We start from the raw sequence: 72089 nt of genomic DNA on the forward strand, positions 1-72089 counted from the left end.
CATTTCTTCAAACAAAGGGTTAGAGATAGTGGAGAGGGGACAGAATAACTAATAGGTAAACAGATGGTCCCTAAAGGGCACCGGCTTGAATTTGAGAAATGTTTGGCAGCTTCTCAATCTAAAATATGTTAACCGAGAGAATGATGGAGACAGCTCAAATGAACTCTTGCATCCTAGGATCAAGGGGGCGGGGGTTGGTGGAGAAGAAGGACAGAGCTATTTTGAAAAACCCTGGGAGTTCAGACAAGATTCTTGAGCTTGTAAAACAAGTGAGTTTCGGTCTTACTCATGAAATGTGAATAGATGTTGTCTTATTTGTACGCTATTTTATTTAATATTTAGAGCAGGGACAGTGAAATGTTTAAAGCACACTTACCAACTGCATGTGACTGGAAGGAATTATATTTGCAGCAACAAGATAGAGGGGTAGTATTTGTTTGACATTCTAAGGTCAGGTGAGATAGAAGCTGTTCACAACTTGTTGGCTGAAGAATTCTAACATTGTGTGTAACCATGTCACTTTATACATAACTGATTTTTATACCAGAACTGACATTATCACTTAATAGCAATTAGTAGGAATTGGATACCACTGGATGTGATTGAACTGCAGAACTTGAACCTGATTGTTTAATCATTGGGCTTGTGACACTAGTTTTTATTAAGTTACAGCAAACAGAAAAGGCAATATACACAATGAATATGACTCTTGTAAATCAGTTAACTAATTTCTTTTATTTCATTTGTGAAAAGATATGGAAAATTACAATTAAACTGGTTTCAATAAAATATCAATATTATACATCATTGGATTATATTTCATTTGTTATTCAGCAACATCTACTAAACAACATAAGAAAAGAATTCTCACAAAGTACACAAGTCCCTTATTTCTCCACAGGTCAAGCAAAATCATAGACATTTGTTTAAATTCACTGAGAAGCCAGTTTAAAGCATTGTGATAAAGCCAAAAGTATGATTACCATTCCTTGCACGCAACATTTGCTACAACTTGTTTGGAGAAAAACAATTATTCTGTGTCATGGCTTTGAGATATTCTTTCATTTGTGGAACCAGTGGCAGATACCTTTGCTTCAGCATTATTTACATCTTGTCCAAACTTAGGCAGATTTACATTAAAGTTCCTTTGTTGTTTGGATGGGTCAGATGAAGGTCTACTTTCTTGAAAAGACCTAACAGAGTTATTGCTAGATGAAGTACTAGTATTGCACAGTTTAATAGGATGATCACTGCCATGCAACCCACACGCATGAAAACAGTTCTGTCTGGGATCATTATGGTAGGATTTCAAAACTGAATTGTTGTCAATTTGCAAATAAGGTGCTGCAGCTTTCTTCTTGCGGGGTGGAGCAATTGGGGCTGTGGCTGCACTTTGAGACTCTCTCTGGGTTGTTACAAAGTTGCCGAGAAGTTCTATTGCTGGCACACTGCTCCTCTTGTTGGTATCTTTTTCAGTAGTGACTGTGAGATTACTTGCTTGAATGTATCAGAATTTCTTTGAGAAGTCACTAATGGTGAATTCACATATGCGGCTGCAGCTGTTTTGAGACACTTTGGTCCCTTTTTATTTGCAGCCTCTGAACTGAGGTACTGTTGATACAAAAGATATGTCTGTTATAAATTGAGTACAAGTATATCAGTTAAAATTATAATGGATGAAAATGTTACAACTATCACACATTTTTGTATATTCCATAGAACACGAAGTCTGAGCTTCACTTACCACTTCACTAAATGGCTCTGCTCTGTGCAGATTGTATGTCTATTCTCATTTTATTCTATGTCATTAGAAATGGTGTAATGCCATTAACAGTGTAAGTAATTATACTGCTGATAACTTACAATTAGGTTAACCAACCATTCTTTGGTTAATGCTCTTTTTCTCCTGATTTTGTTACATGTCTACTTCATCTGGAGGCAGGGGTTATAAGGTAAATGGAAACCATGATCTAAATAAAAATTTTGTGGCAGGCTTTATGAAAGAGTCATAGAGCCATACGGCATGAAACGGGCTCTTCAGCCCAATTCATCCATGCCAACCAGGTTTTCCATTGTAAGCTAGTTTCATTTGCCTGTGTTTGGCCCATAAAACTCTAATCCTTTCCCCATCTACGAAAACCCATCCAGAAGTCTTTTAAATGTTGTGATTGTACCCACCTCTATAACCTTATTACACATACGCACCACCCTCGGTGAAAATATTGTGTCTCCAGTCCCTTTTACATATTTTCCCCCTCATCTTAAAACCTACACTGTCTTGTTTTGGACTCCCTTACCCTAGGAAAAGACTTCGGCTATTCACCTTATCTATGCCCCTCGTGATTTTATAAACCTCTATAAAAGGTCACCCCTAAAACTCTTAGGCCTCAGGGGGAAAAAGCCCCATCCTATCCAGCCCATCATTATAACACAAATCATCCAGTCTCAGTAACATCGTTGAAAATCTTTTTTTGTACCCTGTCCAGTTCAATAACATACCTCTTAAAGCAGGGCAACCAGAATTGCACGCAGTACTCCAAATGCTGCCTTACTAATGTCTTGAACAGCTATAACATGATGTCCCAACTCCTATACTGAATGTTCTGACCAAAGCCAAGCATGCCAAATGCCTTCTTCACCACCCTGTATACCTGTGACACCACTTTCAAGGAACACTATACCTGCACCCCTCTGTTCAAGAACACTCCCCAGGACCCTTCCATCACTGTGTAAGTCCTTCCTTGTTTAGTCTTACCAAAATGCAGCACTTCATATTTATCTGAATTAAACTCCACCTGCCATTTCTTGATCTATGGCGCTATGATCAAGATCCTGCTGTACTCAGATAACCTTCTACGCTGTCTACCAAACCACCAATTTTGGTGCCATCCTCAAACTTACCAACCATGCCTTTTATATAACATAACAACTAGGAGCAGGAGTAGGCCATCTGGCCCCTCGAGCCTGCCTCACTATTCAATAAGATCATGGCTGATCTTCTTAAGACTCAGCTCTGCTTACCTGTCCACTCACCATAACTGTTAATTCCTTTACTCTTCAAAATTTTTCTAGCCTTGCCTTAAAAACATTCATTCTGCGAGGTAGCTTCAACCACTTCACTGGACAGGGAATGGTTCAGTTTGGGAACATAGTTAACATGGACTAGTTGGACAGAAGTGTCTGTTCCACGCTGTATGACTCTATGTCAGCAGAAATTTTACAAAAACAGAGGGATTTTAGGGCGCTTATCCACAGATATCTGAAGGTGGACCACAGGTTAAGAGGGTAATTAAGGTGGTATATGGAATACTTAGGGTACTTATTCGAGGCATGGTTTATAAGAGCAGTGAGATTATGTCGGAGCTACACAGGACTTTGGATATCCACAGCTAGAGTATTATGTGCTGTTCTGGTCAACACACAATAGTGTGGGAACAATGCAATTGGACTGGAAGGGGTGCTGAGGTGTTACCCAGGATGGAGCAACTCAACTACGAAGGAAGGCTGGATAAGGTAGGCTTGTTTTCTCTGGAACAGAGGAATCTTGATAGGAGACTTTAAGATCACAAGGGACACAGACAGGATGGATAGAAAGTGGCTGTTCCACTTAGTCAAAGACTCAATTACAAGGGGGTATAATTTTAAGGTGACAGGCCTTATGGTTGGCGACAGGTTTGTATGGGATTTGAGGAAATGCTTTTTGCACCTAGAGGGTGGTAGAGATCTGGAACGCATTGCCAGGAATATTAGTTGAGGCAAATAATCTCACATCATTTAAGGAATACTTGGATGAGCACTTACATGTGTCATAACATTCAAGGTTCCAGGCCTAATGCTGGAAAACTGGACCAGCATGGAATTCAGAGATAGTAAGAGCTGCCAATGCTTGTGCCAGAGATAATACAGTGTGGGGCTGGAGGAACTCAGCAGGCCTGCAGCATTGGAGGAGCAGGAAAGCTGATGTTGCAGTTTGGGACCCTTCTTCAGAAATGGGGGAGGGGGCAGGGAGCTCTGAAATAAAGAGGGGGTGGTTGGGGCTGGGGAAGGTAGGTGAGATGGTGATAGGCGAGTGCAGGTAGGATGCGGTTGGGATTGGTCGGTGAGGTGGGAGTAGCAGACAGGTGAGAGAGAAGACGGACAGGTTATGCCAGGTCAAGGAGGCAGGGATGAGAGGGAGGGTTGGTCATGGGATGTGGCCGTGATGGTGGCGGGGGGTGATATTTTGAAACTAGTAAAGTCCACATTGAGATCATTGGGTTGAAGGCTCCCGAAGCAGAATGAGGTGCTGTACCTCCAGTTTCCAGTTAGTGTCATTGTGATACTGGAGGAGGCCCAGGATGGACATGTCATCCAGGGAATGGGAGGGGGAGTTGAAGTGGTTCACGACTGGAAGGTGTTGTCGTTTGTTGCGAACGAATGGAGTGCAGGTGTTCTACAAAGTGGTCTTCAAGCCTCTGCTTGGTCTCACCGATGTAGGAGCTACATTGGGAGCAGGAGATGCAGTCGACCACATTAGCGTAAATGCAACAACTCTTACAATTTATCTGAATGTTTCTGAAGAGGGGTCCCGACCCGAAGCGTCAAACTTTCCTGCTCATCTAATGCTGCTTGGCCTGTTGTGTTCATTCAGCTTCACACCGTGTTAGCTCTTACAATTTGCTTTTTCTAAACTATTTCTGGCTAGTTTACTCCTTCCAAAAACACATCAGATAATTTTCTAAGTAACCCAACTGAACTATTTCTAGCTGGATAAGCTGTATAAAACTCACCACAGGACCAGGAGGTAACTATTCAGCAACTCCATACATTCTGCATTCAATTAGATCATATCTGGTGTGCATTTGAGCTGCACCAACGAATGCTGCTCTGTACCCCTCAATATTCTTACCCAAATTTCTGGACACAGACCAGCATGCGAGAGGGCTAGGAGATTCAAGCAGTGGCAGAATTAACAGCCCAGGAACCCACTGGAGCAGGTTGAGAAAATTTAAACATAGCAGCAGTAGAAGTGACAGATCTAAGCCCAAATTAGAGGGCTATATTTAAACATAATGACATCAACTAACAGGGCATAATGCCATAAACAAAGAAGATACATTAAAGAGGGGGATAATTTCATACTGAATCCCAGAATAAAACAGAATAAGATACGTGAACCACTTAGATTCAAATAATATCCATTTAATTGTTAAATAAGTACACGCCAATTAATAACCAGAGCAATTAAATGGGTCAGAGGAGAGAAAATAAACTATAAGATACTTACATTAAAGGAATCTATGATCAAAATAAATCAGAATCTGGCAAGCAATGATTAAATATAACTAAATGGAATTTAAGAGGTACAAAACTATCTCTTAGGCATTCCCTTGAAATTCAAGATAATTTCCTTGAAGTGAGCAGGTGAGATACTTGGGTATCCAAATGCTCTATTGTTTGTGCTTGGCCTCCACCAGGGCCTGTCAGCGAACCTTGAGGTGGCTGGCTCTTTCACAGATGCTTCTTTTCCAACTTGGATAGGACTTTATTAATTCTATGAAAAGACTTAGTGTGGAAGTAGGTCATGCAGCGTATCAAGTCCAGACTGACACTCTGGAGAGCATCCCAAACAGACCCAACACTCCCTACCACATTTCTCTAAATCCTGCATTTCCCACAGCCAATCCACCTAATCTGCACATCTTTGTCCACTCAAATCTGACACCTGCACCTCCACATCAAGCTTTCAGAGCAGTGGCATTTGTCAGCCACTTCCAAAAGCCTGTGATTTCAAATGAATCTGCTGGACTAAAACCTGATGTCATTTGACTTCTGACCTTATACATCTTTGGACTGTGGGAGGAAACCGGAACATCTGGAGGAAACCCACGCAGATATGGAATGCAGCTGCCCAAGGGTGGAATCGAACCTCAGGGGCAGGGGGGCTGGTGGTGTCGTCCCTGGCACTGTGAGGTAGCAATGCTAACCACTGAGTCATATGCTGTCCCCTTGAATGGGATATTCCCACAATTTAGTGTGGGCATTGCAATTTTCAGAGAGACTTTGAGGACATACTTGAGGTGTTTCTTCTGCCTTTCTAGTAACATGACAGAGCTCAGGGTACAGAGCTTATTTTGGAAGCTACACCAGGCAAGCAGACTATGTAGTATGCTCAATGTAGTTATTTGACACTAACTAGTTCCTCATGGCTGCACAAGTTAGCCAGAAGAGGATACTGACATTGGAGTGCTGAGCCTACCAGTAGATTTGCAGAATTTTGCAGTATTGGTTATATCTTTGCTGAAGCATACAGAGGGCACGTAATATTGCTGCCTTGTAGACCAGGAGCTCAGTAATAAGTTTGAAGTCTTTGAACGGAAGAACTAGGAGCAAGAGTAGGAAATTCAGCCCTTTGAGCCTGCTCAGCCATTTGATATGATCATGGCTGATGTCATCTTCACCTCAACTCCATTTTCCTGCTCATTCTCCATGACCCTTCAACCCATTACTAATTAAAAATCTATCACCTCCTTAAATTTATTCAATATCCCAACATCCACCACACTCTGGGGTAGTGAATTCCAAAGATGCATGACCCTTTGAGAGAAGTTATTTCTCCAATCTGTTTTAAATCTGCTACCCCTTACCATTAGCATTTTATATACCTCAATTAGATCTCCTCTCCTGTTCTAAATTCCTGACCATATAAGCCTAAACTACTGAATATCTCTTCATAAGACAAATCCCTCATCTCTGGAAACAATCAAGTGAACCTTGTTGGAACTGCCTCCAGTACAACCACATCCATCCTCTAGCAAGGGGCCCAAAATTGGATGCAAATATTCCAGCTGCAGTCTCACAAATGCTGTGTACAGTTGCAGCAATACTTCCTCACTTTTATACTTTGTTTCCTTAGCAATAAATTCCAAAAAATCCATTGGCCGGCCTTATAACCTGCTGTAACAGTATTCCAGTTTTGTGACATAAAATCATCTCTATGTGGCATGCCAGCGGCAATGATGAATTTCATTACTGATATCTACTCTCAGCAATAGGAGGCTCCTAGGGTATGAGAACTGACCACATTCTCTCGTGGCTTGCTGTGGATCTTGGCAATTGAGGGGCAGAGTTGTATGGTAGGAGGAGGCAGGTGGAAGACCTCTCTCTTCTGGATTTTTATAGACAATAGGTGCTGGAGTAGGCCATTCGACCCTTCAAGCCAGCACCACCATTCATTATGATCATGGCTGATCATCCACAATCAGTATCCTGTTCCTGCCTTATCCCCATAACGCTTGATTTCACTATCTTTAAGAGCTCTGTCTATGTCTTTCCTGAAAGCATCCAGAGAGTTGGCCTCCACTGCCTTCTGGGGCAGAGCGTTCCATATATCCACCACTCTCTGGGTGAAGAAGCTTTTCCTCAACTCTGTTCTAAATGGCCTACCCCTTATTTTTAAACTGTGTCCTCTGGTCCTGGACTCACCCATCAGCAGAAACATGCTTCCTGCCTCCACAGTGTCCAATCCCTTAATAATCTTATACGTCTCAATCAGATCCCCTCTCATCCTTCTAAACTCAAGAGTATACAAACCCAGTCGCTCCAATCTTTCAACATATGACAGTCCTGCCATTCCGGGAATTGACCTTGTGAACCTACGCTGCACTCCCTCAATAGCAAGAATGTCCTTCCTCAAATTGGGAGACCAAAACTGCATACAATACTCCAGGTGTGGTCTCACCAGGGCCCTGTACAGCTGAAGGACCTCTTTGCTCCTATACTCAATTCCTCTTGTTATGAAGGCCAGCATGCTATTAGCTTTCTTCACTACCTGCTGTACCTGCATGCTTGCTTTCATTGACTGATGTACAAGAACACCTAGATCTCATTGTGCTTCCCCTTTACCTAACTTGACTCCATTGAGACAGTAACCTGCCTTCCTGTTCTTGCCACCAAAGTGTATAACCACACATTTATCCACATTAAACTGCATCTGCCATGCATCCGTTCACTCACCTAGCCTGTCCAAGTCACCCTGTATTCTAATAACATCCTCCTTGCATTTCACACTGCCACCCAACTTTGTGTCATCAGCAAATTTGCTAATATTACTTCTAACGCCTTCGTCTATATCATTAATATATATCGTAAACAGCTGCGGTCCCAGCACCGAACCTTGTGGTACCCCGCTGGTCACTGCCTGCCATTCCGAAAGACACTAGTTTATCACTACTCTTTGCTTCCTGTCAGCCAGCCAACTTTCAATCCAACTCAGTATTTTGCCCCCAATACCATGTGCCCTAATTTTGTTCACCAACCTCCTATGCGGGACTTTATCAAAGGCTTTCTGAAAGTCTAGGTACACTACATCCACTGGCTCTCCCTTATCCATCTTCATAGATACATCCTCAAAAAATTCCAGAAGATTAGTCAAGTACGATTTCCCCTTCGTAAATCCATGCCGACTCTGACCTAATCTGTTACTGCTATCCAAATAAGTCGTAATTTCATCTTTTATAATTGACACCAGCATCTTTCCCACCACTGACATCAGGCTAACCAGTCTATAATTTCCTGTTTTCTCTCTCCCTCCTTTCTTGAAAAGTGGGACAACATTTGCCACCCTCCAATCCGTAGGAACTGATCCGGATTCTATAGAACCTTGGAAAATAATTACCAACGCCTCCACAATTTCTAAAGCTACCTCCTTAAGTACCCTGGGATGCAGACCATCAGGTCCCGGGGACTTATCAGCCTTCAGACCTAACAGTCTATCCAACACCATTTCCTGCCTAATATAAATACCCTTCAGTTCGTCCATTACCCTCGGTCCTTCAGCCACTACTGCATCTGGGAGATTGGATCTGTCTTCACTAGGGAAGACACAAGTACCTATTCAACTCAGCTGCCATTTCCTTGTTCCCCATAATAAATTCACCCGTTTCTGACTTCATGGGCCCAATTTTAGTCGTAACCATTTTTTTTCTTTTCACATACCTAAAAAAGCTTTTACTATCCTCCTTTATATTTTTGGCCAGTTTTCCTTCATAGCTGATTTTTTCTCTGCATATTGCCTTTTTAGTTATCCGCTGTTGCTCTTTAAACGCTTCCCAGTCCTCCGGCATCCCACTCAACTTTACTACGTTATACTTCTCTTTTATTTTTATACAGTCCTTAACTTCCCTCGTCAGCCACGGCTGCCCAAGCCTCCCCTTAGGATCTTTCTTCCTCTTTGGTATTAACTGATCCTGCACCTTCTGCATTATATCCAGAAATACCTGCCATTGTTGTTCCACTGCTATCCCTGCTAGGGTATTGTACCACTGAACTTTGGCCAGCTCCTCCCTCATAGCTCCATAGTTCCCTTTATTCAACTGCAATACTGACACTTCCGATTCTCCATTCTCTCTCTCAAGCTGCAGATTAAAACTTATCATGTTGTGGTCACTACCTCCTCATGGCTCCTTTACTTTGAGGTCCCTGATCAAATCCGGTTCATTGCACAACACCAGATCCAGAATTGCCTCCTCCCTGGTAGGCTCCAGGACAAGCTGTTCTAAGAATCCATCTCGGAGGCACTCTACAAACTCCCTTTCTTGGGGTCCAGTACCATCCTGATTCTCCCAGTCTACCCGTATGTTGAAATCTCGCATAACAACTGTAGTGATACCTTTGTGACAGGCCAATTTCAACTCTTGATTCAACCTGTACCCTACCTCCTGACTACTGTTTGGGGGCCTGTAGATAATTCCTATTATGGTCTTTCTACCCTTAGAATTTCTCAGCTCTATCCATACTGACTCTACATCTCCTGACTCTATGTCCCCCCCCCACAAGGGACCGAATATCATTCTTCACCAACAGGGCTACCCCACCCCCTCTGTCCACCAGTCTGTCCTTTCGATAGCACGTATAGCCTTGAATATTCATTTCCCAGGCCCTGTCCACTTGAAGTCACGTCTCAGTTATCCCCACAACATCACACTTGCCAACTTCCAACTGAGCCTCAAGCTCATCCACCTTATTTCTTAGGCTTCGTACATTCATATATAATATTTTTAATTTGTTTCTCCCCTCACCCTTCCTATCAATCCCTATTTCACTTGGCCATACTGTACGATCCCTTCTTGAGTTTTCTGCTCTGTTGATTCTGTTGTCCTTCTTAACCTGTTATTCTCACTTTCCTTTTAACTTCATTCTTAAATTTTCAGTCTGGCCCCTCCCTCCCATTACTTAGTTTAAACACACCTGTGTTGCAGTGGCAAACCAGCCTGCCAGAATGCTGGTCCACCGATTATTAAGTTGCAAACCGTCCCTCCTGTACAATTTATTCTTACCCAAAACATACCCCAGTGATCCAAGAATTTAAATCCTTGCTTCCGACACCAGTCCCTCATCCACACGTTCAGGTCCATTATCTGTCTGTTCCCGCCCTCTCCAGCCCGAGGAACTGGAAGCAAACCGGAGATAACTACCCTGGAAGATAACAAAATGTGAGGCTGGATGAACACAGCAGGCCAAGCAGCATCTCAGGAGCACAAAAGCTGACGTTTCGGGCCTAGACCCTTCATCAGAGAGGAAGTCCTGCTTTTCAGCCTTCTTCAGAGTTCTCTGAAGTCCCGCTGTAGAATGCTCCTCCTTTTCTTCCCGACGTCATTAGTGCCGACATGCACCACCACGTCTGGGTCTTCACCTTCACCCTCGAGGATTCTCTGCACTCTCAGTGACGTCCTGGATCCTGGCACTAGGAAGGCAACACACCATCCTCAAATCTCGCCTGTTGCCGCAGAAACCCGAGTCCCTCTCACTATGGAGTCCCCTATTACCACAGCTCTCCGTGATGTCTGACTTCTCGGTTCTGCCTCTACAGCAATTTTTGACTCGCAGACCTGTCCACCTCTCGGACTGGCAGTGTCGTCTGTCTCGGCAGTTTCCAAGACACTCAGCCTGTTTACAATAGGTGCTTCCTCTGGGGTCTCTCATACTTCATTCATGTCTTCCTTTGTCATCAACATGCCCCTTCTCTCTTCAGGTATCCTCGGTGTAGTGACCTTGCTGAAGGTCCTGTCCAGAAAATTCTCATTCTCTCGGATGAGCCTGAGGTCTTCTAGTTCTTTCTTCAGTGCTGCAACAATCTCCTTCAGAAGCTGAATGTGTACACACTTACCACAGCTATAGGAGCCAGAAACATCATCAGTGTCCCTGACCTCCCGCATCATGCGTGCAGCACACTGAATCAGCTTGGCAGTCATGTCTTTACGCCACTGTTGAAGAGGGTGATCTCCTGACTGAGTCTCTTCACCGAAAATTCGCACTTTACTCACTAGGCACTTCCCTCAGCCCTTGTGTGTTTGCTGTGAGTCTGTGGACTCTTAATTAGGGTAGAGGAGGGGGGTGGGAGGGAGGCCCTACTGTGTAGGACCTGGGGCTGAGAACACACCTACTAAATAGCACTCCGCTGCAAAAAGGACCCGCTGGCTTCGAGGCAAGTACTTAAATAGCCTCACTTACCTTCCCAACTGCCTCTCTGCCCTGACCTCACGTCTGCCCGGCTCGCGCCGCTCTTCGCTGCAAAAAGGACTTATATGATCATTGGTGTTTTTGTGCCAGGCAGATGAAGTTAGTAAACTGAATTGTCGGTCTAGTAGTCATCAGCTCCTGTCAAAATGTAGGTGATGCAGACATCCTCGTGCTCTGTCATTTAGGTGCCAATGTTTGGCACAAGCGGGTTGCTGTGTAGTCTCGTAACTGTCTCTCTGATGAAGTAGTGTGCTTGTAACAATCAGCCATGTTCTAGGCATTTTGTCAGTAGGATGCTTAATGATTACCTTTTCAATGCCTTCCTTGCAATTCATGCCTTTCCAAAGGTTTATGTCTCTCTCAAGTCTAGCATTGAAATCACCCAGGATGATCAGTTCTTTAACTTTGGGGATCTGGGACGATGATTGACTAAGACTGGTGCAGAATTTATCTTTGGCCTCATCTAATGCTTTTAGGGTTGAGGCAACACATTAGTGACTACAGTACTGCTTCAGGGTTAGGATGTGCCAAGGAGTCAGGAGGTATTCATTTATTTTCCAAGGGGACAGACTGAGGTAGTGAACTAGTCATTTTTAATTGGTGAAGCCAAACACAGGAATTGGCATTCCTCCTCAGATTTTCCTTGCAGAAAGCTCATCCACAACATTTATTTTTGGAGCTGACCTTCTTCGGCCTGCCTTATCTCACTCATGCCAGCAGTGCAAATGTTATAGATCTGGTTACTTTCTAGATGGGATTGAGTTAAATACAGTGGCTGTCCTAAAGAGACTTAGGAGTTCAGGTACATAGATTTTTAAAATGCCACACACAGGTGCAGAAAATGATTAAAGGTGGCTAATGGAATGCCAGAATCTGTTTGAAGTCGTTGAGACATCAACATCTCTTGAGAAAATGAAGCAAGCGAAGGATAATGTTCAGGCTTGGGATGATAAGTGGAAAATAATACTGACATCACATTTTTTTCCTATTCATTTGAGGGATGTGGACATCGCTGGTTGGTCAGCTTTTCTTGCCCATCCCTAGTTGCCCTTCAGAATGTGATGGTGAAGTGTTTTCCTGAACCACTGCAGTCAACCAGCTGTAGGTTGATGCACAATGACATTAGGGAGGGAATTCCAGGATTTTGATCCTGCAACAGTGAAGGAACGGCAATATATTTCCAAGTTAGGATGGTGAGTGGCTTGGAGGGGAACTTGAAAGTGGTGGTGATCCCAGACATCTGCTGTCCTTGTCCTTCTAGACAGAAGTGGTCGTGGGTTTGGAAGGTGCTGTCTAAGGATCTTTGGTGAATTTTTGCAGTGCATTTTATACATGGTAGCAGCAGTGTGTACTGAGTGTTGATGGTGGAGGGAGTGGATGCTTATGGTTGCAGTGCGAATCTGCCTTGCCCTGGATGGTGTCAAGCTTCTTGAATATTGTTGGGGTTGCACTCATCCAGGCAAGTGGGGAGTATTCCATCACGCTCCTGACTTGTGCCTTGTAGATGGTTGACAGGCTTTGAGGAGTCAGGAGGTGAGTTCCTTGCTGCAGTATTCCTAACTTCTGGCCTGCTCGTGTAGCCACTGTGGTTATCTGGTGAGTCTAGTTGAATTTCTGGTCAATAATAACCCCTAGGATATTGATTGTGAGGGATTCAATGATGGTAATACCATTGAATGTCAAGGGGTGGTGGTCATAGCCTGGCATTTGTGTGGCGTGAATGTCACTTAACACTTGTGAACCCAAAGCCTGGATATTGTGCAGATCTTGTTGCATTTGAACACGACTGCTTTAGGATCAGAGGAATCACAAATGCTGATGAACATTGCACAATCATTGGTGAACATCCCCACTTCTGACCTTATGATGGAGGGAAAGTCATTGATGAAACATGTGAAGATGGTTAGGCCCAGGACACGACCCTGGAGGAACTCCTGAAGAGATGTCCTGGAGCTGAGATGATTGGCCTCTAACAAATACGACCATCTTCCTATGTATCAGGTATGACTGCAACCACTGGAGAGAGTTTGTCCCCTGATACCAATTGATTTCAGTTTTACTAGGATTCCTTGATTGGCCCAATGCAACCTTGATATCAAGGGCTGTCACTCTCAACTAACCTCTGGAATCCAGCTCTCTTGTCCATGTTTGAACTAAGGCTGAAATGAGGTCAGGAGCTGAGTAGCCCTAGTGAAACCCAAACTGGGTGTCACTGAGTAGGTTATTGCTGAATATTTGCTACTTGATACCACTGTTAATGACACCTTCCATCACCTTGCTGATGAGAGTACTCTGATGGGGCGGTAACTGGCAAGGTTGCATTTATCCTGCTTTTTGTGTACAGGACATACTTCGGCAATGTTCCACATTGCCGGATAGATACTGGTGTTGTAACTATACTGGAACAGCTTGGCTAGGGGAGGGGCAAGTTGTGGAGCACAAGTCTTCAGTACTATTGCCAGAATGTCGTCAGGGCCCGCAGCATGGAAATGACCATCTCAATGAGAGGACAAGTGCCAGGAAATGACAATCTCAACGAGAAGTAGGAATCTAACCCCTGCCTGCTTGACAATTAATGACATCGGCCCTGTTGAATTGCCAATAATCCATATCCTGGCTGGTGGGCCTCTATCAATCAAAAGTCCGATTGGACCAGTTACGTAATTCTGCGGCCACACGACCAGATTGTCTGGCCTCCATATGGTTATGTACAAGCAACTAAATTACTGCTTGATTGCAATGGCTATTTCCAAGGCACAAGTTAAGCACATAATGGAATACTCTCAAAGTGCCAAGATAGGTGTAGCAAAAACAATAGAAGTTCAACATTATTCTGGACAAAACAGCCTGCTTGACTGGCTGTCTATGCCATTTATACACAGAGCCAACAGTACGACCGCAACTTGCCAAGACTGCTTCAAAAGCATTCTCCAAACCCCTATTCATTCCTTAGTAAAACAACGGCAGCAGATGCTTAGGAATGCTACCATATGCAAACGCCCTCTTAAGTCAAACATCATCCTGATGGGAAAATATGTTGCAGTATCTTCACTACTGAAGCATCAAAATGTTGGAACACCCTTCCTAACGTACTGCAGACATACCTACCCTACATCAACTACAACAGTTCAAGATGGCAGATTACCAACAACTTTCTGAAGCTAACTAAAAGGTGGGCAATTGATATTTTAAATAAATTGCCAGAGCTACTCACAACTGTGAACAAATTTAAAAGAAATAGGTGTGTTGAGTTAAAATGTAAATGAGCCATTACCGATTTAAATGCTGGAATAGTTTCAAATGGCTGAAAGGCCTCTTCCTGTTTGTTTGTCCTTATTTGGAATTCTCTCTTCTAAAACTACGCAGCTTAACCAAGTTAGTGCTCAGTTTTGTTACCTTCCAACTAAGAGCAGAAGGATAAATCAGCAAGTTTGCATATGTTACCTCCGAGACTTCAACTGAAGTTGTCTATGTTTGTGCAGTACAAAAAAAATTATGTTATTGGCTATAAAAGTTTGAGAAGCTAAGAGAAGTCTTAAATCAATTCACAGCATAAGTTCCTCAGAATTCATTACTGAACTGGCTGCACTAACTGCAAGAGGTTGTAAAGATCAATCTTAGTTTTTGATTTATGGAGGAGAAATCTAACCGCACCTGACCAAAATGGATCTGACCTAGGGGATGTTAACTGCTGACACTAGGCACCAAGAGTGATCTATTTACAATACAGACATTCTTAGTGTTTTTAAAAAAAAACCTCAGTTTATGAAAATGAAAATAACGCACCAAGTCACCTGTTCCTTCTGGATCATATAGTGTAGCAGCAGGATTTCTTTCAGCATGTAACAGAGGTATTAACGAAGCAGAATATGTTTCAACGTGCTCATCAAGAAGAGTCATATCTGTCTGGCACTTGAGGATTGACTGCACTAGAGATGGTTTTATGTTAGCCTCTGATTTCAAACTTTCTGAAACAAAGATATTGTAAAGAGCCCACTTTGGCATCCAGTGCTATTAACAGCTGTAAATACTTCATTCAGTAGGAAAGACAAGTACATAAGTAAAATATCTGTGCTGTTTACATCAACAGTGGGACAGGCCTTGGTTTGTTCTTGAAGCAAAGCTATCATTGCACAAAAAATACTCAAAAATAGTCTTCTGTGCTCACTGGCTGTCACTGCTGTAGCGAGATTTGACATGGGTAAAGGTTGTGTGTAGGGACAGGGCTACACAATTACGCAAGGATACCCAGGGAGATGATAACATGTGTCTGGCCCTACCTATTTTTGCCACCTTTCTCAGGGCTAGTTGCATTTCTGCAAACCTGTCAATTTTCATGAATTGATCAAGAAGATACAATTTTTTTAGTAAAGTTGCATTTATTTCAAAATTATGAGAGAACTCCACAATTCAAGGAGGAGGATGTACCTCTTTGCTTAAAAAAGTCCAAGGTAGGGCAGGTGAGGGTTCGTAGGTTGGAGGCCTATTAAAGAGTAAGAGGGTGTGGACTTGGTGGCTCTGCCATTGACTTCTGCAAAAGCTGCAGCAGTTGAAATGAGAAACAGGATCAGGGATCAGGCAAGAAACCGTGACAAATCTCTTGGTTAGAACTGGTGAGATACTAACGAATTGTCCATTTGCTCAGATCAGGAGTGCCACATTGTGTCCGTGTCTGTTTGCTGGATCTAGATGGGTGATGCAAGGAGCCCCAGTTGGCTTTATGTCCAATAACTATGGAGAAGCAAAGTTAAGATGGGTTCTGAATTGCTGCCCAGGAATTTTAGCCAGTAAGTTCATACAGACATATAGGAACAGACTTGTGTGTGGATATTGGCTGAAAGCCAAATTGTACTCATCTCCAATGCCTTTTGTGTCAGCAGTGGCTCAGTAATAGGAGTTTCACCTCAGAATCTCAAGATTCCAGCTCCAAGACCCACTCCAGGACTTAAGCACGACAAAAAGTTTGACATTCCAGTGCAGTACCAATAGGATGGGAGATTAAACTGAGGTTTCAACATCCTGCTTTGATTAATATAAAACATCAAATGACATTATTTCAAAGAAGAACCGAGGCATTATCCCTGGTGTCTTGGACAATGTTTAGTGACATGCCAACAGCATGGGTCCAATTCCTGCACCGGCTGAGGTTACCACGGTGGAGTCTCCTTCTCAACTTCTTGCCTGAGGCATGACGACCCTCAGGTTAAACCACCACCAATCATCTCTCTCTAATAAGACGGCTGCCCTATAGTCTGATAAGGCAATGGTGACTTCATCTTTTATGGCTTTTTGGTACTCACTTCACCTCCAGAATTAGTGGGTGCACGGTGTTTGTGGAGTGAGAGTTTCTGCATGTGCTAGAAGTGTGTTCAAATAAACAGCCTGATGGTCTTCACCTGAACCAGAGGGGTACCGATATCCTGGGGGGGGGAATTTGCTAAGGCTATTCAGGTGGGTTTAAACTAATTCAGCAGGGGGATGGGCACCAAAATTGTAGTTCGACTATAGAAAAGGTTGAGAGTAGGGTGGTCCGAAATAAAGTTTCAGGGAAGCAAGATGGCACCTGCAAGCAAGAAGTTGGTTTGAAGTGTGTCTACTTCAATGCCAGGAGCGTCGGGAATAAGGTGGGTGAACTTGCAGCATGGGTTGGTACCTGGGACTTCGATGTTGTGGCCATTTCGGAGATATGGATAGAGCAGGGACAGGAATGGTTGTTGCAGGTTCCGGGATTTAGATGTTTCAGTAAGAACAGAGAAGATGGTAAAAGGGGTGGAGGTGTGGCATTGTTAGTCAAAGACAGTATTACAGTTGCAGAAAGGATGTTTGGGGACTCTTCAACTGAGATAGTATGGGCTGAGGTTAGAAACAGGAAAGGAGGTCACCCTGTTGGGAGTTTTCTATAGGCCTCCAAATAGTTCCAGAGATTTAGAGGAAAGGATAGCAAAGATGATTCTCGATAGGAGTGAGACAGACAGGGTAGTTGTCATGGGGGACTTCAACTTTCCAAATATTGACTGGGAACACTATAGTTTGAGTACTATAGATGGGTCAGTTTTTGTCCAGTGTGTACAGGAGGCCTTCCTGACACAGTATGTCGATAGGCCAACAAGGGGCAAAGCCACATTAGATTTGGCACTGGGTAATGAGACTGGCCAGGTGTTAGATTTGGAAGTAGGTGAGCACTTTGGTGATAGCAATCACAATTCTGTTATGTTTACTTCAGTGATGGAAAGGGATAGGTGTATACCACTGGGTAAGAGTTGTAGCTGGGGGAAAGGCAATTACGATGAGATTAGGCAAGATTTAGGGAGCATAGGATGGGGAAGGAAACTGCAGGGGATGGGCACATTAGAAATGTGGAGCTTATTCAAGGAAAAGCTCCTGTGTATCCTAGATAAGTATGTACCTGTCAGGCAGGGAGGAAGCTGTAGAGTGCGGGAGCCGTGGTTTACGAAGGAGGTGGAATCTCTGGCCAAGAGGAAGAAGGCGGTTTATGTTAGGATGAGATGTGAAGGCTCAGTTAGGGCACTTGAGGGCTACGAGGTAGCCAGAAAAGACCTAAAGACAGAGTTCAGAAGAGCCAGGAGGAGACATGAGAAGTTGTTGGCGGATAGGATCAGGGTAAACCCTAAGGCTTTCTATAGGTATTTAAGGAATAAAAGAATGACGAAAGTAAGATTAGGCCCAATCAAGGACAGTAGCGGTAAGTTGTGTGTGGAGTCAGATGAGATAGGGGAAGTGCTAAATGAATATTTTTCAACAGTATTCACTCTAGAAAATGACAATGTTGTCGAGGAGAATACTGAGATACAAGCTACTAGACTAGTTGGGATTGAGGTTCACAAGGAAGAGGTATTAGAAATCCTTCAGAGGGTGAAGATAGATAAGTCCCCTGGGCCGAAGGGATTTATCCTAGGATCCTCTGGGAAGCCAGGGAGGAGATTGCCGAGCCTTTGGCATTGATCTTTAACTCGTCATTGTCTACAGGAATAGTGCCTGATGACTGGAGGATAGCAAATGTGGTTCATCTGTTCAAGAAGGGGAGTAGAGACAACCCTGGTAATTATAGACCAGTGAGCCTTACCTCTTGTTGGTTGTTGGTAAAGTGTTGGAAAAGGTTATAAGGGATAGGATTTATAATCATCTAGAAAAGAATAAGTTGATTAGGGATAGTCAGCATGGTTTTGTGAAGGGAAGGTAGTGCCTCACAAACCTTATTGAGTTCTTTGAGAAGGTGACCAAACAGGTTAGATGAGAGTAAACTGGTTGATGTGGTGTATATGGATTTCAGCAAGGCGTTCGATAAGGTTCCCCACAATAGGCTATTGAACAAAATGCGGAGGAATGGAATTGTGGGAGATATAGCAGTTTGGATCGGAAATTGGCTTGCTGAAAGAAGACAGAGGGTGGTAGTTGATGGGAACTGTTCATCCTGGAGAGCAGTTACTAGTGGTGTACCGCAAGCGTCGGTGTTGGTTCCACTGCTGTTTGTCATTTTTATAAATGACTGGATTAGGGCGTAGGATGGGTTAGTAAATTTGCAGACGACACTAAGGTCAGTGGAGCTGTGGATAGTGACAAAGGATGCTGTAGGTTACAGAGAGACATAGATAAGCTGCAGAGCTGGGCTGAGAGGTGGCAAATGGATTTTAATGCAGACAAGTGTGAGGTGATGCACTTTGGTAGGAGTAACCGGAAGGCAAAGTACAGGGCTAATGGTAAGATTCTTAGTAGTGTAGATGAGCAGAGAGATCTCAGTGTCCATGTACATAGATCCTTGAAAGTTGCCACCCGGGTTGACAGGGCTGTTAAGAAGGCATACAGTGTTTCAGCTTTTATTAATAGAGGGATCAAGTTCCGGAACCAAGAGGTTATGGTGAAGCTGTACAAAACTCTGGTGTGGCCGCACTTGGAGTATTGTGTACAGTTCTGGTCACCGCATTATAAGAAGGATGTGGAAGCTTTGGAAAGGGTGCAGAGGAGATTTACTAGGATGTTGCCTGGTATGGAGGGAAGGTCTTACGAGGATAGGCTGAGGGACTTGAGGCTGTTTTCATTAGAGAGAAGAAGGTTGAGAGGTGGCTTAATTGAAACATATAAAATAATCAGAGGGTTAGATAGGGTGGATTGGGAGAGCCTTTTTCCTAGGATGGTGACGGCGAGCACGAGGGGGCATAGCTTTAAATTGAGGGGTGAAAGATATAGGACAGATGTCAGAGGTAGTTTCTTTACTCAGAGTAGTAAGGGTATGGAATGCTTTGCCTGCAACAGTAGTAGATTCGCCAACTTTGGGTACATTTAAGGCGTCATTGGATAAGCATATGGACGTACATGGAATACTGTAGGTTAGATGGGCTTGAGATCGGTATGACAGGTTGGCACAACATTGAGGGCCGAAGGGCCTGTACTGTAATGTTCTATGTAATGCAACACTCAACAGATTTGTCTTAAGATGCCACAGGAACAACATCTTGAAATATTCCGAGTTCACTTTAATATCTTACGTAATAGTTATTTTAATCAACTCTCTAGACAGGCGCCACACTTTGTTATCTGGGACTTGAACCTTATGGCTCAGAGTAGGGACACTACCATTGCACAACATCCCTCCTCTTATATTCATGCTTTGCTGAGGAAGATGACACGAGAATCATACTTAGCTTAACAAGCTCTACCTGTTTTCAATCCCATTAGATGTTTTATTGCCGCTTTTGCTTCTTTTGCAGTTGTTGTTTTAATTTGTCTCACATGATATGGCTTGCTAATTCCAGTTCTAGATGAAGACTGAGGAATAAGATTGTGTTGAAATCACCTAGAATATGAAACAATAATAACACATCAAACAAAACTCAATATAGAAGCTCAGCAGGTCTGGCAGCTTGTGGACAGAAATCAGTTACCCCTTGCAGAGCTCAGAACCATACTGAGGAAGGGTCTCTCAACAAGAAACTTTAGCTCTGATTTCTCCCTATGGATGCTACCAGGCCTGCTGAACTTTTCCAGCAATTTGTTTTTGTTTCTGATTTACAGCATCCACAGTTCTTTCAATTTTTACCATTGAACTGTTTGGCTGAGAAAAAGACACGTTGTTGAGTTTTGTATTGAATTCACAGGACAGAATTGCAACAATACCAAATTGGAAAGATGATAACTTATACTGTACAAGGAAACAATGATGGTTTTCTAACATGTGAACTCTGGTCAAGATGTAACTATGGGGAAGACATCAGGAAGTAGCTGCACCGCCATCCCACCTCAAGCTTTAACTTATTTCAAAAAGCTACAGTGCCTGGTTGTCTTCTGATTGCAAACAACAGAGCCTTGTGTATAAACATATGTAGCTCTATCAAGCAGTTAAAGCATGTTTGAAATTGCAATCTTATTGTGTAATGTGCCACCAGATACAAACCAAAAGATGTCTGTATCACATCATTCTATCTTGATAATCTAGGCACGCTGCCATTGTCTGAACCTGTATTAATTAAATCTATGAACTTAGCAACTCATGTTGCATTCAGCTTTAATGACATTCTGTATATCTAAATAGATGGTGCTGCCATGACGTCCCCTCTAGGTCCAACGTGCTTGCATTTTTTCAGTTTCCACAAAAGATGCATCTTCCACGATATGACCTCTATTTATCCTTTTGCATATTTCCAAAACATAATTGACACATTAGCTAGATTTGAATCTACAGCTGCACGTAAAAATTTTCTTACACACTGTAAACAAGCTCAATCCTAATTAACATATTAGTTGAGGAATCTGCTAACAGGTTCTCCATCTCTGTCCTGCATCCCATCTTCAGCGGTCGATGTACGTGGTAGAATTTTTAACAGTTACATGTACTATAAGATTGGCTTCATTGACAATATCATAAACAGGTCCCAAATCATTTGCGTGCTATGCAAGCTGGATGTTGAAAAAGAAAATGCCAAAGCCATCTTGCAGGATAATAATTCCCCAGATTGGATCACTTCTCGCTGCACATCATGGAAACTCAAAAATGTGCCCAAGGATTGCATTTTCAAACCTGCAAAAAAGCTAGGTTTCTCCCAGATTATGCCATGATTACGAAAGGTAAGATGTTTCAAAGGTTTGAGCAACACATGATGTTAGTTGTTTTGCACTGCTATTAATCATTAGCAGCATGAGTGATGTTCCCCATTGACATAATGCTGCCATCAAGCCAAGAAGACATTCTGCCTAACACACAAACAAGCTCATAAGTCATATGAGCTACAATGCTGGTGTGATGCCTGGTATGTAGTTCACTTATCTAAACGACTGGCAGATCATGTCCGACAGCAAAGCAGTACACACCTTTAGCTGTTTGTGACAGAGTACAGGTTACATCAAATAAACCTAATCACAGAAGATAACATTAGATGTAACTTTGTGACTGGACAATATTTACCAAATAATTCTGATTGTGCTAACAATGACACTAACAACTAATTTAAGGTCATTTAGCCCCACTTGCTAGGAGCAATATATACATATTTTCATATAAAGGACCCTGTCCTTTACAAACAAAGGATATATGCAGGCATTGCAACTCAACAAAACAAAAGCTTGGGGGAACAACTATTCCCTAGATCATTCCCCAGGAATGACAAAATCTTAAGCAGTAACAGAGATAATGGGAACTGCAGCTGCTGGAGAATCAGAGATAACAAAGTGTGGAGCTGGATGAACACAGCAGGCCAAGCAGCATCTTAGGACCACAAAAGCTGACGTTTCAGGCCTAGACCCTTCATCAGAAAAGTTTTCCTGAAGAAGGGTCTAGGCCTGAAACGTCAGCTTTTGTGGTCCTAAGATGCTGCTTAGCCTGCTGTGTTCAACCAGCTCCACACTTTGTTATCTCTTAAGCAATGTTAGTTGACTTCCCTGGTTTGAATTTAAACAAAAGTTTATGGGATAATAGTTTGCTGGTGCATTCTACATTCTCCTTCTATCTGAGACCACTCGCAATCCAATTAGCACTCTTTTATTCAGTTGTAAAAGCTGGTATTTCGTTTGGAATTTTCATGGAAAATTAACTCCTCTTGTATTGTATCTCTATGAATTTCAATTAGGTAACTTACAGCTGTCCCTGGAAGAATCTGGGATGGATTCAGAGTCAAGGCCTGAAAAGGACTTTCTTCAGATGAAAGCACAGTATCAGAGGTTGATTTTTTCAAGCTTTGTATAGCTAGAAAAACTTTTCAATTTAAAATTTAAACAATCAAATAAATGGCTGTACTATTAAGTTTATGAAGGTCTATTTATTTGATAGCTAACACTACAGTCTTTTTATTCTTACTTGGAGGAAGGGGTCTTTGTGGAGGTAGAGGTCGGTCGGGTTCTGACACAGATCTGTTTGCTCTACGTGGTTGAGGAGCCAGCTCTTCATTAACAGAGGAACATTTTGGATCATTTAAAACTGGAAGAAAAACATATTTAAATGGACACAGAAAACCTAATTGCAAAAATTCCCAGATCAAAGTAAATGTAAACAATAACGAGAGAAGGGTCTAGGCCCAAAACGTCAGCTTTTGTGCTCCTAAGATGCTGCTTGGCCTGCTGTGTTCATCCAGCTCCACACTTTGTTATCTTAAATAATAACGACATTTGGCTATTGTCAAAAGTGATTACATACCAGTTATTTCACTTTTCTGAAGATCCGGCATTCTGTTTAGTAATTGAACCTCAGCAACCTGCTGAGCAGAAGATTCTGGAAACTCTTCAGGTGAAGTTTTGAGATTCACTGTTTTTTCCATCAGCAAATGCTGTGGAATAATTTCATCTAAGTCTTCATCTAAATCTCCTACAAAGAAATAAGATACATTTGATTAATTTCAACAACATACTGAAATGTTTCACTGTTTCACAATTTCACAAATAACATTCTTACAGCAAGTTTCAACAGCGCCACCCTGATACATTCTCACCCCTGGATTAATTCAACATTTAACTGCTAATCACAAATCAGTATCATACCATCATTCAACATCTCACTTCTCTCACAAACCAGCAATTTACTTTTAAAAATTCATTATAAACAAACTGCACAGAACATTTTGAAAACATTTCCATTTCCGATTCTATAATCAAATGTTACTTTATAACTGAGATGATTAATCAATTTGATTCTTTCCAACAGCAACTAATCCTGCTTCTGGGTTGCACAAAACAATTATTTGAATTATCAGCACGACTAGGATTAGCAATTTTGTTAGAGAGTTCTCTGAAAATTACAATTGTGAGGGAAGCAACCAAACCATTTGAAATTTTTGGATGGGACCCATTTACCATTCAGTCAGAAGCAATAGGAATCACTGGAGAGAGCAAAGAGAGGTTGTGAACAGCTGACAGAAGCAACTTCTCTTCAAAGAAAAATGTGGCAAAAGCAGTATGCTAAAAGGACAGAAAAGCAAAAGATGGCTGGAATCTATAAGAGGGGCAATCTAGACCTGTGTGCAGAATGTGCTTTTTAAATTGCTTTAAATGAAGAAAAAAAATGTAAGAGTGCATGCCAGGAATAAGCCATAGACGCAAAGAAAAACAATGATTATTTACTTAAATACAGAGGGAGGAGAAGCCAAAGCAAGAGATGAAATTAGGAGTAATTATTCCAAACATGCTGGTTTGCGGACAGATGTCCTGGGGCATTAACCTTTTTCAGCAGAGCTGACATAAGCATTATTATAGGGCTCTTCAAGTAATGCTTTTCTAGGTGACACAAAGCACCCTTCAATGCTTGACAGGATGGTAGAAACAAATTCAATAGTAGCCATCATAAAGAAACTGGATATACATTTGAAAAATAAAAATTGTCAGAGTGTGGGAAAAATAACAAGGAAATATGACTAACTGGATTGTTCTTTGGAAGAGCTAATGTGGATTTGGTGGGGCAAATAGTATTGAGAACATCGTGTATGGAAGACTGTGAGGTTCCAAGTATTGTAGGCAATAAACCCTCAAGTATTAAATACGCTGACTGATTCAGCTCCATTCCTTCTGTGGAGCAGAAAATGTTGGCCCTATAAATTTAGGAAAAAAAATTATACAATGGCATCAATGAACACAAACTAGTGAGCTAAGATGAACATTTATCATGACATAACGTGTGCTTGTTGAAGATATCTCCTTGTGTCACCAAAATGTTGTTCAGCATCCGTAATCTATTTCACATTAAAAAAACAAAGATAATATGAATAATAATATTAAATCTGATACAGAAAGAAATTTGTGAAATAAATACCACATGCTGTGGAGGCTTCAAGATTTGCACAGATCACAGAATTACAAGAATATCAAATCTCAAACAGAATAACAACTTTTACACTGCACAAGAAAGGGCATTGACTGGTTAGCAGGTGGACTCTAATTTGTAAAGGTGTTACTTTGGAGAATGTTGCTTGGAACTGTTGACACCCAAACGACTGATTTAATTAAAAGAAAAGGCACCATCAGGACATATTCTCTCTGCAAATAAAAAATTCTGAAAACCAGCCCAGCCTGTCTCTGCTTCCCTAACCTGTTCTTCCTCTCACCCATCCCTTCCTCCCACCTCAAGCCGCACCTCCATTTCCTAACTACGACTTCATCCCGCCTCCTTGACCTGTCCATCTTCCCTGGACTGACATATCCCCTCCCTACCTCCTCACCTACACTCTCCTCTCTACCTATCTTGTTTTCTCTCCATCAGTCCACCTTTCCCTCTCTCCCTATTTATTCCAGTTCCCTCTCCCCATCCCCCTCTCTGATGAAGGGTCTAGGCCCGAAACGTCAGCTTTTGTGCTCCTGAGATGCTGCTTGGCCTGCTGTGTTCATCCAGCTCCACACTTTGTTATCTACCATCTGCTATGGTGGGTTTCAAACTCAGCTCCCCAGAACACTGCCTGGGTCTCTGTTTTAACAGTCCAGTGTTAATACCACTAGGCCATTGCCACCCTTGCTATATGGTGAGTCTTAATTTTTATTGTACAATTAGTTCTTACCACAATCAGGATCTCTTCCAATGCCATGGACGTGTATTATTATTTACACTTGTACTTGGTCTTCAGTTTTAGATTTTCTTTCACTTAGCTCTTGTTTCTTATATTTCTCAGTCATTTGATATGAGAATTTTCAGCACTTCTATTTCTTATCTGTAGAATTATTGCTTTAACAGTTTTGACCAGCTTGCAGTTGCAAGTCTATTGCATCCTGTTAAAATTGGCCTTAAATTCAATCTAAGTAACTGAATTTCATTTCTGCTTTCCGGAAGTAATATTTGAATTAATTCTATTATTATGATGATTGATAGAAAAATATTATTAAAGCCTTGTCTCTTGTCAGCTCCAGAAAATTACATGAATTCACCCAAGATATTCACTATTTTCCTAATGCAAGCTTCTTTACTCTTCCCAACGATCATGGAAGTTAAAGGCTCTTTTTAAAACAACTTTGCTTTTTCTATAAACCTTTCTAATCTCCAAATCAATATATTCTGCCACCTCACTGCTGTCATCAGGTAATCTGGAATCAGAGTCAAACAGCAAGGAAACTTGTTCTTCAGTCTAACTTGTCCATGTTGACCAAGTATCCCAAACTGAACTAGTCCCATTTGTCTGCACATAGCCCATATTCCTCTAAACCTTCCTATTTATGTTCCTGTCCAGACATCTTTTAAATGTTGTAACTGTACTTGCATCTATCACTTCCTCTGGCAGTTCATTCCACATACAACCCACTCCTTGTGTGAAAAAGACGCCCCTCAGGTCTCTTAAATCTTTCCACTCACCTTAAAAATATGCCCTTTAGTTTTGAACTCCCCTACCTTTGCTACTCATCTTATCTATGCACCTCATGATTTTAACAAACCTCTAACAGTTACCTCTCAACCTCTTACACTCCAGTGAAAAATTCCCCAGCCTACCCAGCCTCTCCTTATAACTCAAACCCTCCAGTCCCAGCAATATCCTTGAAAATCTTTTCTGAACCCTCTTCAATTTATCATTTCTCTCATTTTCTAAGGCAAAGCCACTTCCAAACAAGAGTCCACTAAGCAACCAACCAATCAATCAGCACCATCTTCTCATACAATACATAATTATTACTTTTGTGATTTATTGATATAGAAAAAATACTTGCGTTCAGGGAATTATGAATTTCGTGTGATATCAGAGGGAGTTCTCAGAAGCAAAAGATTTGAGAATAACTATAACGGATTCATTTGATATTGCAAATTGGCTGTGACATTTGCTTACATAATATCAGTGAATACAGTTCAAAATTACAGAGTGCATTAATAATTGATAAAGCATCATATAAAACCAATCAAATAAAACCAAAAGAACTGCAGATGCTGTAAATCAGAGACAAAAATAGAAATTGCTGGAAGAGCTCAGCAGATCTGACTGCATCTGTGGAGAGAAATCAGGGATAACCTTTCGAGTTGAATCACCCTTCCTCAGGACCTTTGTCTCTGATATAAAACCAAGCATTTAAGTCCAGCAAATGAAATAATTGCAATTATTGATATGAATGTGGAGGGGAAACTGCAATGTTGGTATACTAACAATACCTGCGGCAGGTCAGGCTGGAGGTTCAATCTGTATAAGTTGAATACTTTTCTATTTACTGCTGTAGAATGATAGCACTTGGGTAAGGCTGTGTTGAGCATTTTGGCGTCTTTAAAGTTTTCCCATCCACCATGGAGTTAATACTGAGGTCAGTCGTTCTAACAGTAAGGATACTGTGTTACTGTTGCTTCCTTATCAACAAAGTAATCAAATGTTTTAATCTCAAAACGGAACTCAGTGTGTTTTGGTAACATTCTGATACTATATTCGTGTCTGGTTTCAATATCAGCAATGCCTGTAGGCAGTAAATGGTCGATTGAATTTTGGGTTTTCTTGGATTACTGGTATTCTACAAGGATGTTAGGATCTCCACTATTTACATTTTGATTAACGACCTACTGTCGGTGTTCATACAGTGATCTACAACTTAGCAGAAATTAATATATTGGCTAGATTCACTGCAACTGATTGAAGTTGGTGCCTACCTTACTACAGAGAAAGGAGTTACCCGTTTGAAGAGTCTCTGGCAAGTGATTAAGGTTTTCTTCTATTCCCAAGTTCTAACATAGAATACAAATTGGTGACGAAGTAATAAACAAATAGAAAAAAGGCAAATGGTATAATTAAATAATTAATTGGAACTAATGAAGCATGGTAGGATAGGTGATGAGTCACATAGGACCTGCATGACATTGTGATCCACAGCAAACATATCTGCAACGTGTTTGAAGTTTGAGCAGCTTTGGTTTAGAATTGAGAGACAGTTCAATGCGTCAGAGCAATTTGTATCCCACGAACTCCATCCTAGTGCAGGGCTGATCTTAAATCGAATCCTGCCAAAGTTGCAAGGGCCCCAATCAAATCCTCACCCTCATTCCTGGGTGCGGCCCATGCTTTACGTGTGTGAGAATAATGAGCCACACCAAGATCATAAACCAACTTCAGCAACTTGTCTCCAAGGACGGCTGGATATCTTACCTTGGAGCCAAAACGGAAAGCAATTGTGGCAATTTCTGGAAATCAGACATCATTTTTAAAAAGGCCAAGATGTCAAGGTGGCAGGCATCATAGTCCAAAGAAGATGACAACATGCATAAGAGTAGGCACGGGAAGATAAAAGACTTAAGTCTCAACAAGTTGGATCAGGGATCGTAGAATTGACGGGGGGGTTCAGAGGCCAAATACTTTGGCTTTGTGCCGGGTGCAGAAGGCAAATGTCTTAAGCTCAGCAACAGTCTCATGACTTTCCTTAAAATTCAAAGGTATAGATCATCCACCCAGCATATCTCACAAATAATGATATCCTGGACCCTCAAAACATTATAAATCTTCAGCAATAGGTAAAAAGACAACAACAACCACCCAGTTGATAGTCCCAAGTCCCTGGGCTTACATCACAATGGGCAACATTCCAATAAAAGGTTGTCATTGTAGAGGGTTTTAATTTTCCTAACATAGAGTGCGACTGCCGTCGTGTTAAGGGCTCAGACTGGGTGGAATTTGTAAAATGTGGTCAAGAATGTTTCCTCTAGCAGTATATAAAGGGTCCTAATTGGAAAAGGGCAAAACTTGACCTACTCTTGGGAAATAGGACAGGATAGGTAACTGAGGTGACAGTAGGGGAGCACCTCGGGAACAGTGACCATGGTTTTATTAATTTTAAAATAGTTATAGAGAGGGACAAAACTCATCCTCAGGTTCAAGTCCTAAACAGGGTCAAGGCAAATTTTGATGAAATTACACACGAGCTTGCAGGCATTGATTGGAGTAACTTGTTTTCAGGCAAAGGGGCCTCCAGCAAGTGCAAGGCTTTTAAGAATGTGATTGCTAGAATTCAAGGTGTATATGTTCCTGCGAAGGTGAGGAGCAAGGTTGGCATAAGTAGGGAACCCTGGATGACAAGAGATATTGAGGCTTTGACCAGGAGAAAAAAAAGAGGGATGGCTCAGTAATAGGCAGCTGGGATCACGTGGATTCCTAGAGGTATTTAGGGGATACAGGTGTTACTGAAGGAGGAAATCAGGAAGGTAGAAAGGGGGCACTAGATAGCTTTGGCTGAGAAGATTAGGGTGAAACAAAGAGATTCCTTTAGTTATTATTTTTCCCTTAATATACTTAAGAGAGAATAGGACCCCTCAAAGACCAAAGTGGATATGAATGTGTGTAACTGCAGGAAATGGGCAAGGTCCTGAATTAATATTTCTCCTGTGTTTACCGTGGAGAAAGACATGAAGACTTGAGAACATGGGAAAGTTAGTGGCGATGTCCTGGGGACAGCCCATATCACAGTGGAGGTGGTGCTGGAAATAATAAAATGTATGAAGGTGGATAAAACTCCTGATCCTGACGAGATATATCCAAGAACCCTGGAAGACAATAGCAAAGAAATTGCAGAGGCCCTGGGCTGATATATTTGCATCTTTGTTCACCACGGGTAAGGTCCTGGAAGATTGGAGGGTAGTGAATGTTGTGCCCTTATTCAAGAAGGGCTGCAACTAAAAACCTGCATAGGAGATCATGGCTCACAAATTTGTTAAAGTTCTTTGATGAAGTGACCAGGAAGATTGACGAGGACAGGGCAGTAGATGCAGTCTATACAATTTCTGTAAGGCCTTTGATAAGGTTCCACACGGTTCTGGAATGTTAGATTGCATGGAATCCAGGGAGAGCTAGAAAATTGGATCCAAAATTAACTTGATGGTAGGAAGCAGAGAGTAATAATAGAAGGATGTTTGTCAGATTGGAGGCCTGTGACTAGTGGTATGCCTCAGGTGTTGGCACTGGGCACATTGCTGTTTATTATCTATATCAATGATTTGGATAAGAATGTACAAGGCGTGATTAGCAAGTTTGCAGATTACACTAAAATAGATGGTATCTTGTACAAGGAGGAAGGTTATCAAAAACTGCAGTGGGATCTAGAACAGCTGGCGAAGTGGGCTGAGGGAAATGGCAGATGGAGTTAAATATAGATAAAGTGTGAAGTGTTGCATTTTGGAAAGTCAAATCAAGGTAGAAGTTTCATGGCAAATGGTACGGCCTTAAGGAGTATGGTGGAACAGACAGACCTTGGAGTTCAGATGCACGATTCTCTGAAAGTGGAATCCTGAGTAGACAGGGCAGTGAAGGAAGCTTCTGGCGCACTAGCCTTCATCAGTATGGGCATTGACTACAGAAGTTGGGAAGTTACATTGAAGTTGTACAGGATGCTGGTAAGGCTGGATTTGCAGTACTGTGTTCAGTTTTGGTCACCTTACTCTAGGAAGGATGTTATTGAACTGTAAAGAGTGTAGAAGAAATTTACAAGGAAGTTGCCAGGACACAAGGGACTGAGTTAAAGGGAAAGGTTGGACAAGCTAAGACTTTTTTCTTGAGAAAGTAGGAGATCGAGGGGGGATCTTATAGAAGTGTATAAGATCATGAGAGGCATGAATAGGGTGAATGCACTCAGTCTTTTTCCCAGGGTTAGCGAATTGAGGACTAGAGGGCATCAGTTTAACTTAAGAGGGAAAAGCAAATGTGAGGGGCAACTTTTTTTTTTAAACACATAGGATAGTATGCATATGGAATGAGCTGCCAGTGGATGTGGTTGAGGTGGGTACGTTAACAACATTTAAAAAGCATTTGGACAAATACATGGATAGGAAGTTTAGAAAGATATGGGGAACAGGGTTACCGTGGATGCACATTTTGGTCAGCATAGACCAGTGTGGATCAAAGGGCCTGTCTCCATGCTGCAGGACTCTATGACTGTATGTCCCAACTTATTACAATAGAAACATTTAAGTTTCCAAACTTTGCCTCCATCTCACCTCTCTGTTCTGAGGAGGAATGCTTCGGGTATTTCCTATTGTTCAGTATCACACCGACTACCTGTCTTCCTTTCTCTCTCCCACTTTCTTTTTGTCTCAGATTACTGATGGTGATGGAATAAAAATTTCTGGATCAGTTCACAATCATCAGCCACTATTGCTGCTTGCCTTGCTTATGGTCTTCTACTTGAGTTCTTATTTTAGGAGGGAGGGAAGTTTTAAATTCTAAAAAAAGCATCATGAGCATTCTCAGCTTTCAATGCTCTTATCTACCTGTCAAAATGGTTTTGTTTAACTCACTTAAACTTAAGATAAGTTTGTCCAGGTTGTTTTCTTAAGTTCTGAAACCTTTGCTCATATGCTTCCAGACTAATTCACAGGAGTTTGGAGTAGCCCTTTTTATCTATCATAATCTTGAAAACTTTCCTCCGACAGGGTTGTATCTCTTGTGCTTTACTGATAATTCAATTTCTATGGGCAATCAACACAACATTTGGGTTGCCACTTTATAAAACAATTTCAACAATGCTTCCACATCTTTTTCTTTAAATTTTGGTAAAGCCTGCATAACTTTAAATGTCAACTGAAAGAACTGCAGATGCTGTAAATCAGGAACGAAAACAGAAGTTGGTGGAAAAGCTCAGCAGGTCTGGCGACATCTATGAAGAAAGAATCTGAGTTAACATTTTGGGTCCAGTGACCCTTCCTCAGAACTGTTTTTGTTCTTAACTTGAAATATCTCCTGAATGATCTGCAGATTATGACTCAGCCTTTCCTCTAAACTCTCTAAAATGTCCGGTCTGGCTTGCCCGAGCTGCATTATTTGTAATTTAAATTCCCTTTCTTTTGTTTTCTCCTCCTTCCCTAATTCCAGTTTTCTAAGTTCAAATGCTCTTTGGAATTCTCTCTTTCCTCCCTTTAGAATTCCATTCCCAATTTCTCATTTTCAATTCCTTTAACTGAAACTCATGACTCACTGATTCATCCTCTGTACTATTTGAAAGGTCAAATGGCCTATTCTTGGTTCTACTGACTATGTTTCTATAGCTATATGGAATCTCTAATATTTCCAATAAACCCAAATGTTTCGATACTAAATTGATAATGTCTGCCTTCTTAGCTCAGTGGCAAGTTTATTTCAATCTACAGGCTAACTCTGTTAGTTTAGATTAAGTTGTGACCCACAAAAATATGAGCGCAATTTTTGACACTTGCACAAAGGATTGCACTAGAAATTGCTAAAGTCTATACTTAAACTTGATGTCAAAATACCAGATGTAGGGTGTACAAAAACCCAATTCTAGAACTACAGTATCGACGTTGCAATATCCCAAACGCCTTCTAAAGTTAATGCCACAGGGATAGCTAGTCACACCAAATCAGCTTATCACTGGAGTTACAAGAGTGAAACCAAAACATTCAATTACCCCTCAAAATTGCCTTAAAAATTGCAGACTTTATGAACAACAGATCTTCAATGCCAAGTTTATATCACAATTAAAAATTAACATTTTATTATTAATAATATAGCTTTAGTGGAAGACAGATGAGGAACAACGTAATCAAAATAAGTTCTACAATCTAAAGCCCAACCTTTTGAATCATAGACCCATCACATACAGAGTTGAGATAAATTCAGAAGAAAATCTGAGAACTATACTTTTCCAGTTCAATGAATCATTCAAACAATAGATACCAGGCCTTTTGTGAAATCCTTGGATTTGTTCACAGCTAAGTAGAATAGTCCACTGCTGGGTCTACAGGCAGGAAGAGCTAGGGACAACAAAATTTACATAATTCAGGAGCACTGACAGGAGCAGGCAGGCAGGTCTCAAAGTGAGGCAAAACAGTCACATTGAAGAGGTCTGTGTAAAGTGTTAAGGGCAGAAACATCCACCAAAAGTCCCCACACTTGGCCAATCAAGTTGTTAGGCTGTCCACCATCAACCTTTGTTTTATCGGTGAGGGGAAGAAATGAGGCTGTTAATTGGCTACTAAACCCTTTGTAAAATGGAAGACACGTTGGGATGAATAAATAGTCAGCAGGTAGGTCACATGGCACATGTTCCTCACTACTTTCAATAGTATAAGTGAGGGCATTGGTAAAATCTGGATATAGTTCTTATGCAGCTAGCTATTCTACAAATGCTTGTACTTACAGTTTAGTGGACAGATTGTTGATGGAAGAATTACAATACTAATTATTCTACCACCAAGGAGTCCTCCTGCCAGAAAAATATAGTCAACTACGTAGCAATTGATCAAGTAGTAGTAGTTTGGGTTTAGATTTGTGAAGTAAACAAAAATGTATTAACCAGGAAACAGCAACGAGATTATGTTTACAATCGTGTCTTGGGGATGTTAACTATTTCTAGTAAGTACTTCTAGAAAATTCTTCAATAGAACAATAACCCCAAAGGGGTTTAAACAAATGAAGCAAACTGTATCACTGGCAGACAAACAGGAGGCTGGAAGAATGCAGCAGGCCAGGCAGCATTTGGAGGAGAGGAGCTGTCAATGTTTCATGTATTACCCTTCTTCAGGGCCTGAGGGCCAGTCCTGAAGAAGGGTAATATCCAAGACGTTGACAGCTCCTTTCCACCAGATGCTGCCTGGCCTGCTGCATCCTTCCAGCCTCCGGTTTGTCTGCCAGTAATGCAGCTTGCTTCATTTGTTCTCTCAGCCTCCTGTCCATCTCCATTAGATTTCAGCATCTGCAGTTTTTTGTCTCTAACCAAGTATCACTGGTGGTTTGTTAAGTTGGCACAAGTTAAAACTGTTATTGAGGTGAATATTGTGAATCAGATGCTTTGACTGTGTTCCATTGTTTAGCATAATCTACTTTCTACTCAACATTCACTAATTGCACACTTGAAGTTATGAACTCATTGTGCAGAAACTTACACAGCAGCACCTGGCATTCTGGCACATCAACATCCTTATACCACTGAATATTTTTTGTATCATTTAGTCGTGATTTTGCCCATGAGGCATATGAATTTTTATGTCATAATCCAGACCGTTAAAATCAAAAGTTTCTTCAAGCAGGCAAGAATTTGCAGTTGGAGACATCGGTGCAATACTGTTTCCGTTCATATTAATTTCTTCATGCAGATTATTGAGCCAACTTCTCGTTCGGGGTTTTACACACACCACTCTGCCATTAACCTTGAAGGTATTAAATTATAATTTTAAATTGATTGGACAGTACAAATAAATAATTGCATAAAATGTGTTTCTACCCTCCTTTTAGTACATATCAAACGGTACCAAAGCATCAGCTAAACAAATTTTTTCTGATGAAGGGTCTTGGCCCGAAATGTCAGCTTTTGTGCTTCTAAGATGCTGCTTGGCCTGCTGTGTTTATCCAGCCCCACACTTTGTTATCTCAAATTTCATTTCTTCTCTGGTTTATTTGTCGATTGCCTGACACCTTTTTCCTCTACTTTCCAACCCTCCTCTCAAGCAGAAACATTTGCCCTTACCTTCTCTACATGAGCTTCTCAATATATTAAATACTTTCAAAAAAAAAATCACTCTTTAAACTGCTTCAGCTTAAATCTCAACATGAGAGGTGTGTGTGCATGTGCGAGAGGCGGTGAAATTTGAACTCAATGAAATCTGTATTTTAAAGCTAATCTAATTGTGACCACGTAACCATTATCAGTTGTAAGAAAACAAAATCTGAAACATATGGTCCTTCAGGGAAGGAGATCTGTCAGGCCTGCACATGGTTGACTCTCTTAAATGCTGTGAGAGGTTTGCTAGAATATTTCAATGCAAGGTCAGTTAGAGATGGGCAATAAATGCTGACCCTATCAGTGACACCCATATTGCATACAAGTATAAGGGAAAAAAATTAGGAAAAGAGGAAGTAGGGAAACTAGAACCATATGCTAGTTAACATAACATCAGTAGCAGTAAATGCTGAAATCCATCATTAGACACTTGGCTAATGTCATGAAGAAATCAACTCCCAGAACAAGTACATTAGTCTCTGGGCGACAAGCCCAGTGGAATTAACACAATGCCATCACCTCCTGCAAATAGTGGGATTATAACTACTATTCTGCAATCCTTCCAGTAAACTTGAGGAATTCTGGATGATCAAATTAAGCATCTGCTATCTTTGTAGCTACCTCTTTTAAACCCCAAGGTTTGGAATATTAGGTCCAGGGCATTTTATGGTCTCTTAGTCCCTTTGTTTTCAAAACCATTCCATTAGGTTTTACTTGGTAGATCAATGCAGCACAATGTTTTTTCCATACTAAATTGGTTTGGGTTGCTGATTAATGCTATTTGAATACATCAATCAGATTACTGCTTGCTTCGGCCAGCAGCTGTGACTGCTTAAGAAAACTCTTAAAATAGTAAAAGGCAGGAAACAAGTACTAACAAGACAGTAAGTTCTAAACCTTCATTTTAATGGTATTACTCAAACATACCAATTGAATGGTGGAGTTAACATTGCTCCTATGGCTTATTCAATGTACTGTCTAAACAATAAAACTGTTATATTTTGATCAAATTAATTACTAAGTATCTGCACATTTCATTTTAAAAATTCCAGAATAGACAATAAGGTAATAGCTTCATTTATTGTGGCAATTTGCTCTTCTTAGAGACACATATGAAGAATGTTCTTAAGCTTAGTTGTTTCTGTATTAAAATGACTGACGGCATTTTAATTTAACATACTAGGGCATAAAATGAAGACCATTTTGCATTGAACCAAACTTACCATTTTTCCATCTAGATCCAAAACTTTCAGAGCCATCCGACTATCCTGAAAAGTTACCAGCATCTGTCCATGATCAAATCTAACAAGAATATTGTCACAGAATTATTGTCCCATTATGGCCAGCATCTTTTAGCAAAACAAAGGCAAGAAAATCACCTCCCATCAGGGCAGGCTTGATTAGGGTAGATGCTGAGTGTTTTTTTTTCCTGGCTGGAGAATCTAAAATATGGGGACACAGTTTCATGATAAAAGGTTGTGACAAGGAGAAATTACTTCATTTAACAGATTGCAAATCTTTAGAATTGTCTGTGTCAGATGATTGGGAATGCTCCAACATTGAATATATTTAAGGCTGGTAGAGATTTTTCTTTTCAGTCTCTCAGGGAATCAAAAGATATGGAAGTGGCTAGGAAAGTGAGGTGGAAGGGCAAAATCAATGATTGTAATAAATACTGGAATAGGCTCAATGGGCAATATAGTCTGTTCCAGCTTCTATTTCTTGTGATCTGGCTACTTCATCGTGATATACGGCAATGCATCAATAACAATCAATAATTGTCAGTTTTGTCCAAACTCTTCTCATTTTGATAAAAGACAAAGATAAAAATCTGGTCAAGGAAACCACTGTGCACAGGGCTGTTTATTACTGGCAATCAGCTCTTACCTCACCAATAAAATATTGCCATAACTCTGGAACCAATTAATTACTTCATTTCTTAGGTCATCTGAAAAGGGCTCCCTTTCTCCACTAGTTGGTCCTTTAAGGTATATCATGACAGTCGCATCTAATAGCCCCTGGGAAGATGTAATTTCCTGGAATACTTGTTCACGTGCAAAAATATCCACATACCAAATATTCACTTCAAAGACAGCTAACATGGGCCTATATTTGAATTTTGGAAAGGAAAAAAATGTGTAAGTACGCAAGCTAGAACATCAACATTATAACTGGTATGAACATATTAACATTTATATAAACATTAACCAGTGGAAATGTAAATATTGTTCAAAATGGTTTATGCACTTTAAAAATCACAGCCTCATTACACAGATTCAAAATGTTGAAAATAGGTTACACCTTTATTTTATTGAATGGGTGTCACAGTCATATTAATTATTCAGTTAATTCTGCTGACAGAACAAATCCAACCGACATCCTCCCCCAACCCCATACGCTGTTCACCATCTACAAGACATGTCAAGAGTTTGATGAAATACTCCCCAATTGCCTGTATGCGTGCAGCACCAGTAACATTCAGTATGCTCAATGACAAAAGTAAGGTGGAAGACAAGTTGCAAGAGGGAGGCAATTTCCAAAGGAATATTGATAGGTTAAATAAGGGGACATAAGGAGTATAATGTGGAAAAACATGAAGGTCATTTTGGAATGGAAAACAAAAGAACACAGTATTATCTAAATGAAGAAAAACTACAGAATGCTGTAACACAAAGGGACTGGGGGCTTGGGATTTGGGTGCTTGTGACCAAAACACAAAGCTAGAACACAGGTGCAACAGGTAATCAGAAAGGCCAATGGAATGGTGGCCCTTATTTCTGAAGATTTGGAGTATAATTGTAGGGAAGTCTTAGTGCAATGCACAAGGTGCTGGTGAGACTACATCTGGTGTACTGAGAGCAGTTTTAGTCCCTATTTAAAGGAAAGATGTTATTTCATTGGACGCAGTTCAGAGAAGGTTCACTGTAACAATCCTCGGTATTGAGGGATTGCCTCACAAGTAAAGTTTAAGCAAGTTTCAACTCTACTCATTGGAATTTAGAAGAATGAGACGTAATTTCATTGAACATAAAATTCCAAGGGACTTGATAAGGTAAATGCAGAGAGGATGTTTCTCTTTATGGGAGAGAGTCTAGAATGAAGGGGCAAAGTCTCAGGACAAGGGGTGCTAATTTAAGACTGAGATGAGGAGGAATGTCTTCTCTCAGAAGGTTAAGTGTCTTTGTAACTATTTGCCAAAGACAGAGCTGTGAGGGCAATGTCCTTGTGTATACTTAAGGCTGAGATAGATACAAGTAGTTCTCATTTAATGTGACAGTGGAGTTCTTTAATGACCTCGTGTTATTAAAAAAAATCACACTATAGGGAAATCACTACAGCTGCCTGGCAGAAAATTTAAGTTATCCAAACAGCATCCACTATTCAATCACATTGTAGCCAATTCGCATTAACAAAAAATGCTTTATAGCAGAACAATTTGTAGATTCTCGATCAGTAGAGGAATCGAGGATTGCAAGAAAATTCAGGAAAGTGGACATGAGGGCTGCCAGATCAACCATGATCCTACATAATGGCATAGAAGGCTCAGGGGGCCAAACAGCCTACACCTGTTCCTATTCCTTATGGTCTTAGGATAATGCAGCCAAAGGATTAGCACTCCATCTACCAACTTTAACATTCCTTCCTTCCACAATTGATGTACATTGGCAGCAGTATGTACCATCAACAAGGCAGATTGCAGGAATTCACTAACACTCTTCCAAACCTGTAATCTCCACTAATTGGAAGGGCAAGGGGAGTAGATGCATTTAAGCTGCAAGTTCCAATCCAAGGCTCTCATTATCCCAAGGTGGAGCTATACCACGGTTGTGTCATTTTCAATAGATCAGCGTCCTGAAATTTCAGCACTATGTGTATGCCTACATTCATAGCTGCAGCAGAAAACATAACTGCCACCTTCCAAAGGGAAATTAGGGATGTGCAACTGGCCGACTTATCCAGAAAAGTCTACATTCCATGATCAAATAAAAAGAATGAGGCTCAGGAATCCCAGAATCAGATCCCAGCCCAGACCCATGTTTTTTAAAAGATCCCCTTAGTCAATACAATTCAGCAAAGATCTAACCCTTCATCTTTAGTACACACCAATAAATTTTCATGTCCCAGTCAGCCTGCAATGCTTGAAGTCAAGCAAACTTTGGGTACAATGTTATCAAGTACCAGATGTTTCCATTATAATTTGGTAGGCAAAATTGTCAAGGATAAAATGGTGAGGTAAAAATGTATATCAAAGCGAAATTTATGTATGGGACTGATGATTGAATGTATGACTAATGTGCTTTTGTGCGTTATGCTAAGCATACAGTGCTGTTGCATGATATCTACATTGCAAAGAGATGCCTTCTACAATTACAAAAAGCAGCCTCAATTTAAATTAGATAAATATGAGGTGTTGCATTTTTTAAAACGCAAACCAGGATAGAACTTAAACAGAGAGTGGTAGGACTCTAGGGGCTGATGCTAAACAAAGAGACCTGGGGTGCAGATGCATAGTTCTTGGAAAGTGAAGTCAAAAGTTGACAGGGTGGTGAAGAAGGCATCTCGTATGTTTGCCTTCATTGGTCAGTACATTGAGCACAGGAGTTGTGACATCATGTTGCAGGATATTGGTGAGACCACTATTAGAATATTGCATTCAATTCTGGGCTCCCTGCTATAGGAAAAGTGTCACTAAACCTGAAAGGGTTCAGAAAAGATTTGAGGATGTGGCTGGGAACAGAGGGTTTCAGCGAAAGGGAGGCGCTTAATAGACTGGGGCTATTTTCCCTGTAGCATTGGAGGTCAAGGAGTGACATTATAGAGATTTATAAGATCATGAGGAATATCGGTACAGTGAATAGTCAAGGTTTTCTTCCCCAGGGTGGGGAAGTCCAAAACTAGAGGGCCTAGGTTTAAGGTGAGAAGGGAAAAATTTAAGACAGACCCAAGGGGCAATATTTTCCATGCAGAGGGTAGAGGGTGTATGGAGTGAGCCGCCAAAAGTGGTGATGGAGGTGGATACAATTACAACATTTAAAAGGCCTCGTTCAGAGCAAAATTGAGCAAATACTGGCAAAGTGGACTCAATCAGTTTAGGATGCTTGGCTGGCGTGGACCAGTTAAACTGGTTCTGTGCTTATAACTCTTATGACTCTTTAGTATAAATCGCATTTTATACTGTCTATTAGCATAAAGTGTCAGAGGATCTAGTAGAGCTTACACTGCCACCTAAAGACTGCCACGTGCAACAACAGTGTCATCCAAGATAACAAAGGGTGAAGCTGGATGAACACAGGGCCTAGACCCTTCTTCAGAGAGGGGAATGGGGAGAGGGTTCTGAAATAAATAGGGAGGGGGGGGGAAAAGAGGCGGACCGAAGATGGATAGAGGAGAAGATAGGTGGAGAGGATAGTACAGGTGGGGAGGTAGGGAGGCGATAGGTCAGTCCGGGGAGGACACACAGGTTAAGGAGGTGGGATGGAGGTTAGTAGGTGGGAAATGGAGGTGCGGCTTGAGGTGGAAGGAGGGAATAGGTGAGAGGAAGAACAGGTTAGGGAGGCGGGGACAAGATGGGCTGGTTTTGGTACACAGTAGTGGGAGGGGATGAGCTGGGCTGGTTTTGGGATGCAGTAGGGGAGGGGGAAATTTTGAAGTTTGTGAAGTCCACATTGATACCATTGGGATGCAGGGTTCCCAAGTGGAATAGGAGTTGCTGTTCCTGCAACCTTCGGGTGGCATCATTATAGCACTGCAGGAGGCCCAGGATGGACATGTCGTCTAAGGAAGTGGGGGGGGGGGGGGGGGGGGCGCTGTTAAAATGGTTCGCGACTGGGAGGTGCAGTTGTTTATTGCGTTCCATCCCCTATTCCCAATTCCTTCGCCTTCGCTGCATCTGCTCCCAGGATGAGGCATTCCCCTCCCACACATCCCAGATGTACGCGTTCTTCAGGGACCGCAACTTCCCCCTGCAGTGGTCGAGAACGCCCTCGACCCCGTCTCTTGCATTTCCCTCAACTCATCACTCACACCCCGTCCCTGCAATAACCGCCCAAACAGAATCCCCCTAGTCCTCACATACCTCCCCACCAACCTCCGGATACAATGCATCATCCTCCGACACTTCTGCCATCTACAATCCAACCCCACCACCAAAGACATTTTTCCACCCCCACCCTTGTCTGCCTTCCGGAGAAACCACTCTCTCTGGGACTCCCTTGTCCGCTCCACACTCCCCTCCAACCGCACCATACCCAGCACGTTCCTTTGCAACCACAGGAAGTGCTACATCTGCCCCCACACCACCTCCCTCACACCCATTTCAGGCCCCAAGATGACCTTCCATATCAAGCAGATGTTCACCTGCACATCTGCCAATGTGGTATGCTGCATCCACTGTTCCTAATGTGGCCTCCTCTGCACTGGGGAAACCAAGCTGAGGTCTGGGGACCGCTTTCCGGAACTCCTCTGCTCGGTTCGCAACAAACAACTGCACCTCCCAGTCGTGAACTATTTTAACTGCCCCTCCCATTCCTTAGACGACATGTCCACCCTGGGCCTCCTGCAGTGCCATAATGTTGACACCCAAAGGTTGCAGGAACAGCAACTCATATTCCGCTTGGGAACCCTGCAGCCCAATGGTATCAATGTGGACTTCACAAGCTTCAAAATCTCCCCTTCCCCCACTGCATCCCAAAGCCAGCCCAGCCCATCCCCTCCCACCACTGCATCCCAAAATCAGCCCACCTCGTGCCCGCTTCCCTAACTTGTTCTTCCTCTCACCTATCCCTTCCTCCCACCTCAAGCCGCACCTCTACATCCCACCTACTAACCTCATCCCGCCTCCTCAACCTGTGTGTCCTCCCCAGACTGACCTATCCCCTCCCTACCTATACTCTCCTCTCCACCTATCTTCTCCTCTATCCATCTTCGGTCTGCCTCCCCCTCTCTCCCTATTTATTTCAGAACCCTCTCCCCATCCCCCTCTCTGATGAAGGGTCGAGGCCCGAAATGTCAGCTTTTGTGCTCCTGAGATGCTGCTTAGCCTGCTGTGTTCATCCAACCTCACACTTTGTTATCTCAGATTCTCCAGCATCTGCAGTTCCCATTATCTCTGAACAGTATCATCCAAATTGGTTTTCAAATGGAATTAAGATTATAACTGGCATTTGAAACAGTAAATCCCCGCATTGTGAGGATTCTATTTTATGCCAAATTTCAAAGGCACACGGCGCAAAAGATAATACAGTAACAAGAAATTAAGTACGTGTACATCATTTTTAACAACTATATAATAAAACTTATTGTCTTACACTTTGCATCATTGTTCCTTGGAACGAGGACAGGGTCTGCTAATGCTAAGAACCTGCACGTAGAATCTTTTAATGTGGGACGGCTGTTATCCTGAAGCTGCTATACTATTCCAAATGACAAGGTCTTACAATGTTAATGCCTGCTGTAGGTGTATCGGAAAATTTATTGGCGACATTATGGGATACCTTTCATGGCCATCAAGTCCTGAGGTAGGACTTGAACTCGGACTCTGGGCCAGAGACATGATGCTTGCCATTGCATCACAAGACCTCAATCGAAGGGCTGTGCAGCTCACTGAAGTCTGAGAAATTGGAAATCACCTGTTAAGTAGTGAAAGCCCACTTTCAGGTGGCTTGCTACATGCAGTAGTCTCTCACCTGCAGATGACTGAAACCATTCAGTTTCACTACTCAAAGAATTAGAAGACCCTTCTTTTCTCTCATAGGAAGCCTGCACTTCCCATTGTTGCCTTGATGGTGTGGAGTGACATCAATTTGTAAATATCCACATTGCCAAATTCCAGCCATTGCAGTCCACACCATCAAGTAATGCTGATCTGGACTCCGCCTGGCTTCACAGTGACTCTAAAATGTTGCTGTTCAGTCAAAGTTCGCACCCAGTTAATCTCTATCAGCAACTGAGGAGGAAGGTCATCCTCTGTCTCAAGGGAACATCTAAGAACAGCAAGCAATACCACATTGATCAAGGGATGGCAGCAAAATTGATTATTTTAATCCAATGTGGGGGAAATTGGCTGGATATAAAAAGGTCCTGACTGAAATGGGCGGAGGAGTTTCAGAATGCTCCATCTTTTGATGCAGACAGTTTTGTCAACTTTTATGCTTTCAGTACTCAGTAGAATATCAACTCCACTGGATTCTGACATACAACCAGATCTACCCACATTCATTAGCACTGAAGGAAGCTAAAAACAAAAGTAATAAGTCATACTGTAATTTATACTGACTCCTCAAGCTTCTGTGAAATGATTTAAAATAAAAAAATGCAAGAAATACTCACAAAAGATTCATTTTACTGAATGAGGGATTATCACTAAATAAATAAATCTGCTAATTGCAATTTTTCCTAAACTATCCTGACATTCACAATATGGTATCAATCATAATCACATACTTATGATCAGAGGCTTTTAATTTTGCTCTCCCATAAAATAGCAAATCACCATGACTCCATATTTTCTTCTCTTCTGTCTCTGCTTCATATTCACACCCTCTTACATCACTCTCTAAAAAGAGGAAATTGAAAATATCGATGATTAATTTTTAAGTGAATAAACAACGTAAGATCAAAGTTACTTGTCTTGATCAAATTTACAACTTTATTTCTTTACTAGAATATCATTATCTTTTAGGAATTTTTGAATGATTAGCCTTTACACGTCATGTCTACATCTGCGAGGATAGGCAAGATTGTGCAAAGAAATAATTTCTTCCAAAATCAGGCTACATGAAGTTTCATGAGGAAACCAGATATCAGATGGACAGAAAATTAACATCAACTCTTCATGGACAATAGCTGATCCTCAGGAGCCTAATCAACTACTTGAGAAGATGAAAGCTGTGTGGAGGGGAATGGCAAGAACATCGTCTGAAAAGAAAGGAGGAAAAATACACATTTATTTAGTAACACAGTGCTAAAGTAAACAATGTGATAAAAGGGGCGTGATTCTAACATGATTTTTAAGAGTTTGGATTTCAAACCAATAGCATGAGAGTCGTAGTGAAACAAAGAATACAGCGCAGGAACAGGACCTTTGGTCCACAATGGTGTGCCGTACATGATAACAAATTAAACTAATTCCTTCTGCCTGCTGTTGGTCCATATCCCTCCATTCTTTGAATATTTATGTGCTTATCTAAAGTCCCTTAATATTTCAGCTTCCACCATCACCCCAGCAGCACATTCCAGACTCCGTTCCGACCATTCTTTCTGTAAAAAACATGCCCCTCACATTTCCTTTGAACGTTTTCCTTTCACCTTAAATACATATTTGCAGACGATATAAAGATAGTTGGAGAGACAAGTAGTATCGAGGAGGTAGCAAGGCTGTAGAAGATTTGGACAGGTTAGGAGAATGGGTAAAGAAGTGGCAGATGGAGTACAATGTGGTAAAGTGTGAGATCATGCACTTTGGTAAGAAGAATAAAAGCATGGACTATTTTCTAAATGGGGAGAAAATTCAGTAGCCTGAAGTGCAAAGAGACTTGGGAGTTCTAGTCCAGGATTCTGTCAAGGTAAACTTGCAGGTTAAGTTAGTAGTTAGGAAGGCAAATGCAATATTGACATTTATTTTGAGAGGATTTGAATATAAAAGCAGGGATGTACTACTGAGGCTTTAAGGCTCTGGTCAGACCGTATTTGGAGTATTATGTGCAGTTTTGGGCCCCATATCTCACGAAGGATGTACTGGGTTCAGAGGAGGTTCACAAGAATGGTCCCAGGGATGGAAAGCTTAACATATGAGGAACATTTGAGGACTCTGGGGCTAAACTCCCGAGGAGGCAAGTTTAGGGGAGATATACGTGGAAAGTTCTTTACACAGAGGGTGGTGGGTGCCTGGAACACGTTGCCAGCAGAGGTGGTAGGCGCAGACACATTAGCAACTTTTAAGATATATTTGGACACGTACATGGATGGGCAGGGAGCAAATGGACACAGACGGTTAGAAAATAGATGACAGGTTGGACAGAGGATCTTGATCGGCGCAGGCTTGGAGGGCCGAAGGGCCTGTTCCTGTGCTGTAATTTTCTTTGTTCTTTGTTGTTTGAGTTTAGAGGGATGAGCGGGGGAAGGAGGGATCTAACTGAAACTTACAGAATACTGACTGACCTGGACAGAGTGGATGTTTGGAAGATGTTTCCATTGGTAGGAGAGACTAGGATCCGAGGGCACAAACTTAGGAGTAAAGGGAAGACTTTTTAGAATGGAGAAAAGGAGAAACTTCTTCAACTAGAGAGAGAGGTGAATCTATGGAATTGACTGCCACAGAAGGCTGTGGAGGCCAGGTCCTTGAGTACATCTAAGACTGAGATAGATGGGTTCTTGATTATCAGGGGGATCAAGGGTTACAGGGAGAAAGCGGGAGAATGGAGTTGAGGAACCGATCAGCCATGATCGAATGGTGGAGAATTCTCAATGGACTGAATGGCCTAATTTCTGCTCCTGACTTATGATCCCCACTAGCATTAGATACTTCAACCCTGGAAAAAACGATTCTGAGTGTCAACCCTATACAACCAGAGTTTTTCTAGCCTCTCCTTATAGCTTATACCCTCTAAAACAGGCAGCATCCTGGTACTTTTCTTCTGCGTCCTCATATTATTCTCCCTGTAATAAGGTAACCAGGATTGAATACAATATCTTAAGTGTGACCTAACTAAAGTCTTATAAAACTGCAACATGACAGCCTGCCTCTTGTACTCAATTCCTTGACTGTGGAGTACATTGAAAATTATATAATTAAGGCACAAATGCTATTGCAAAGAGCTGACTTATGGGTGCAGTAGAGGCTAAGGAGATTGTGGTCTGGTCTGAATACACCCTTGTTCGTTGGTTGTTAAAAATTGTATAATATTTGTGTTTTGATCGTTAGAATTCGAGATCCGGGAATGCCTTGAATTTATCAGTGTGGAACATTTGATTAATGTAATGTCCTTTTAAGGAACTCAATAGTTGTGTTAAGGAAAAATCTGTGACAAAATGCTGATTTAAAAGTTGTTTCATAAAGCTTGGCAAATGTTTATCACTTGGAATGGCAAACTATCATGCTTGGAATTTCATAGTTTGGCCAGAGTGAACTCCGAAATATTGTTTTAGTATGAGTGAATCTTTAATTCTGGATGATAAGATTTGCCTATTGTAAATGTACTTTGGTGTGAACGTATCCAAGTAATAGGAAGTTGTAATTCTGGAAATCAATTCTCTTTGAAGAAAATTATGATGAAACTGAAAGCTTTTCTTTTAAAAAAAAAGGGCAGTGCAATCTAACAAAGGGGGTGGGCTTTTCTTTTGTCAATTATAACACACTTATTTCTGCATAGGAGGAAGAGAGATAGTCAACATAATTATGTCCAGAAGTTTTCACTCCACCCCATGAATCACTAATCAAACCATTCTGCTTGAAATGGAATGGATGTTTTTTTTTAAATTTTTCAGTGACTTTGAGAAGCTGAAAACTTTACTTCTGAATCTGTCTGCAGATTTTCAGCATTGCAATAGTGACAGATGAAGAATCCTCAACCCATCATCAAGCCATTCATTAACAACATATGTCAGCATTAGAAAGCTATTGTGAAAACATTAAAACTTTAAATGTATTGGATATCAGGAATTTACTCCCTTTGAGGGAGTAAACAGTATTTTGAATTTAAACAAATTTGTATAGATCTATCTCAAATATCTAGGATAATTATAAAGTAACTTTTAAAAATGCAGGTCATCTTAGACACAGAATTAACAAAGTACGTTTTGTCTGAATCAAATAAATGTTGGACTTCTGTTTTAAAATATTATAAGAGGATTTCCACAACTACATATTTTTCCGGATCTCTGGAATTAGACAGGTTCTAATAGTTATATTGCATAATTGGATAAGATAACATAATTAGGCATGGAGAGTAGTGGCAGAAAATTAAAACAAAATTGAACAATGGATTGAAATGGCAATTGAAATTAAGCTTCCTTTTCCCTAAAATGCATGTTCAGCGAGAGTACGAAACTGATGATTTTCTCCAGGTGATGTTTGTGTCCTTGTCCTTCCATTCAAGAGATTTGAATTTGATGATCAAGCCAGTACCAGAGGCATAGGGACTATAAATGGGCAGATAAGTAAAATCTCAGATCTTTTGATAAGATCATACAAGAATCAAGAATGCATGACAGTGTCTTGAGATACTGATGTAAGTGTGCAAAAGTGATTGTTACCTTGGAAGTAATGAACATGAGGGAATGCTTGATTAAAAAAAAACTGCACTGAAGAACAGGCCCCAGACAGGTACACCTACTTGACAAATGGATTTGTGTGGCTTGGAAGAGCAGAAAAACAGTCTAAACAATAAGACACTGACACCTACTCTGTCGAGAAACTGATTTTGAAACCGTGACAGTGAGCTGAAGTGAAAGGGCCCAAAAATGATAACATACAGATACCTTGGAAACAAAAGGGTGGGGGGGGGGGAGAGAACATGAGCTGAAGATGAAGCCTGATGAATGCACTATAGTCTGTCATAACTGTATTGTTTGATACCATGTACATTGCACTCCTGAGGGGATATTTGCATATGGAAGTAGTTGCCACTCAATGACACAATCATTCATAAAATTGGCAAAGAAGGAAAAATATTGAAGAAGTATTCTCAAGACAGATACAGATGAAGAGAACTAGGGAATTTTGAGTCCATGTGTGATGTTAATAAGCAACCAGTGACTGAACTTGAAGCTTGATAAAAATCATTACAATAGGTCAAGATGGAGAAGTTGATTGTATTACTAACAGTGTACCTTGAGTGTTTGCTTACTAGTGACTCACCAATCCCCTGCACCAAAAAGGGAGGACTTATCGTAAAATGCGGACTCAATGTAAATATTTGTTTGTATATATTGTAAACAAGAAATACAGAATAAGTGGATGTTGCTTGAATGTTGTATTTGGCCAGTGCTAAAGCTTAAAGTTTGGTATTTAATTTCTCTTCAACATTCTAGGTGGTCTACATATTCTTATTACCTTGCTTTGCTTGTATGATTCTGTTTGGGAAGAATCAAATGGGGAATTGTGGAGCATATAGAAAATTATGTGATTAAGCTACTGTATAACAAGGGTTAGATTTACAAATGCCATTGCAACAAGCTGTTTTGCAGGTGCAGCCGAGACTAAGGAGATTGGTTTGAAGCAAATATAAAAGAGTAGTGACGAGCAAACTGTTGCCTAGGTCTTATGGTTAGGGTGTGGGGAAATAACTTGCACAAACCTTTTGGGATATGTATTAGGAAGATATTGTGGAATAGATTAACAGAAGATATTGACCGCTATTTGCAGTTTTGTGGAGGATTGAAAAAAGTGTACAAGAGGCATGGAAGAAAACCTGTTACTGCAGAGTTCTCAACTGGCAACCCTGTAATTGACATACAAGAAGAAATAAAGCTGGATATTTGAAAATATCGTGGACTTGTTCCTTATTTCTTAGGAACCCAACACCAACTAATAAAGGCAAGCACGCCATACACCGTTTTTGTTTAAAACCACCCTATTACTTGTGTGGCCACTTTCAGGGACCTACGAACTGAAGCCCAAGATCCAATTGAGGTCCTGCCATTAACTGTACATTTTTCTTTAACATTTGATCTTACATGCAACCGGATTAAATACCATCTGCCATACCTCTGCCCTTATCTGCAATTGATCTATATTCTTCTGTATCCTTTGACAACCTTCTAACTATCCACAACTCCACAAATCTTTGTATCATCTGCAAACTTACTAACCCACCATCTATATTTTCATCTATGTCATTTATATATATCACAAACAGCAGAGGTCCCTGTATGGAACCTTACAGAACACCACTAGTCTGTGCTCAGCCAGAAAAACAGCTTTCCACCATTCCCGCTGCTTTCTATGGGCAAGCCAATTCTGAATTCATGAGTCCAAGCGACTGTGAATCCCATGCATCACAATCTTCTGGATGGGCCTATCATGAGGGACCTTGTCGAAAGCCTTACTAAAATCCATGTAAACAACATCTACTGCTCTACCCTCTGATCACCTTTGTCACCTCCTTGAAAAATTCAATCAAGTTAGTGCAGGGCAGGTCATGCCTTTACAAAGCCATGCTGACTGTCTTCAATCAGGCCACGCTTTTCCAAATGTGCATAAATCCTATCCCTAAGAATTCTCTCTAATACCTTCCCAACCACCGATGAGTGACTCACTGGTCTACAGTTTCCCAATTATCCCTGTTCCCCTTCTCAAACAGAAGATTAACATTAGCTACTCACCAGTCCTCCAGGACCTCTCCAGTGGCTAGCAAAGATACAAAGACCTTGGTCAAGGTCCCAGTAATCTTGTCTCTTGCCTCTTTCAAAAACCTGGGGTAGACATTATCGGGCCCTCGGGACTTATCCACCTTAAAATGCCCTTCAAGAGACCCAACACCACTTCTCTTTTGATTTCAAAATACCTTAGCATATTAGCATGCTCCACATAAATGACACAGCAACATGGTGGCTCAGTGGTTAGCACTGCAGCCTCACAGCACCAGGGACCCAGGTTCAATTCCAGCCTTGGACGACTGCCTGTGTGGAGTTTGCACATTCTCCCAGTGTCTGTGTGGTTTCCTCTGGGTACTCCGGTTTCCTCCCACAGTCCGAAGATGTACAGTTTAGGTGGATTAGCTATGCTAAACTGCCCATAGTGTTCAGGGGTGTGTGGGTTATAGGGGGATGCTTCAAAGGGCAGTGTGGACTTGTTGGGCCGAAGGGCCTGTTTCCACACTGTAGGGAATCTAATCTAATCTAAATCTAAATCTCACTATCCTCCATATCCTGCTCCTTGGTGAATACTGATGCAAAGTACTCATTTAGGATCTCACCCACATCCTCTATCTCCTTGCATAAAAGCTTCTCCCTTTATCGAGTGGGCTTACCTTCTTCCTAATAATGCTTTTCTTTTTAATACATGTATTGATGGCCTTGGGATTCTCTTTAACCCTAATTACCAAGGTTATTCAATGGCCCCTTCTTGCTCTCCTAATTCTCTGCTTGAATTCTATCCTGTTTTCTTTGTATTCCTAATGGGCCCTGTTTGATTTTAGTTTCTTTTTCTCCTTTTGACTAAATTCACAACCTCCCTTGCTATCTAAGGTTGCCTTAGCTCGCCATCCTTGTACTTCTTACTGGACATGCCAGTTCTAAACTCTCATCAGTAGGTCATTAAACAACTCTCACATGTCAAATGTGGACTTGCCCAATACAGTTCCTCCCAATTAACACTCCCTAGCTCCTGCCTAATGCTGATGTAATTTGCCCACCCCAATTTAGCACATTCCCGCAAGATCCTGGCTTGTCCTTATTCACAGCTATTTTAAAACTTAAGGAGTTGTGATCACCATTTCCAAAATGCATCCCTAATGAAAGGTCAGTCACCGGACCAGGCTTATTAGTCAGTACAAGGTCCAGTATGAACCCTCCTCTAGTTGAAGCATCCATGTACTGTTTCAAGAGACCCTCTTGGATGCACTTAACAAATGTTACTCCATCTAAGCCTCTTGCTGGGAGTTCCAGTCAACACTGGGAAAGTTAAAGTCACCTTTACTTTTTGCGGCAAAGTTTTAAATAAAATCAAAAACTTCCGGAACCATTACCTAATTGTGTCTGAAATCCAGTAATTGCAATTCTCCCATAGCGTTAATAGAAGATTGTTTGTTTATACTGGAGGATTTACAATAGGGAGTAAACATTGAAAGACCTAAGCTTGCCTCTGATTTAGGGTGATCAAGTATTGACATTAAGCTTAGGAGAAGTTGGATACTAAAAACATTTAGTACACAGTGTTGGAAGAGATTTAACTGGGGTCAGGAGCAAATACGGTTTCTCTCCTAGAAAGAAGTGTAGGATAATTCAGGGAAAGCACAATTATCCTAAATTAAAAGTTTAAGTTTATGAAACTTACAAACCAGGAATGCTTGGTTATAGAGCAGTTGACTATTAAAAAGGCTGAAAAAGTGGAAGATTTCGGTTTTTTGAGTATTCAAGCAACAATATTCACAGATCACAGGACAGAAGTGGAGAGAAGCAGTTAGGTTAAACTTTAAAATCCGAAGCAGAAGAATAATTTCTCTGAATTTGGCTCACTGTATAGCTATTGTACTAGGGAATACATGGGATTTGTTTTGCTACATGTTTTAAAGTGTTTCAAATTGTATATGATATTTAGATAACTCAATTTATTTTATTACAATAAAACTATATTCTGGTTTAAAAGAAAACCTGTAGCCTTATGCGCCTATGTTTCAGTGAATGACAAACAATATTTTTTTCAGAATTGGTCGATCAAGTTGGGTTTCATTCTGAGATTTGACTCGTCTAAAGGCAACAAAAGCTGGAATCATAACAATTGTACATATCGAATTAAATCTATGAACAGTGTAACCCAAGATCAACTAATAAGTCATCAGAAACATGTCACCTTAACAGAATTGAAAATTATCGCTGAATTTCTGAAGAAGGTTATTATTCTGAAGAAAAATTATTGCTGAATTTCCGAAGAAGGGTCTTGACCCGAAACATCAGCTTTCCTGCTCCTCTGATGCTGCTTGGCCTGCTGTGTTCATTCAGCTCTACACCTTGTTATCTCAGATTCTCAGGTTTCTACTATCTCTGAAAATGATTGCTCCTTATTTACCTGAACTGACATCTACGATAAACATTTTTCAAACAATTCATATACAGCAGGTGAACGCTTTTTGTTGAACCAATATATACCTATACATTCCTCCTAAATTAGCATGCCTTCTTGACACTATTTGAGCTCATAGTTTTCAGTGAAAGTGCATCACAAGATTCTTCTGTTTTTATCTTGTACTCGTGTGACCATGACAGGAAAATGCACTGCTACAGCAAGTGTTGCGTCTTCTCAATATATCTGACAGTATCAAATTGTGACTCTCAATGTGAAATTAGACTTAATTAAGAAAAGTAGTAATCATGTTGTCAATGTTGCTCGCCATATTAGATTGCTTGCACCAACCATTCACTCCTGGGAAAAAGCAATAAGATCAGCGAGAAAGTCAAAACATGCTGCGTTGCATTCAATGCAAAAGATAACACTGCATCACAATCAGGCAATGGAGATAATGGAAAACAGATTGGTGGCGAGAATGATCTTCATGAGAAGACGACGCTGATCAGCCTTGCCCTTTTCTGATAGGCAGCTTTCAATTTGAATGAAAACATCAAAAAAGACAAGGGAGGGGGCTCTACTACAAATCTCTGCGTGAAACAAGAAACCGCTGGTATGGGCTGTGGCTGTTTTAATCATTTCCAGGCATGGTACAGCTTTAAGAAGGTATGCGTGCAGTGAAAGTGGCCAGTACTAACACTGATGCTGCTGATTCTTTCCTGGAGAAGCTTAGAAATCAGACAGGATGTTCACCAAGTTTCCCATATAGATGAGACAGGTCTGTATTAGATATTAATACTATCAAGAACCCTTAGTGCCAGTGTGAAGTGCTTCTCAGCCATCTCACTCTGTTGCTAGATGGCATTGCAAAAGGTGACGAGAAGCTGAAATCAATGATCACTTATCATGGTGAGAACCTATGTGCAATTAAAAAAAGGTGTTTCCCCCTGTCAACTGCAAATTTTATCGCAAGACATGGATAATTAAGCAGATATTACATGACTGGTCCATGGGCTACTTTGTACTGAGATGTAGTATTATGCCAAGGAAATTTTGACATTTAAGACTCTTCTCATTTTGGACAATGCCAGTGCTCACAATTTGGACGATGAGGTTCTTTATCCAAACTTCAAAGTCACATTCCTACCTTTGTGAATGGCATCCATCTTACAGCCAATGAATCAGAGCGACATTTAAAGTCTACTATATCTGTCAGACTTTCCGGACACTCATCAAGAAAACAGATGGTGAAGGGAAGCCATCTGTCTAGAAGCAATTTAACATGATGGGTGCTGTGAACATCACTGGCGATGTATGGGACAAAGTTTTGCTTTATCACATGAACAGTGCATTGAAGAAGTCACTCCCAGGGTCAATGATTTGACCATTATTCAAAATGAGTTAGTAAATCGGGGATGGGAGGCGGGCTTTGAAGAGGTCAGAAAGAATGATGTTGTATGGTTATTTGAGTCCCATTCCAAGCCACTCAGTAATGAGGACCTGGTAGAAATGGATGCACAAGCATTCAGCAAAGAAAATTTAGATGATGAATTAGTGGCACACAAACACCTTCATGAAAACAACCTGATCACAAAGTGCCTGCAGGATGTTTTCAGGCATACTTACAAAGCTCTGAATGGTCTTTAATGTCATGACCATCTGGTAGATCAATCAGCCAAAGTGGCTTGTTAATGATAGCTTGTCATGTTAACAATAGATTTACGACGCCAGGATATGCGATGCAAAACAGTCAATTCTAGACATTTCCTTTAAAAGAGTGGCAACTCCTAAACCTTCTAAAGTCAGACCAGTCACAGGAAAAACCAGGACTGTCAGGCCTACAGAGGAAGGTGACAGGGAAAAAAGACAAATGAAGAACCGACACTCACCCTCAGCAAGCAGGTCACTTTTCTAAGGTGAGAATTGAAGTGAAATTATTTAAGACTGTTTCAAATTGTTTAAAAGCTTGTATGTTTTTTGTACAGTAAATGACAAATTAGCAGTATAAAAATCCACAATTGTCAAAACAAAGGTAACTTAAGGAATTCATCGTAACATAGCCCCCCACTTAATTATGTTAATTGTTATGATGTATAAACCACTGTATTTCATTCTTTCACTAATTGTCAGATTTTTCTGATATGTTTCTCCTGTGAATAGTGAGGACTCCCTATACAGGTAAGTTGGCTCCATCTTCTTGCGGCAACTATCTAGTGGCTTAAAAATTGTGACAATATAAAAAGATACGGCTATATCTGTTACTTCTTTACAATGCAGATATTAGATAATTTTAGGTTAATGTTTTGATTTTATCATCATACCAGATGTGTCACAGGACCAATTTTTTCTCCACAACAGCACTCGATCTGTCCAAGCAGGAGTTCTGCATTTGTCACTGGTGTCATAAACATCTGTGCCCACATCATATTTGTATGTTGGAGCAAAGTTGATGGTACCTTCAAAGAAATCTTTGAAAATCTAAATAAAAAATGCAAATTTCAAGTTAAAACTGTAAACAATCATGATTCTTAAATGATTTGAGGAAGTTTTGAGCCAAATTAATGGATTGTATTAGAAAAAAAAATGACAACTGCTCAGCTGTTTCATTCTATTGCATACTTTCCCCATTAAGTATAAAGATCATATTAAGTAGCACACAACATTCATACTTAAACATCTTTGGAGTGAAGAAATAACCTGGAAACCACTACTGCATTTCAAGACAGATATTGCAGAAAAAACAATGGATATATTGAGTAGTTTTGAAACATTATAAAGCTAAAAACAAACTGTGGAAGAACAAATAATCAAAAAAGCTAACTGAACTTTAGCTGTTATAATCAAAGGGCTAGATTACTAAGAGCAAAAGGCTTCCCTTAGCCAAACAAAGCCCTAGATAAACCACTTTGAGAGAACTAGGTATGCATCTGAGCACAGTGACTTAGAACCTATACAATGACACCGTAGAACAGCAGCATAAGTTTACCAAGATAACATCAGGGTACAAAGGTTAGAATATGAGGAGAGGTTATTTATTGCAGCCCAGAGGCTTAGATGACTTAGTTGACATTTTTAGGATTTTGAAAGGGTTATTAGGAACCTTTTCTGGTGACGAGAGAGGACAAGGTGACATAACCTCAAGATCAGAACCGAGACAGAGTATTGAAGGTGTGGAGCATTCTCCACAAAGACGGTACATGCAAGTGGAATTATTAGTGTAAAATTTAAGACCGACAGATTTTTACTAGCCTGACATATAAAAAGATTTGAATCCATGGCAGGTGAGTACAGTTCACATCACGGGGAAGCTTATCCCTGAAACTGGAAGCAGCCCACCAGGATTTCACCTCGCTGTCTTAACACATCACAAAGTGCCAACCAGCAGCACTGGAATATCCTTAAATGGCTCTTGTTTAGTAATTTAAGGCTTTCAATTGGCCAACAGGCAGGAATGCCATCAACTAACTTTCCCACTACTGCTAAAATGCAATAGGGGTGGCAAAGTGATCGACGTGCCAGCTCCTCACTTGACGATGTCCATCCACACCCTAACACTCTCCTGCCAACCAGCCACACACCAAAACCCAATAAAATCCTGGCCTATGTTGCTACTTTGAGAGTCCCTAAATTGTTACATGTAGACATACCGGGTGGGTAGCAGTTGGATTGCTTTGCAGGGAGAGAGTCTTTACAAACTTCTTCTAAACTGAATGAGCTGGTAGTCAGATTTAAATCCTGACTAGCTTCCCACAAGTACAGGGCATGATCAATTGCATGTGTGGTAATCTAACAAGCACCAGATTAACAATAATTAACATTGTTAATGTTCTAGCAATGGGCAGCTGCTGTGTAATGACAAGAGGAATTTCTGTTGGGAATATAATTTAAGGACAACATAGTGTTCAAGGGTTTGTGGATTATAGGGGGATGGGCCTGGGTGGGATGCTCCAAGGGGCGGTGTGGACTTGTTGGAGCGAAGGGTCTGTTCCCACACTGTAGGGAATCTATTCTAATCTAATCTAATTGAAGCAAGCTGGAAAAGATGGAATTTCTTGGAAATGGGTTCAACAGTTCATAGGCTGAGACCCACCTGCCATTTCTAAAGTCAGAAGTTTAACATGTACTGAGAGCTACTTGGGAGTTTCCAGAAATTGAGCAATTTTGCAGAAGAAGCTGCGCAAGGGTAGGAAATAAGAAAATTAGGTTTATTCTTTAGTTACTGGGGTTAAAAAAAAAACTGGCTTTGAGGGGCTTGGGATCTATGCTAATTGTGGCCTAGCAACCTTCTCTGGTTTTAGAATTCTGTTTTACAAACCCAGAATCAATAACTCAAGAAGACACCCTGAAAACACACCCTGTCTCCTAAAGTCTGGTTCCTTAGAGGTCAGTCCTGGGAATTAAGAGTTTCCAAAAGCCAATATCTTTGTCAACCTTGTGATATTTTAAGTACTATGGACTGTGATCATTTGCAGCAACTCAAACCCAAGTTGCTTGGAATCAGACTGAATAATTATTCAATGTATAGCCGTCAGCGATTCAGCTTTGTCAACGGAAAATTTCAGCAGATTTGAGAAGTTATCACCTTTTATTGTTTATTGCTAGACTCTGCACCACAGGAATTTCTTCATCCTTTGCCTTTTTAACGCCATCTCTGCAAAAACATCTCACTTTTTTGTTGTGAGAGTGTATGTCTGTACGATTAAAGGAGATTACCATCCAAGGTATGATCCACAGTTAAAGCTGTAATGAGTAGTTGTTATCTCAAACCTATTGAGAATATGTTTTATTAATAATAAAGACATTATTGAGCTAAGAAGCCTGGTGACATTCCTTTTATACTTAACAGTAGTACTAAATACAGTAGTACTCTTTAAAGAATACTTCATAGGAGCTTGATTATCAGCATATTCCTTCCATTACAGTAGTGACAATTCATGCAAGTTTGCAGTAGACTTCCTGGGAACAGTAACAATGCTTTCATCATTTAATGTCTCCAATAAGAGACATCAGAACCGCTGCCCCTTGACATACAATGGAACTCCCATAATCAAAATCCTCAGATTACCAGTGACTGGAAACTCAAATCAACTTGCCAGGAAGGCTAGGAATACAATACAAAGTAGCTCATTTCCTGACTCCCCAAAGCCTGCCCACCATCTGCAAGGCCCAAGACAGGAGAGCAAAGGAATACTTGCCACTTGCCTGAGCAGCTCCAACAACACTCAAGAAGCCTGATACCATCCAGGACAAAGCAGCCATAAAACTTCCACTCTCTCCACCACTGGCAGCAGTGTGTAGTATCTACAAGATACACTGCAGAAATTTGCCAAAAAATCCTGAAAAAAAATATTCAAAACTCATGACAACTCCGATCTAGAAGGGCAAGGGCAGAAAATATGTGGGAACACCACTACCTGCAGGTTCCCCTCCAATGTATATACTGCCCTCACTTAGAAATATATCACTGTTCCTTCAGAGGTATCGGGTCAAGATCCTGGCCTTGTGGGTCTACCTGCAGCACATGGGCTGCAACAATTCACCACCAACACCATTCACGACCTCATCACCTCAGGGGACCTCCCACCCACAGCCTCCAACCTCATTGTCCCTCAACCCCGCACGGCCCGTTTCTATCTCCTTCCCAAAATCCACAAACCTGCCTGCCCTGGTCGACCCATCGTCTCAGGCTGCTCCTGCCCCACTGAACTCATCTCCACCTATCTGGACTCCATTTTCTCCCCTTTGGTCCAGGAACTCCCCACCTACATCCGTGACAACACCCACGCCCTCCACCTCCTCCAGGGCTTCCAATTCCCTGGCCCCCAACACCTCATATTCACCATGGACGTCCAGTCCCAATACACCTGCATTCCGCATGCAGATGGCCTCAAGGCCCTCCGCTTCTTCCTGTCCCGCAGGCCCGACCAGTCCCCCTCCACCGACACTCATCCGCCTAGCTGAACTCGTCCTCACACTAAACAACTTCTCTTTTGACTCCTCCCACTTCCTACAGACTAAGGGGGTGGCCATGGGCACCCGCATGGGCCCCAGCTATGCCTGCCTCTTTGTAGGTTACGTGGAACAGTCCCTCTTCCGCATCTACACAGGCCCCAAACCCCACCTCTTCCTCCGGTACATTGATGACTGTATCGGTGCCGCCTCATGCTCCCCAGAGGAGCTCGAACAGTTCATTCACTTCACCAACACCTTCCAACCCAACCTTCCAACCCAACCTACAGTTCACCTGGGCCATCTCCAGCACATCCCTCACCTTCCTGGATCTCTCAGTCTCCATCTCAGGCAACCACCTTGTAACTGATGTCCATTTCAACCCCACCGGCTCCCACAGCTACCTAGAATACACCTCCTCCCACCCACCCTCCTGCAAAAATTCCATCCCCTATTCCCAATTCCTCCGCCTCCGCCGCATCTGCTCCCACGATAAGACATTTCACTCCCGCATATCCCAGATGTCCAAGTTCTTCAAGGACCGCAACTTTACCCCCACAGTGATCGAGAACGCCCTTGACCGCGTCTCCCACATTTCCCGCAACACATCCCTCACACCCCGCCCCCGCCACAACCGCCCTAAGAGGATCCCCTCGTTCTCACACACCACCCTACCAACCTCCGGATACAACGCATCATCCTCCGACACTTCCGCCATTTACAATCCGACCCCACCACCCAAGACATTTTTCCATCCCCACCCCTGTCTGCTTTCCGAAGAGACCACTCTCTCCGTGACTCCCTTGTTCGCTCCACACTGCCCTCCAACCCCACCACACCCGGCACCTTCCCCTGCAACCGCAGGAAATGCTACACTAGTCCCCACACCACCACCCTCACCCCTATCCCAGGTCCCAAGATGACATTCCACATTAAGCAGAGGTTCACCTGCACATCTGCCAATGTGGTATACTGCATCCACTGTACCTGGTGCGGCTTCCTCTACATTGGGGAAACCAAGCGGAGGCTTGGGGACCGCTTTGCAGAACACCTCCGCTCAGTTCGCAACAAACAACTGCAACTCCCAGTCGCAAACCATTTCCACTCCCCCTCCCATTCTCTAGATGACATATCCATCATGGGCCTCCTGCACTGCCACCCGAAGGTTGCAGGAACAGCAACTCATATTCCGCCTGGGAACCCTGCAGCCATATGGTATCAATGTGGACTTCACCAGTTTCAAAATCTCCCCTTCCCCTACTGCATCCCTAAACCAGCCCAGTTCGTCCCCTCCCCCCACTGCACCACACAACCAGCCCAGCTCTTCCCCCCCCCACCGCATCCCAAAACCAGTCCAACCTGTCTCTGCCTCCCTAACCGGTTCTTCCTCTCACCCATCCCCTCCTCCCACCCCAAGCCGCACCCCCATCTACCTACTAACCTCATCCCACCTCCTTGACCTGTCTGTCTTCCCTGGACTGACCTATCCCCTCCCTACCTATCTTCTTTACTCTCCATCTTCAGTACGCCTCCCCTCTCTCCCTATTTATTCCAGTTCCCTCTCCCCATCCCCCCTTTCTGATGAAGGGTCTAGGCCCGAAACGTCAGCTTTTGTGCTCCTGAGATGCTGCTTGGCCTGCTGTGTTCACCCAGCCTCACATTTTATTATCTTGGAATTCTCCAGCATCTGCAGTTCCCATTATCTCTGATAACTAGAAGTGCTCCCACTTGCCTGCGCTTGGCCCGTATCCCTCCGGAATTTCTTATTCAAATGTCTTTCAAATGTTGTAACTGCACCCAACTTCCTCTAGAAGTTATTCTACGCATGAAAGTCTGGTGTTACTTACAGAGAATGGCCACAGCTCCAGCTTCGAACAGGAGGCAACCCTGACGACTCCTGGATTCCAGCAACACACTGCAGCTCCCAGGCTCCTGCTTCTGAAACACTCGGAATCCTTTACACAGAGCCATTGTCAAACTTCAAAGAAAAACTCAACGCAGGTAAAAGATATCCAGCATGAGGCAGCCACACTTTCACTTTCAACCGTCTGCTCTCTTTTCTTCTCATTTACGTTGTAACTTCCCCAAGCCGATTCACATGCCCCTGCCCACAACTAATTTCCCGAAAACACCTGAAAGGAGGAAGTAGGCGTCCAATACCGGACCCTCCTTCGATACGCTTTATTCACCCGCTCTCAAGAGCCAGGCCAGCTGACGGGAACCAATGGGACACACAATTTTTGATATTCCACTGAAAAACAACACCTCATCTCAATCTTGCTTGGCCTGCTGTGTTCATCCAGCCTCACATTTTGTTATCCCTCATCTCAATCTTGATCACCTTTCCAGCAACTTGCAGCGCCATGGACAGGTCACAGGAAAAGCCAACATTCTTGCCAAAAACTTCATTGTAGGTGGGGCGGAGACGGTTGAGTAAAGCAAAGGAGATCTCAGGCAACCAGCTTGAAACTGATGTCCATTTCAAGCCCACCGACTCCCACAGCTACCTAGAATACACCTCCTCCCACCCACCCTCCTGCAAAAATTCCATCCCCTATTCCCAATTCCTCCGCCTCCGCCGCATCTGCTCCCACGATAAGACATTCCACTCCCGCACATCCCAGATGTCCAAGTTCTTTAAGGACCGCAACTTTCCCCCCACGGTGATTGAGAACGCCCTTGACCGCGTCTCCCGCATCTCCCGCGACACATCCCTCACACCCCGCCCCCGCCACAACCGCCCCAAGAGGATCCCCCTCGTTCTCACACACCACCCTACCAACCTCCGGATACAACGCATTATCCTCCGACACTTCCGCCATTTACAATCCGACCCCACCACCCAAGACATTTTTCCATCCCCTCCCCTGTCTGCTTTCCGGAGAGACCACTCTCTCCGTGACTCCCTTGTTCGCTCCACACTGCCCTCCAACCCCACCACACCCGGCACCTTCCCCTGCAACCGCAGGAAATGCTACACTTGTCCCCACACCTCCTCCCTCACCCCCATCCCAGGCCCCAAGATGACATTCCACATTAAGCAGAGGTTCACCTGCACATCTGCCAATGTGGTATACTGCATCCACTGTACCCGGTGCGGCTTCCTCTACATTGGGGAAACCAAGCGGAGGCTTGGGGACCGCTTTGCAGAACACCTCCGCTCAGTTCGCAACAAACAACTGCACCTCCCAGTCGCAAACCATTTCCACTCCCCCTCCCATTCTCTTGATGACATGTCCATCATGGGCCTCCTGCACTGCCACAATGATGCCACCCGAAGGTTGCAGGAACAGCAACTCATATTCCGCCTGGGAACCCTGCAGCCATATGGTATCAATGTGGACTTCACCAGTTTCAAAATCTCCCCTTCCCCCACTGCATCCCTAAACCAGCCCAGTTCATCCCCTCCCCCCACTGCACCACACAACCAGCCCAGCTCTTCCCCTCCACCCACTGCATCCCAAAACCAGTCCAACCTGTCTCTGCCTCCCTAACCGGCTCTTCCTCTCACCCATCCCTTCCTCCCACCCCAAGCCGCACCCCCAGCTACCTACTAACCTCATCCCACCTCCTTGACCTGTCCGTCTTCCCTGGACTGACCTATCCCCTCCCTACCTCCCCACCTACACCCTCTCCACCTATCTTCTTTACTCTCCATCTTCGGTCCGCCTCCCCCTCTCTCCCTATTTATTCCAGTTCCCTTCCCCTATCCCCCTCTCTGATGAAGGGTCTAGGCCCGAAACGTCAGCTTTTGTGCTCCTGAGATGCTGCTTGGCCTGCTGTGTTCATCCAGCCTCACATTTTATTATCTTGAGTAGAGCAAATACATTTTAACGTGCCCTCCAAAATTGAGGAATGTTTCATGGTAGGAAATAATCGATGGTATTGGATTTCTCTTGCTGTGTCAACTGGTTGTAAGAACTGACAGCAAATGCCATAATAGGAATTCAGGCAGGGTAGTCAAAATGGAACTTTGTGATCTTTGTTTTGAATCAGCACCAAGCTGTAATCTTGTCACTGCCGGGATGAACCGCCTCATTATTAGTAAAGTGTAAACCGATGTAATATCTGGCAAATACAGTATCTTCTCAGACCAAAAAAAAAGTAAAACCTGCGATAGACACACTGGTCCAATTAGGGCCAGGGATAGAAATCGCGGTGCACTCGGTCTACAGCTCTGGGCGCCTGATCTCACCAGCGGGGCCTAAGTTTTGAATCCTTATATTTATAGGTAGGACCCGAGCCCTCGGTCGACTCGAACGTGTTTTGAAACGTTCAGTACCTCATCTCCAATTATGATTTTTTTTGCAGCACTTTTTTTCTGTGTGAGCAAAGTGCTGAAGGTAAGTTTTATTTGGTGGGAAGAAAAGTTAATGCAAAGATGAGCAGACGTATTGTACCGGACACAAAGGGAGTCTGGACTTCTGTTGTCCTAGATTTCCTGCTTCTCGGCCACAAGTTGCTTGAAACAGTTTGTCTTTAGTCCCATCTCCCAGGTTGTTCCTTTAGCTGGATGACATTCCTGCTGGGTGGCTGTCAGATTTCCCTATGTTGCCCACTGTTTAAATGGGGGGGGGGCAATAGATCCAACCCGAACTGAGGAGCAGCAGTTAAACTCGGTGAGGCTTATGATCCAAAATTTACGGAGCAAGATTGTCGTCCACTCCCACTTGTTTCTAATCAGTGAGTAGAAAAAAAGTCTGCACGCTGATTAGGCTCACATAAGAACCGGCAGAGTGACTGCACTCAATAATTCAGCGTATTCCCAGATTTATAATTAGAGGAGCGAAAGTTTTGAGAGATGGAAAATATAAACTTGCAAAGCAAAAGGATATGCCGGCATTGCAGAGCAACTGTTTTGAAAATAATGTCCAGAGAGGGACGGCAGGGACAGTAAGACATATGAGCAGAAGCAGGTCCTTCAGTCCATCCTGTCTGCTTCACAATTCATTGAGATCATGGATGATTTGATAATCCTCAAATCTATTTTCCACCCTTTTACCCACAATCCTTGATTTCCTTACTGATTAAAAATCTATTCAGCCTTGAATAAACTTAATGACCTATCATCAACAGCCCTCTGCAGTAATGAATTCCACAGATTCACAACCATCTAAGGGAAGAAATTTCTCCTCACCTTTGTTTTAAATATGTAACCCCTATAGTCTGAGATTATGCCCTCTGATGCTAGACTCTCCTACAACAACATTTCCATATCTACCCTCTCAAGCCCTCTAAAAATTATATGTTTCAATAAGTATATTTGCAAGGAATGATCTCTAACCAGATGACGTAGAACCCATATGGATGGATGCAAGAAAAAACAAGAGGAAGAAGACCCAAGAGATAATGAGTGCCTGTTGAAAAGGCAGTACGTTAATAGTGGGTGGTTTTAATCTTCATGCAAATTAGGAAAATCAAATTGCCAGAGGTAACCATGAGAAAGAATTCATAGAGCATATTTTGGATAATTTGTTGTTTTAGAATTCGTAGAATTCCTACAGTGTGGAAACAGGTCATTCCACCCAACAAGTCCACACCAACTTTTTGGAGAGCATCTTACGCAGACTCGTTCCCCCTACTCTATCCCTATAACCCTGCATTTACCTTGACTAATCCACCTATCTTCCATATTCCTGGACACTATGGGCAACTTAGCATGGCCAACCCACCTGACCTGCACATCTTAGGATGGAAACCAGTGCACCCAGAGAAAACCCACACAGCCACAGGGAGAATGTGCAAATTCCACACAGCCCAAGGCTGGAATCAAAACTGAGTCCCTGGCACTGTGAGGCAGCAATGCTAACTACTGAGCCCTGTGCCACCCTTGTTTTAGATCCAACCAGGGATCTGGCACTATATAATTAAGTAGTTTTATTTAATAAGTGATCGCAGAGTGAAAGAACAATGACCAGAACATTGTAAATTCAGCATTCAGTTTGAGAATGGGGAAATTCAGTCAAAAGCAAATGTGCTGAATGTAAATGAGGATAATTACAAGGGAATGAGGGCAGAATTGGCTGCAGTAGGCTGGGTAAGGGGTTTAGTTGATAAATTGATTTTGAAGATGGCAGAAAATATTTAATGATTCAGAGCACGTTCCCAGTGAGGAATAACGAATCTAGGAAGGGAATAAACCAACCATGGTTCACCAGGGAAGTTAAGAATAGTATCAAATTGAAAGGAAAAACATACAATGTGACAAAGACTAGTGGTAAACCAGAGGGTTAAGGAAGTTTTAAACACCAAAAAAATTGTCCAAAAAGGACAGAGAAGGATATAATAAACTGTGAATGCAAATATGCAAGTAACACAAAAATGATCATAAGTGACCAAGGGCCCCTGAGAGAACAAGGCTGAGGAAGAAATAATTGTTAACCTGGAAGTGGCAGAAGGATTAAGTAAATATTTTGCACCACTCTTCATGGTACAGGACATTAATAGTGAAAGAATACCATATTTATATTTGCATAATACCATGACACTGATCTAGCTAGCCCAGAGCCATCTCCAAGAGTAAACAGAACCTCCGACGCTCCTGCTTTTATCTATCAGCCAGAGTTGCCTGATTGGAGCTGTTAACCTGGTCCAATCATTGGAGCTGTTAACCTGGTCCAATCAGGGAACTCATTCTTTGAAATTAACCTAATGACCTTGTTTGTAACCCTCGATCCCACAAACCACCACCACCATTTTTCCACCGGGTCCAGGTCCTCTGACTGTGCTTTAGATACAGATGGCATGTAACGGACTGTAGTCTGCCTTTTATGCCTGGAGCATTTCAGAACAGATTTGTTTTCTTCAGGCAGTAATCGCATCAAGACTGCAAAGTCTGCCATCTCCATCTCACCCTCAGGCTACTTCGAAGATAAGTAGAGGGGAGATCCCACAAGTTCTAACTGGCCTTGCCAGATGTTATAGCAGACCTTTTTGCTCCTACCACGTTTGCGAGATTGCAGCTTTCATGTGGGTCACATGCTTGTTCAGGATTGCCTCTCCTACCTAAACTTTGTACAGCACAATACCTGACATCTTGTCAACCATGCCTATTACCTTATGTACGGCCATTCCTGTAGTTTCAATGCCAAACTTCATCCCTCAAAGTAAACTGCCTCTCTCATTTACAGCAGCCTTGTGCCTGGCATTGGCATTCCCGACACCACCTCCCTGCAACTAGATCAGGAACATCAAGTTTAACCTGATGCAGAGTCTTCTCCCCACGAGCAACTCTGCTGGAGCTATTCTGTGTTTGCATGATGGGTTGTCCAGTGATCAAACAGGAACCAAGATAGTTTGGTATCAAGTTAAGCTGTGGGCTATTTCTTTAAGCCTGCTTTCAAAGTTTCGACTGCTCTTTCTGCCAGACCATTGGATGAGGGATGGTGTGGAGTTGTCCTTACATGCTGAATGCCATTTGATTTTAGGAAATACTTGAATTCCCTGCTGAAGAATGGAGCCCTGTTGTCTGTAAACACACCTTCAGGAGTCCATGTATTGCAAAAGATGCTCGTGACTTTTCTATCATTGTCTCAATATTCAACTAATGAACCCTGTGCAAGTCTAACGACTCTGAATGGACATCCACAATGACTAACACCATACAGTCCACGGAAGGACCGAAAAAGTTGACAGGTATCAGAGATAATGGGAACTGCAGATGCTGGAGAATTCCAAGATAATAAAATGTGAGGCTGGATGAACACAGCAGGCCAAGCAGCATCTCAGGAGCACAAAAGCTGACGTTTCGGGCCTAGACCCTTCATCAGAGAGGGGGATGGGGAGAGGGAACTGGAATAAATAGGGAGAGAGGGGGAGGCGGACCGAAGATGGAGAGTAAAGAAGATAGGTGAAGAGAGTATAGGTGGGGAGGTAGGGAGGGAATAGGTCAGTCCAGGGAAGACAGACAGGTCAAGGAGGTGGGATGAGGTTAGTGGGTAGCTGGGGGTGCGGCTTGGGGTGGGAGGAAGGGATGGGTGAGAGGAAGAACCGGTTAGGGAGGCAGAGACAGGTTGGACTGGTTTTGGGATGCAGTGGGTGGGGGGGTGAAGAGCTGGGCTGGTTGTGTGGTGCAGTGGGGGGAGGGGACGAACTGGGCTGGTTTAGGGATGCAGTAGGGGAAGGGGAGACTTTGAAACTGGTGAAGTCCACATTGATACCATATGGCTGCAGGGTTCCCAGGCGGAATATGAGTTGCTGTTCCTGCAACCTTCGGGTGGCATCATTGTGGCAGTTCAGGAGGCCCATGATGGACATGTCATCTAGAGAATGGGAGGGGGAGTGGAAATGGTTTGCGACTGGGAGGTGCAGTTGTTTGTTGCGAACTGAGCGGAGGTGTTCTGCAAAGCGGTCCCCAAGCCTCCGCTTGGTTTCCCCAAAGTAGAGGAAGCCGCACCAGGTACAGTGGATGCAGTATACCACATTGGCAGATGTGCAGGTGAAACTCTGCTTAATGTGGAATGTCATCTTGGGGCCTGGGATAGGGGTGAGGGAGGAGGTGTGGGGACAAGTGTAGCATTTCCTGCGGTTGCAGGGGAAGGTGCCGGGTGTGGTGGGGTTGGAGGGCAGTGTGGAGCGAACAAGGGAGTCACGGAGAGAGTGGTCTCTCCGGAAAGCAGACAGGGGAGGGGATGGAAAAACGTCTTGGGTGGTGGGGTCGGATTGTAAATGGCAGAAGTGTCGGAGGATGATGCGTTGTATCCGGAGGTTGGTTGGGTGGTGTGTGAGAACGAGGGGGATCCTCTTAGGGCGGTTGTGGCGGGGGGCGGGGTGTGAGGGATGTGTTGCGGGAAATATGGGAGACGCGGTCAAGGGCGTTCTCGATCACTGTGGGGGGAAAAGTTGCGGTCCTTAAAGAACTTGGACATCTGGGACGTGCGGGAGTGGAATGTGTTATCGTGGGAGCAGATGCGGCGGAGGTGGAGGAATTGGGAATGGGGATGGAATTTTTGCAGGAGGGTGGGTGGGAGGAGGTGTATTCTAGGTAGCTGTGGGATTCGGTGGGCTTGAAATGGACATCAGTTACAAGCTGGTTGCCTGAGATGGAGACTGAGAGGTCCAGGAAGGTGAGGGATGTGCTGGAGATGGCCCAGGTGAACTGAAGGTTGGGTTGGAAGGTGTTGGTGAAGTGGATGAACTGTTCGAGCTCCTCTGGGGAGCAAGAGGCGGCGCCGATACAGTCATCAATGTACCGGAGGAAGAGGTGGGGTTTGGGGCCTGTGTAGGTGCGGAAGAAGGACTGTTCCACGTAACCTACAAAGAGGCAGGCATAGCTGGGGCCCATGCGGGTGCCCATGGCCACCCCCTTAGTCTGTAGGAAGTGGGAGGAGTCAAAAGAGAAGTTGTTGAGGGTGAGGAAGAGTTCAGCTAGGCGGATGAGAGTGTCGGTGGACGGGGACTGGTCGGACCTGTGGGTCAGGAAGAAGCGGAGGGCCTTGAGGCCATCTCCATGCGGAATGCAGGTGTACAGGGACTGGACGTCCATGGTGAATATGAGGTGTTGGGGGCCAGGGAATTGGAAGTCCTGGAGGAGGTGGAGGGCGTGGGTGGTGTCACGGACGTAGGTGGGGAGTTCCTGGACCAAAGGGGAGAAGATGGAGTCCAGATAGGTGGAGATGAGTTCGGTGGGGCAGGAGCAGCCTGAGACGATGGGTCGACCAGGGCAGGGAGGTTTGTGGATTTTGGGAAGGAGATAGAAACGGGCCGTGCGGGGTTGGGGAACAATGAGGTTGGAGGCTGTGGGTGGGAGGTCCCCTGAGGTGATGAGGTCGTGAATGGTGTTGGAGATGATGGTTTGGTGCTCGGGTGTGGGGTCATGATCGAGGAGGTGGTAGGAGGTGGTGTCGGAGAGTTGGCGTCTGGCCTCGGCGATTTAGAGGTCAGTGCACCATACTACCACTGCGCCACCCTTGTCTGCGGGTTTGATGGTGAGGTTGGGGTTGGAGCGGAGGGCTGCCCGTTCTGCGGGGGAGAGGTTGGAGTGGGTGAGAGGGGTGGAGAGGTTGAGGCAGTTAATGTCTCGACGGCAGTTGGAGATGAAGAGGTCGAGGGAGGGTAGGAGGCCTGGGGGTGGTGTCCAGAAGGAGGACTTGTGTTGGAAGCGGGTGAAGGGGTCAGTGGAAGGAGGGTTAGGTTCCCGGTTGAAGAAGTAGGCATGGAGGCGAAGACGGCAGAAAAACTGCTCTATGTCCAACCGTGACTGGTATTCGTTGATGTGTGGTTGTAGGGGTCAAAGGTGAGCCCCTTGCTAAGGACTGACCGTTCGTCCTCAGTCAGTGGGAGGTCTGGGGGGATGGTGAAGATGCGGCAGGGCTCAGTGTGGCTGTCTTCTCTGGGGTTGCTGGCTGTGGAGGTTGTGGGCAGAGCGATGAGGTCGTCGGCCGTGGGCGGGATTCCGTCGGCCGTGGGCGGGGTTCCGTCGGTGTCGACCGTGGGCGGGGTTCCGTCGGCGGTTGGAGGATCAGGGTGGGCGGCAGCAGCTGCGGTGAGGGTGGTGTGTGGGGTGTTGTACCTGGACGTGGAGGTGGTGACTGCAGCAGCGGTTCCGGAAGTTCTGTGGCCGGCGGAGGCAGATGTGACATCATCGGTGGGTCTCTGGCCGTGTCCTCATGGTCAATGGCGGCGGGTGCATGGTGGGGGATGGGCAGGGACAGAGTCGGGATTTGGGAGGCACAGGAATCCTCTTGTGGGTGGCAGGGGCCCGTGAGTTGGTTGTACTTACGATTTTTGGTGTCCAGTAAAGCTGAGTGGAACTGGGTGTTCAGTCTGTGGATCCTGCGGAGGATGAAAAACAGCAGAGGTCCTTTGCAGGTCTGGGAGAGGGAGGCTCTGAGCTGGGGCAGGCTGGATTGCAGTGCCTGGAGGTGCCGGCGCATGGCTGCGAGTGTCTGTTTCAGGACTCGCAGGGAGAAACGCTTCTGAAGGGTCTGACAGTTTCAAAATCTCCCCTTCCCCTACTGCATCCCTAAACCAGCCCAGTTCGTCCCCTCCCCCCACTGCACCACACAACCAGCCCAGCTCTTCCCCGCCACCCACTGCATCCCAAAACCAGTCCAACCTGTCTCTGCCTCGCTAACCGGTTCTTCCTCTCACCCATCCCTTCCTCCCACCCCAAGCCGCACCCCCAGCTACCTACTAACCTCATCCCACCTCCTTGACCTGTCCGTCTTCCCTGGACTGACCTATCCCCTCCCTACCTCCCCACCTTTACTCTCTCCACCTATCTTCTTTACTCTCCATCTTCGGTCCGCCTCCCCCTCTCTCCCTATTTATTCCAGAACCCTCACCCCATCCCCCTCTCTGATGAAGGGTCTAGGCCCGAAACGTAAGCTTTTGTGCTCCTGAGATGCTGCTTGGCCTGCTGTGTTCATCCAGCCTCACATTTTATTATCTTGGAATTCTCCAGCATCTGCAGTTCCCATTATCTCTGATACTATTTTAACCTCTCTGCGAAGCCTCTTCCAGGGATGCCTAACCTGAAGAAGTTACCCTCCTCCCTCCGGACCAACCTCAGGGAATCTCTCTCCCATTGCAACTCTCTTGTAATCTCTTCGGCCTTGAAACTGCTCGACCATGTCCTGAAGCAAACCAGGTACCACAGCCACATCACCTTCCTCAGCACCTGCCTACGGAACCAGATCATCCCCAAGGGACTACAGTCCACATTTCAGCCTTCCCAAGTTGGCCCCAACCGTGACCACCTCTACACCCTGAATATTCAGACCCTTCAGAAGCGTTTCTCCCTGCGAGTCCTGAAACAGACACTCGCAGCCATGCGCCGGCACCTCCAGGCACTGCAATCCAGCCTGCCCCAGCTCAGAGCCTCCCTCTCCCAGACCTGCAAAGGACCTCTGCTGTTTTTCATCCTCCGCAGGATCCACAGACTGAACACCCAGTTCCACTCAGCTTTACTGGACACCAAAAATCGTAAGTACAACCAACTCACGGGCCCCTGCCACCCACAAGAGGATTCCTGTGCCTCCCAAATCCCGACTCTGTCCCTGCCCATCCCCCACCATGCACCCGCCGCCATTGACCATGAGGACATGGCCAGAGACCCACCGATGATGTCACATCTGCCTCCGCCGGCCACAGAACTTCCGGAACCGCTGCTGCAGTCACCACCTCCACGTCCAGGTACAACACCCCACACACCACCCTCACCGCAGCTGCTGCCGCCCACCCTGATCCTCCAACCGCCGACGGAACCCCACCCACGGTCGACACCGACGGAACCCCGCCCACGGCCGACGGAATCCCGCCCACGGCCGACGACCTCATCGCTCTGCCCACAACCTCCACAGCCAGCAACCCCAGAGAAGACAGCCACACTGAGCCCTGCCGCATCTTCACCATCCCCCCAGACCTCCCACTGACTGAGGACGAACAGTCAGTCCTTAGCAAGGGGCTCACCTTTGTCCCCCTACAACCACACATCAACGAATACCAGTCACGGTTGGACATAGAGCAGTTTTTCCGCCATCTTCACCTCCATGCCTACTTCTTCAACCGGGAACCCATCCCTCCTTCCACTGACCCCTTCACCCGCTTCCAACACAAGTCCTCCTTCTGGACACCACCCCCAGGCCTCCTACCCTCCCTCGACCTCTTCATCTCCAACTGCCGTCGAGACATTAACCGCCTCAACCTCTCCACCCCTCTCACCCACTCCAACCTCTCCCCCGCAGAACGGGCAGCCCTCCGCTCCAACCCCAACCTCACCATCAAACCCGCAGACAAGGGTGGCGCAGTGGTAGTATGGCGCACTGACCTCTACATCGCCGAGGCCAGACGCCAACTCTCCGACACCACCTCCTACCACCTACTCGATCATGACCCCACACCCGAGCACCAAACCATCATCTGCAACACCATTCACGACCTCATCACCTCAGGGGACCTCCCACCCACAGCCTCCAACCTCATTGTTCCCCAACCCCGCACGGCCCGTTTCTATCTCCTTCCCAAAATCCACAAACCTGCCTGCCCTGGTCGACCCATCGTCTCAGGCTGCTGCTGCCCCACCGAACTCATCTCCACCTATCTGGACTCCATTTTCTCCCCTTTGGTCCAGGAACTCCCTACCTACGTCCGTGACACCACCCACGCCCTCCACCTCCTCCAGGACTTCCAATTCCCTGGCCCCCAACACCTCATATTCACCATGGACGTCCAGTCCCTGTACACCTGCATTCCGCATGGAGATGGCCTCAAGGCCCTCCGCTTCTTCCTGTCCCGCAGGCCCGACCAGTCCCCGTCCACCGACACACTCATCCACCTAGCTGAACTCGTCCTCACACTCAACAACTTCTCTTTTGACTCCTCCCACTTCCTACAGACTAAGGGGGTGGCCATGGGCACCCGCATGGGCCCCAGCTATGCCTGCCTCTTTGTAGGTTACGTGGAACAGTCCCTCTTCCGCACCTACACAGGCCCCAAACCCCACCTCTTCCTCCGGTACATTGATGACTGTATCGGCGCCGCCTCTTGCTCCCCAGAGGAGCTCGAACAGTTCAGCCACTTCACCAACACCTTCCACCCCAACCTTCAGTTCACCTGGGCCATCTCCAGCACATCCCTCACCTTCCTGGACCTCTCAGTCTCCATCTCAGGCAACCAGCTTGTAACTGATGTCCATTTCAAGCCCACCGACTCCCACAGCTACCTAGAATACACCTCCTCCCACCCACCCTCCTGCAAAAATTCCATCCCGTATTCCCAATTCCTCCGCCTCCGCTGCATCTGCTCCCACGATAAGACATTCTACTCCCGCACGTCCCAGATGTCCAAGTTCTTTAGGGACCGCAACTTTCCCCCCACAGTGATCGAGAACGCCCTTGACCGCATCTCCCGTATTTCCCGCAACACATCCCTCACACCCCGCCCCCACCACAACCGCCCTAAGAGGATCCCCCTCGTTCTCACACACCACCCTACCAACCTTCGGATACAACGCATCATCCTCCGACACTTCCGCCATTTACAATCCGACCCCACCACCCAAGACATTTTTCCATCCCCTCCCCGTCTGCTTTCCGGAGAGACCACTCTCTCCGTGACTCCCTTGTTCGCTCCATACTGCCCTCCAACCACACCACACCCGGCACCTTCCCCTGCAACCGCAGGAAATGCGACACTAGTCCCCACACCTCCTCCCTCACCCCTATCCCAGGCCCCAAGATGACATTCCACATTAAGCAGAGGTTCACCTGCACATCTGCCAATGTGGTATACTGCATCCACTGTACCCGGTGCGGCTTCCTCTACATTGGGGAAACCAAGCGGAGGCTTGGGGACCGCTTTGCAGAACACCTCCGCTCAGTTCGCAACAAACAACTGCACCTCCCAGTCGCAAACCATTTCCACGCCCCCTCCCATTCTCTAGATGACATGTCCATCATGGGCCTCGTGCACTGCCACAATGATGCCACCCGAAGGTTGCAGGAACAGCAACTCATATTCCGCCTGGGAACCCTGCAGCCATATGGTATCAATGTGGACTTCACCAGTTTCAAAATCTCCCCTTCCCCTACTGCATCCCTAAACCAGCCCAGTTCGTCCCCTCCCCCCACTGCACCACACAACCAGCCCAGCTCTTCCCTCCCACCTACTGCATCCCAAAACCAGTCCAACCTGTCTCTGCCTCCCTAACCGGTTCTTCTTCTCACCCATCCCTTCCTCCCACCCCAAGCCGCACCCCCAGCCACCTACTAACCTCATCCCACCTCCTTGACCTGTCCGTCTTCCCTGGACTGACCTATCCCCTCCCTACCTCCCCACCTATACTCTCTCCACCTATCTTCTTTACTCTCCATCTTCGGTCCGCCTCCCCCTCTCTCCCTATTTATTCCAGAACCCTCACCCCATCCCCCTCTCTGATGAAGGGTCTAGGCCCGAAACGTAAGCTTTTGTGCTCCTGAGATGCTGCTTGGCCTGCTGTGTTCATCCAGCCTCACATTTTATTATCTTAAAGTTGACAGGTAACTGAGTCTAGGGTTTATCTGGCCATTCCGACAAATGTGGGGGAGTTGCTGGCGAT

The 72089-nt window shown here is 43.6% G+C and overlaps 1 protein-coding gene across 1 annotated transcript; it reads right to left on the minus strand.

The window, feature by feature from the left end:
- Positions 1-994: 994 nt before the first annotated feature.
- LOC132210041 (synaptojanin-2-like) lies at positions 995-59023 on the minus strand. Its single transcript, XM_059648848.1, is given in 18 exon segments — positions 995-1394; positions 1396-1470; positions 1472-1611; positions 2275-2298; positions 5853-5872; positions 7042-7079; positions 15347-15467; positions 20175-20290; positions 22579-22693; positions 22805-22915; positions 23138-23310; positions 33864-34030; positions 35604-35682; positions 36268-36486; positions 42823-42934; positions 53425-53581; positions 56220-56260; positions 58900-59023. Coding segments are annotated over 18 exon segments (2196 nt in total). The 3' UTR covers positions 995-1030.
- Positions 59024-72089: the final 13066 nt, after the last annotated feature.

Source organism: Stegostoma tigrinum, chromosome 9 (assembly GCF_030684315.1).
Source record: "Stegostoma tigrinum isolate sSteTig4 chromosome 9, sSteTig4.hap1, whole genome shotgun sequence".
Lineage (NCBI taxonomy): Eukaryota > Metazoa > Chordata > Chondrichthyes > Orectolobiformes > Stegostomatidae > Stegostoma > Stegostoma tigrinum.